The sequence below is a fragment of the Hemiscyllium ocellatum genome, chromosome 5 (genome assembly GCF_020745735.1).
Source record: "Hemiscyllium ocellatum isolate sHemOce1 chromosome 5, sHemOce1.pat.X.cur, whole genome shotgun sequence".
In the NCBI taxonomy this organism is placed as follows: Eukaryota; Metazoa; Chordata; class Chondrichthyes; order Orectolobiformes; family Hemiscylliidae; genus Hemiscyllium; species Hemiscyllium ocellatum.
In genome coordinates this window covers 56,670,241-56,742,329 of record NC_083405.1, presented here as the reverse complement: position 1 = coordinate 56,742,329, position 72,089 = coordinate 56,670,241, and the positions used below count along the sequence as shown (strand labels likewise).

The 72,089-nt window shown below is 38.3% G+C and overlaps 1 protein-coding gene across 1 annotated transcript; it reads left to right on the top strand.

The window, feature by feature from the left end:
* Positions 1 to 21,462: 21,462 nt before the first annotated feature.
* Positions 21,463 to 71,529, top strand: col1a2 (collagen, type I, alpha 2). Its single transcript, XM_060824777.1, has 52 exons — positions 21,463 to 21,661; positions 25,709 to 25,725; positions 25,830 to 25,850; positions 27,846 to 27,890; positions 28,187 to 28,264; positions 29,696 to 29,746; positions 32,812 to 32,856; positions 33,010 to 33,063; positions 33,154 to 33,207; positions 35,598 to 35,651; positions 35,840 to 35,893; positions 36,005 to 36,058; positions 40,088 to 40,132; positions 40,277 to 40,330; positions 40,771 to 40,815; positions 44,013 to 44,066; positions 45,525 to 45,623; positions 45,725 to 45,769; positions 45,869 to 45,967; positions 46,100 to 46,153; positions 46,260 to 46,367; positions 46,928 to 46,981; positions 47,128 to 47,226; positions 47,782 to 47,835; positions 49,187 to 49,285; positions 49,928 to 49,981; positions 51,893 to 51,946; positions 52,475 to 52,528; positions 54,338 to 54,391; positions 55,900 to 55,944; positions 56,036 to 56,134; positions 57,610 to 57,717; positions 58,180 to 58,233; positions 58,361 to 58,414; positions 58,596 to 58,649; positions 58,868 to 58,921; positions 59,019 to 59,126; positions 60,854 to 60,907; positions 61,399 to 61,452; positions 62,529 to 62,690; positions 62,807 to 62,914; positions 64,095 to 64,202; positions 64,320 to 64,373; positions 64,474 to 64,581; positions 64,691 to 64,744; positions 66,078 to 66,185; positions 66,290 to 66,343; positions 66,445 to 66,552; positions 67,872 to 68,121; positions 68,920 to 69,110; positions 69,227 to 69,469; positions 71,107 to 71,529. Exons 1-52 carry the CDS (start codon positions 21,580 to 21,582, stop codon positions 71,251 to 71,253), a joined length of 4,113 nt encoding a protein of 1,370 aa, XP_060680760.1. The 5' UTR covers positions 21,463 to 21,579; the 3' UTR covers positions 71,254 to 71,529.
* Positions 71,530 to 72,089: the final 560 nt, after the last annotated feature.

Below are 72,089 nucleotides of genomic sequence, written 5' to 3'. Positions count from 1 at the left end.
TGACCCTCCTCTGACAAATTTGCTGACAGCCTCTTAAATACATCATCTGCAGACAGGGGGCTGGAACTCTCCCTCTGGAGACTGGTTTGTTGCCTGTCCCCAAATGCACCTTGGAGGGAATCTGACATTCACATTGCTTTTCAAACAGTGAACATTTTTTGATATTTGCTTTGGGATTTAGGCATCATTGACTGGTCCAGCATTTATTGATCATGCCAAGTTGCCTTTGAGAAGGTGATGGTGAACTGTGTTCTTGAATGGCTCCAGGCAATGGGGAGAGTAATCACAGTGCTATTAGGGATGGGTTCCAGGATGTTGATCTAGCAACACTGAAATCTCACTGATATATTTCCAAGTCAGAATGGTGAGAGGTTTGCAGATGGTGCTGTTACCATGCACCTGCTGCCCTTATCTTTGTAGATGATAGAGTTTGCAAGTTTGGAAGCAAGCTTGGAGAGTATTCTTATTGTATATTGTAGACAGCACAGCACACACCGCAGTTACTATGCATTGGTGGTGGAGGAAGAGAATATTGAAAGAGGAGAATGAGGTGTTGACAATGCTGGAAGCTTTGTCCTAGGCGGTGTCAATCTCCCTACATGTTGTTGGACCTGTATCAATGCAGGCAAGTGGGGAGTATTCTATCCCATTCCTGACTTGTGCCATGTAGGTGGTGGATGGGTTTAATCAGGGCCGAGGCAAAAGGTGGAGGGGTAATCATTTGTAACCCTCCCACCAAATTAAATGGCCCCTTCCATCAAGCCTGCTGTGGGGAAGGGTATTAAATTCTGCCCCTTCTGTGAGGGTTGCTTGTCCACCTTGTCAAAGGCAGATACGCCCATATTTGGTATAGGTGACACAAATTACTTCAAAATCTGTCACTTTGTCTCATTCGCTATTTTTCTTTCTATTGTAGTTTCAATTGGTGTCATTCAAAGTGTCATTCTTGATGAAGGTGTACCCTTTAACCAGGCTCTTGTCTGAAGCACATTGCTCCAAAGGTACAACCCCACCCCCGGAATTTTTAAAACTTTTTTTAAACATGTCATTATAATATTTGTCCTCTTTCAGCTTCCATTAAAATCACAGAGTATTACATAAATACCCCTTGCAGTCCATCCGTCCTCTACTGACACAGCCAGCTAAATTCATTCCACCACTTGCTTCCTCATATTTTTTGGCAGTCCTGCTTTTCTGAGTAATATGGTCTAAAAACACAGGTGGACATCAATTGTTCTTTGGGCAATATAGAGCCGACTAAACCTCAACATGAAGAGTAAGAATCACCCACGGTTTACAGCAATTGCTGGTAGCTTCCTTTTAAAAAGTACAACAATCCCTTCTATAATCCTTGTTTTTTAAAACAGTCCTTTCCCAATTTCACTCCACAATCATAAATCTAGAAAAGTAAAAGGACATGGTCTTTGCACAGGAATCTGAACAGAAAGGTACAGTCATCCAAGAATTGGCAAAGTTAGCTCTGCCAAAGGAATGCTTCCCTGAACCACATAAGCCTTATCCCATGACATGTTAAACATCTGCAAATTATCGTTTTGGGGTGAACTCTTTGGGGGTTTAATAATGGGAGGGACCTACAAACAGATAGACAGACAAGAGGAAATTCAAAGTCAATGGTCTTCAATCCATCAAACCTGATATGTGGTGAGAGTAGTGCAGTTAATGTAGTTTATGTAAATTTAAGCAAAGCCTTTGACAAGATCCCACATGGGAGACTGATAAAAAAGTAAAATCACATGAGATTGAGGATAATTTGGCAAATTAGATCCAAAACTAGCTTTGTGGTGGAAGACAGAACGTGATGGTAGAAAGCAGTTTGTGTTCAGTGGCGTAGTACAATGATCATTGTCCTTTATTATTCATGGTTTGATAAATGGTAGAGGAAAATATAAGGGTATGATAAGTAAGTTTGCAGATGACATGAAAATTGACCAGATGATTGACAATGATGAAGAAGATCTTAGATTACAGGAGGGCAGAGACAGTTTGATCAAATGGGCAGATCAGTGTCAGATGCAATTTAACCCTGAAAAGTGGGAGTTGATGCACTTTGGAAGAAGTAACAAGACAAGGGAGTACTCAATGAATGGCAGGACATTAGGGAGCTCAGAGCAACAGAAGGATCTTGGGGTTTGGTCTAGAGATCTCTGAAGGCAGCAGAATGGATTAATATGGCAGTTAAGAAGGCATATAGGACATTCGCCTTTGTCAGTCGTGGCATAGATTATAAGAGCAACAAGGTAAGATTAGCACTGTGCAAAACTTTGGTTAAGCTGCGGCTGAAGAACAGTACGCAGTTCTGGTCACTGAATGGATGTGATTGCATTAGAGGAGGTGCAAAGGAGATTCACAGGGTGTGCCTGTGATGGAGTATTTTAGATATGATGAGAGACTGGATAAGCTTGGGTTGCTTTCTTTAGAGCAGAGAAGGTTGGGTCAGGGACCTGATAAGGTAAATAAGATTATATGTGTGGATAGAAAACAACTTTTCCTCTTAGTTGAAGTGTCAAGAAGAGGGGGATATAATTTTAAGGTAAAAGGCAGGATGTTTAGAGAGGAGTTGATGAAACATTTTTTACCTAGAGGGTGATGGATCTCCAGAATGCACTGTCTGGGAGGGTATTGAGGTGGGAAACCTGACAACCCTTAAGAAGTACTTGGATGAGAACTTGAAATGTCACAATGTTCAAGGCTATAGGCCATGTACTGGAAAGTGGGACTTCCTAGATTTAGTGTAAATTCTGTCAGTGCAGCTTCGATGGACTGAAGGATCTCTTCTAGCTTGTGTGATTCTATTTTTCCCATCTTTCTTTGATGGTCTAGAGGACAAAGAGCAGGGAAATATCTGTGAACTATGAAGCACTTCTCTGTCTGAACGCTGACATCATCAAGGTATAGATTTACAAGGGAACATATTCCTAGGAGCAGGACTGGGCCACTTGAGCCTGATCTGCCACCATTCAATAACATCATGGCTGAGCTGGTTGTATTCTCAATCCCACTTCCAATCTATCCCCTATAACACTGAATGCCTTTGTATAACAAAAATCAATCTAACTCTGCTTAGAGTAAACTCATTGACACAGGTTCCTTATTTTCTGGTGCAAGCATTCCACAGACCATCAAATCTGAGAGAAACACCTTTGTCCTAAAATGGAAACATCTTTTTTCCAGAGCTGTTAGTCTAATTCTTATCACGCTCTCCCCGTACAATCATATGGCAAGAAGTATTGTTGGAAAGAAGGGAGAAAATGGTACAACTGCAAATGTGTTGCTGGTCAAAGCACAGCAGGCCAGGCAGCATCTCAGGAATAGAGAATTCGACGTTTCGAGCATAAGCCCTTCATCAGGAATAAGAGAGAGAGAGCCAAGCAGGCTAAGATAAAAGGTAGGGAGGAGGGACTGGGGGAGGGGCGATGGAGGTGGGATAGGTGGAAGGAGGTCAAGGTGAGGGTGATAGGCCGGAGTGGGGTGGGGGCGGAGAGGTCAGGAAGAGGATTGCAGGTTAGGAGGGCGGTGCTGAGTTGAGGGAACCGACTGAGACAAGGTGGGGGGAGGGGAAATGAGGAAGCTGGAGAAATCTGAATTCATACCTTGTGGTTGGAGGGTTCCCAGGCGGAAGATGAGGCGCTCCTCCTCCAGCCGTCGTGTAGTTGTGTTCTGCCGGTGGAGGAGTCCAAGGACCTGCATGTCCTCGGTGGAGTGGGAGGGAGAGTTAAAGTGTTGAGCCACGGGGTGATTGGGTTGGTTGGTTCGGGCGGCCCGGAGGTGTTCTCTGAAGCGTTCCGCAAGTAAGCGGCCTGTCTCACCAATATAGAGGAGGCCACATCGGGTGCAGCGGATGCAATAGATGATGTGTGTGGAGGTACAGGTGAACTTGTGGCGGATATGGAAGGATCCCTTGGGGCCTTGGAGGGAAGTGAGTGTGGAGGTGTGGGCGCAAGTTTTACATTTCCTGCGGTTGCAGGGGAAGGTGCCGGGGGTGGAGGTTGGGTTGGTGGGGGGTGTGGATCTGACGAGGGAGTCACGAAGGGAGTGGTCCTTGCAGAACGCTGATAGGGGAGGGGAGGGAAATATATCCTTGGTGGTGGGGTCCGTTTGGAGGTGGCGGAAATGGCGGCGGATGATACGTTGTATGCGGAGGTTGGTGGGGTGGTAGGTGAGAACCAGTGGGGTTCTGTCTTGGTGGCGGTTGGAGGAGCGGGGCTCAAACTGGGCAGAAACTGCTTTGCTCTTCAACTGCAGCCTTTTACATGGACTTTCTTGCTTGCTTTCCCATCTGCAAACCTGCCTGCGAAATTGCTCGAACAAATCTGCTCTCTTTGTGAAATGTAATGCAATTCCATTAAATATACCTACAGAAAATGGTACAAGAACATCAACAATCATACAGGAGACTATCACACCTTGAACCAGGGTACAGCATAAATATCTGAGATGGTCATAAGAACACATGGGCTGTGGAAAGATAATATATCTTTATGTCCAGTCTGGTTCATATTACATTGCATAATGAGCAATGGTCTAGTTCAGTGAAGGCAGCATATACAAACTACATATATTCAACCATCCAACATACAGGACGACAAACTGGATCCTGAAAGTATCATGTTAGTGCCGGATGACAACTACAAATCTACAACAAATGATGTACAACCATCCACTATGACAGACAACACATTGCAGAGTGAAGCTACATTGCCAAGTCATGATAATTGTATAAGGACGGTCGGAGGCATGGTGGCTCAGTGGTTATCACTGCTGCCTCTCAGGGCCCAGGTTTGATTCCACCCTTGGGCGACTGTCTATGTGGAGCTTGCACATTCTCGATGTACCTGCATGGGTTTCTTCCAGGGAGTCCAGTTTCCTCCCACTGTCCAACGATGTTTAGTTCAGATAGATTGGCCACGCTAAATTGCTCTATAGTGCAGGTTAGGTGGGTTAGCCATGAGAAAAGAAGGGTTGTATGGTTAGTATAGGGGGAATAGGTCTGGGTGGGCTGCTCTTAAAAGAGTCAGTGTGGACTTGATAGGCTGAACAGCCTGCTTCCACACTGTAGGGATTCTTTGATTAGATCTGATCACCTCAAAGCACCAGAGACCCGGGTTCAATTCCCGCCTCAGGCGACTGACTGTGTGGAGTTTGCACGTTCTCCCCGTATCTGCGTGGGTTTCCTCCGAGTGCTCCGGTTTCCTCCCACAGTCCAAAGATGTGCGGGTCAGGTGAATTGGCCATGCTAAATTGCCCGTAGTGTTAGGTAAGGGGTAAATGTAGGGGTAGGGGTAGGGGTATGGGCGGGTTGCGCTTCGGCGGGTCGGTGTGGACTTGTTGGGCCGAAGGGCCTGTTTCCACACTGTAAGTAATCTAATTTAATCTAAACATTGTACGTCTGCCAAGGAGGTAATATATCTACATATTCTTTTTTGTACATTCTGTCAGAAAAGTGTTCCCAGCTTTTCAAAGAAAATGCTGGATGTTGTATTATTGTATAGATTCCATACAAGAGAGACAGCATAAATTTAGGACAGTAAGATGATATCACAACATGTGATGTTTCCATATAAAGATACCTGTATTATCTTTGTTGCTTATCATTGATGGAGCAGCATCAGTAACCATAGTAACCATCAGAAAACACAAAATCTAGAAAATCCATACAGCTAAGCATCCTAGCAGTATAAATACTTAGTGTTAATAAACTTCATGACATCTGTCTCAACAAGAACACGGTCTTTTGTGGTAAATGTTACAAGGGCATGAAATTCTGCATCACAGAGCTGCTCAAGGTAAACCTTGAGAAATATCATCACAAATCTCCCCAGATATTCTTTTGGAAACCATTTACAACAAGTAGTTGGACAGCAGTGTATTCCCCACTATTCTGAAGAAAATTCGTTTTGGGATCACAATTTTAACTATGTGTCTCTCTCCCTTTATGCTATCAGACCTGCTGAGTTTCTCCAGCACTTTCTGCATTTTTTGCAGATTCCCATCATCTGCAGTATTTTGCCTTTAATTGAGTGATCTCATCACTACCGTCAAAAAAACAGTTTCTCATGCCATCTTTATCAATCATCTTAACTCAGTGCCTTCAGATCCTTGAATAGTTCTCATGCCGTTTTCCAATGCAAAAGTTTTCTCCATATTTACTTTGACAAGTTCCTCATGATCTTAACTCTCTCTCCCACATCTCCCTTCAATCTTCTATTCTCCAAGGAGAACACCAGCAGTTTCATCAAACTATCCCATAACAAAAATTCCTTATCCCTGGAACCATTTTCCTTAATCTTTTCTGCACACTTTCCATTAACTACATGTTTTTCCTAAAGTGTGGTGCCCAGAATTTGACATAATACTCCAGTTAAGGCCACACCAGTCTTTTACTCAGGTTTATCATTATTTTTATGCTTGAAGCTCAACATCCTGTTAATAAATCCCAGGATACCATGTGACATATTGACCACTTTCTCAACCAACCATCTTTAGGAATTGTGCATGCATCTTCCCAGTTCCTTTTGTTGCTGCATCCCCTTAGAACTGTACTCTTTATGTGACATTTTCTCTCTTTGTTCTTTCTATTAAAATGATTTGATTCACATTTCTCGGCAATAAGTTTCATCTGCAACTTATCCGTTCATTCTACCAATCTGTCAACACCTGTAGAAGTTAAACAATGTCTTCTTCACAGTTTCCAATATTTTCAAGTTTTGTCACCCGCAAATTTTGAAATTGCATGTGAAAATTACAAGCCCAAAATCTCAGAGTGAGGAAGGGCAGTTCATCTGATGTCATAGAGTGAGGAATTAGTGGAATTTAAAGCCAGTTCCACTAAATAGCTAACAGGAAACTCCAATGAGGAGGATTAAACACTTCTTCCAATCCACATATCATTCCCCTACATCCACTCCCCTAAAGTGAACATTAGAAGGAAGATGAGACTGGCAGGTAGGACGTTGCCAGCTCACATTATTTGATTTTCTGCTGGAACAGTTCACCTCAGGCTCCTGAACGAGGTCTGTGGCCCCTACTTTACACCAACGGATATGCAATGAATTTCCACAACTGGCCCAAATCACAAAACAATCAACATGACCTGATGGAAATAACTCTGTGACCAATGGGTCTGAGTCAAAATCAGGGTAAAGAAATGTGTAGAAAGTTCAGTGGAAACTCTTTACCACCAGACTCTGACAGTGCAGCTGGTCTCTGGTAATCTAAGGTAGTATTTTCCCATTTTGAACTTAGCTCACTAGGATCTGCAGACTGCTGTTGTTTTAGTGACTATTAGGGCAGGAAATCAGCAGTTCAGTAGCCGTATGAAGCTTACAACCAAAAGTTATTAATTTATTTAAATGTATTTTGTACAAAAACTCTGCGAGATATGCTTTCGCTATGCAAAACACTGAAGCAATGAAGCAACATCATACTGAGGCCCTCAGAATAAAAATATTAAAGCAAGTTGGCTCTTATTCAAAATGCTTGGTTATTTGAGTTGGCATCTTCTATAACCTCAACTCTGAAGCATTTGATGACTTTGGCTAATGGTGATGAAATGCTATAGGTTCAGGCTAGATTCCAACACCGACAGACTTTTTCTTGTACTGTGAAAGATTTAACTTGGATAAACTTTGTCAAAATGTGGCACAGGGAGGTACCAGCTCTGCTGCTCACAACATCACATCTTCGAGTTTCATTAAGTCAAGTGCAATACACCAATCAGCTGTTTGTCACCATAAGATCCTGCCAGTCTCAGCCCATCAAGGTCAGCCCGGCAGAGGAAGGTGTGGTGAATGGGTATTGGTTGGGTCTCTATTCAAAGAAGGGAGCTGACACTTGTTGTGGTCATGGCCACCTGTAGCATCCAAGATGTTTTGGTTAGAGTCAATGCTTCTTACTCTGATTTGTTATGATTCAGCTGATAGTAATACTTATTCTTCGAGGTGTGGTGACCAGGTTCATCATTTGGACTGTTTCGAGTAGATTCAAGTGACTACATAGATGACAGCTAAGGCTGGTCTGTAAGACACTGCAAGGGCATAAGACAGCTATAAATCTGCATCAATTTAAAATATGAAGGGTAGAACTTCACTAGGACAGAGATGTGGCTGTGAAAAAGACTGTTGGTAAACATCATACCAAACACCAGAATGAAAATGGTAAGAAATGAAACTGAACGAGATGAAAGATATTGACAGAAATCCTATCAAAGAGAAGAGCAGAACATCTTCATGGTAGAATTACTAAAAGCAAAGTGGGAGTAAATGAAAGACTGACAGAATAACAAAGTACTGCAAATGCTGGAAATCTGGAACAAAAACAGAAAGTGCTACACACACTCAACAGGTCTGGTATCATCTGTGGAGAGAGAAAAACAGAGTTAACATTCCAAGTTCAATAGGACCTTTCTTCAGAACTGAAGACAGATAGGAATGTAACTGTAAATGATTTGCCTGTTGCCATACCAGGATGAGTTAGGCAATATCAGCCAATCAGAGACACCTTTAGAAAGGCAGTAAATTTTCAAACAAGATCGTTCATGGCATCAAAGCAAGTATCGACTTCAGTAAGATGTGCTTTAGAAAGCTTAAATCAAAGGAAAGAATTAGCATTTCTTTCTCACAATACACAAATTGTAACCATAGAAATGCTCACTCTTCATTCATATTGCATGCAGGCACCCATACGAGCAAATGATTTCTGAAGATGTAACAAGTACATAGAGCAAAAAGAAAGACCTAATTTCTTTGTATCGTCCTTAAAGTGGTGGTTGAATTTTTATTTTACTCCTTCAGGGGATGTGGCTTTGCTGACTGGATAGCATTCATTGCTTCTCCTTAATTGCCCTTCACAAGGTAGTGGCGATCTGCCTTGGGGTAGCACGGTGGCTCAGTGGTAAGTACTGCTGCCTCACAGCTCCAGGGTCCCAGGTTTGATTGCAGCCTCGTGTGACTGTCTGTGTGAGTTTGTACATTCTCCCCGTGTCTGCATGGGTTTCCTCCAGGTGCTCCAGTTTCCTCCCACAGTCCAAAGATGTGCACGTCAGGTGAATTGGCCATGGTAAATTGTCCATCGTGTTAGGTGCATTATTCAGAAAGAAATGGGTCTAGTTGGGTTACTCTTTGAAGGTGTGGACTGATTGGGCCAAAGGGCCTGCTTCCACTCTGAAGGGAATCTAATCTCTAAGGTAGTGGTGATCCACCTTCTTGAACCATTACTGTCCATTACACCTCTTTGTAACTTGGTACAACCAAATGGTTTGCTGGACATTTCACAGGGCAGTTAAGATCAGCAGGATTGTTATGGGTCTGGAGTCACATGCAGACCAGCTCAAGTGTGGCAGTTAATTTCATTCCCTAAGGGATGTTAGTGAACCAGGTAAGTTTTATGACAATTGGCAATAGTTTCATGGTCATCATTAGACTTGTAATTCCAGATTATGTTTAGTTTAAGTTCCACTATTTACAGTGGTGTCATTTTGGTTTCTGGATTATTAGTCCAACAACAGCACTGCAATGCCATCTCATCCCCATCAGGCATAAAGAGCTGTGCTTCAATGGAGCTTGGACATTTCCAGCTGGTTCAGATAAAATTGTGGCTGAGCTCCTATAGTAAACAAAATCTTGCAGGTAAAAAAAATGCTTCTCTTCTCTGCCTTAGGTGACTTCTGAGGCAGGCTCCTTCCTAGCACTGGGGAACCACAAATTAAATTACCTGATTCCCTTCTCACCCATACTGAGATGGTTCAGTGTTCATATTCCATCTTGCTTTTCAAAAGTAGATGATCCACTTCCTATTAACCTTTATGAGCATAAGACATGACTGTAACACTAGCTAGTTCTCTACTGAAAAGAGCACTTCTTCTCTCAGATCTGTCAACTGTGGCGTTATCAATTAAGGTGCACACATTCCAGGCAGTTGTGTCATCCTTTATTTTCTTCATTGAGATTAATTTACAACTGTTAATATGATCCCTGTCAACTGCAGCCTTTTGTGAAATATGGATTGGTATTGCAGTAAAATTAGGGTGATGGATGATCAGGTGGGGATGTGATGATGTACCAAGGCAGGTGGATTTGAAAAATAAATTACAGTGAGGAATGATTAGCACTGGTGGGTTAATGAAATGTTATGGGGTGGGGGAGTGGTGGGCTATTGCAGGTCGATGCAACCTTGTATATCAGCTAGAGAGACATCAGTGAAATATGCCACTGCATGGCAATGTGGTTAGTCCATTGCTGCAGTTTCTTGCTCTGTTAAAGCCATTGAATGGTCCTTTGACCTTCATCCTGGGAGGGGTCTTCAAATTATTTCATCAGAAATTTACTTACAGAAATCATCATTATGCACATTCACTCTTAATGGTTGAGAAACCTGAAAGTCAGACACAAATTCATTGGATGAATTAAAATCGCACTGACAAATGTGCAGCTAAAATTCCAGGCTTCCCACTTGATGCCTGTGAGTCAAAAAATAACAATCCAGTCCAAAAAATAGTAGAAGTATTCAGTCATTCACTACAACATGAATATTATCTTCACCACCTTATTCATTAATGTTGGAGCAGAGTATTTCCAAAATACCTTTCCATTAAGTAGGTAAGCAATAAGCAAAGCAAGTAATGGGATCATTGTTTACATTTTGCATTGTGCACACAAATATTGGTCTAAGTTATTAAATTCCAGAGAACTAATCAAGATTTTTAAAACATCCAATGAGTAGAAATTACATTTTCTCCTTCAATGTTGTGTTATCAAGGTGGGATCACATCAGAGTAAGTACTACCGGTATTTGGAATTGACGATATTCACACTTTTGCATTATCAGGAAAACACATCAAGACATTCTACATGAACATTTGCTTTGCCATTTATGGGTTCCTTGTGAGGATGTGGTGGGCCTGAGGTAAAACAAATTGGCCAATATCTTGTTAGCTTTGGCCAGAAATAGCAGTTACCCTGGCATAGTTCAGAGAGAAGCCTTCTCCATTTACAAGGTGACTTGAGAATCAACTTGCAATGCAATGGCAAAGAGGAATTAACATCTATTGTTTCAATCCAAAAACTGGAATTACTGGATAACCCTTGGAGCCAGTTATAGGTATTTCAGTGGCAATAAAGCAATATATGTCTTTTAAAAGGCATGAAACGGAAAAAATATACTGTGATACTTTGCTGGCATTTCACACATTTTCATCATTCTGTGATTTTAGCAGAGATGCTAACCAGTTTATTCTCAGTGTGTTCATCCCACTATTAACATAATGGTTAGAAATGTAGGAAATAGGAGCAAGACTAGGCCATTCAATATGATCAGGGATGATCATACGACTCATTAACCTGTTCTGGCTTTATTCTCAGACCTTTTAGTCACATTAGCTCAAAGAACTATATCTAACTCCTTGAAAACATTCAATGTTTTAGCCTCAATCATTTTCAGTGGCAGAGAATTCCACAGGCTCACAACTCTAGGGCAAGAAATTTCTCCGCATCTCAGTCCCTAAATGGCCTACCCCATACCCATAGACCGTGACTGAAAATGTGTTGCTGGAAAAGCACAACAGTTCAGGCAGCATCCAAGGAGCAGGAGAATCGACTTTTTGGGCATGAGCCTTTCTTCAGGAGCCCCTGAAGAAGGGCTCATGGCCGAAATGTCGATTCTCCTGCTCCTTGGATGCTGCCTGACCTGCTGCACTTTTCCAACAACACATTTTCAGCTCTGATCTCCAGCATCTGCAGTCCTCATTATCTCCCCATACACCGTGACCCCTAGTTCTGGACATCCCAGACAATGACAACATCCTTCCTGCATTTAGCCCTGTCTGGTCCTGTTAGGATTTTATAGGGTTCTCTAAAATAACCCTTCAGTCCTCTAACCTCCAGTGACAGAGGAAGTGTAATGTGGATAAACGTGAGATTATCTACCTTGGTAGGAAAAAGAGAAAGACAGATTATTATATGAATGGCAATAGATTGGGACAACATGATATGCAAGGAGATGTGGGTGTCCTTGTACACCAGTCACTGAAAGTAAAATGTAGGTGCAGCAGGCATTGAAGAAGACAAATTTTACGTTGGTCTTCATAGCAAGAGGATTCAAGTACGGGAACAGAGGTGGCATGCTGCAACTATACGAGGTCTTGTTGAGACCACACTTGTGCAGTTTTGCTCCCTTTATCTGATGGATAAAACTGTCATTTTCCAGCCCCTTTTAGTTCTGACTGAAAGTCATTGAACTTAAAACATTAATTCTATCTTTCTTTCCCCAGAGCTGCTGAGTTTCTCCAGAGCTTTCTGCTTTTATTTCTGATCTCCTGCATCCAAAGTATTTGGCTTTGATTTGAATTATCGCAGTGGTCTGCCCAATATTCATCCTTGAATCAACAAACAAAAATCACCTGGAGATTATTACAATGCCACTTGTGAGAGATAGCTGTTTGATTTTGTTTCCTATACTACAACACTGACTACATTTCAAAGGACTTCATTGGCTGGAAGCATTTTGAGACATGAAAGATGTAAACTAAATCCATGTTTCCATCACCTTCTCTCTGTATACCTTGTATGAGGGCTTGTCCTTAAAATGATGGTGAGTTTGGCAGGCTGCAAGAGATCATGATGATTTCTCCTGGCCTCCACTTCCAGAATCATCCAGACAACAACAATGTTACTTATACACACCAGGTCTTGTTATTGACATTCTATATTACTCAAATTCCATGCATTGCTGTCTTCATGTGCTTGGGCTACACACCAGAGTCATGATTCAGGTGATCAGTAAATGGGTCATGTTACCCAACAGCTGGCCTTTGATTTTTTTTGGTGGTTCAAGTGTAGATGATTCGGCAAACAGGAGCAGAGTGAGAACAGCTGTCAGGAACCTCATTTACCTGCAGGATTTGCACGGCAAAATGAACAATCAGCTATCCTTTCCATGAATGGAATGCTTTGGAATTGTGTTTCATCTCTATGTTTAGCTACAGCACCTGTAAAACCATAGGTTATACTCAATAGCACCCTGCACCATGGAGCAGCACTATCTTGGTGAGATGATGTTCCTAATCTGTCCTCTTCACTCCAGTTAGTATTGTACTCCGTTACAAGCAATGCCTGGATGAAGGTTTCCAATTCATTATGATTCCTCCTAGGATTCCCCCCAAATGGTCCTGTTAAGATTTTATAGGGTTCTCTAAAATAACCCCTCAGTCCTAACCTCAACATTCTTTACTCACATTCTTTACTCAACCCATCCCATTTATATTTATCCCATCATATTTATTTGAAAAGGATTCCTTCCAATAATAAGAATATATCTTAACTATAGATGACACACACACACACACACACACACACACACACACACACACACACACACACACACACACACACACACACACACACACACACACACCTCACCCATATTAGAAAGAAGATGGGAATCCACAAGATAAAATTTTAAAAATTATAGAAATCAGTCTCAGTCTTGGTTTTGTCCATGATGGAAAGATTGTGAAATGTTCTGGTTGTTAAGGTGGTTGATTTCAGTCACGCTGACATTGGCGTGAGATTCTTGTTTTTTCAGTTAGCTGAAACAAATTTATCCTGTTGCCTTCAACAGTGGTTTTGCTGACTTGCCTTGTCTTCAGCAGAGTTAGAGAGTTTATTTCTTTTTACCTGTACATGCAGGGGTATCTAGTGAAAGCTTTCAGTACACATTGGCACACTGGACTTGAGTCACATACCAGGACGCTAACATACCAGCACCTCAGTAAAGCAGGGCTTGCAGTTGATTTTAAACCCCATTTCTCGTGTATTCCTGGAAGGGTAAAACACAATCAGGTCTTTTACCCTGTACAGGACATGACCCAGAGGAAATTAGAATTCAGGTTTTTGAATGGCATCTCTTCCGTTGAACTGTTCCTTTCCAAAATTCCCTTGACACTCTTCAGGTGCAATATTCCACAGTTCCTCTTGGGGTTCAATGTAATCCATGCAAGAATTTTACGAGACCTCCAGTAAGTATACATTCAGAGCTGTTTTTGGATATGGATGGGTCTTTTCTTAAGAAAAAAATACATTGACTTAAACATTTGAAATATTTAAAAGTAATTCAAGGTTCTCTGATTGGTTTTCATGACAATTTCTATCCACTGATATATAGAGATATACAGCAGTGTGCAATAAATTGTACAGATGTTGACTGTTCCAACCTGAAAGGATTCCAGTTCAAAGATTTTTGCATGACAGTCACCTTTACTTCAATATTCTATTCATTTCAATGAGATTTCAATGAGACCATTCTTCATAAAATGTGACATGGCATACCCTGTACAATAAGGTTGAGAAAGGAGAATATTCCCTGAAAACCTTTGATGAATAACTTTGATGATTAAAAGCTTTTGCTAACAGCACTTCTCCAATTATGAGCAACTTGTCCTGCTCAGTGTTGTTACTGCTCCATCATTCTATCATGATGTAGCCGAAGAGGGCTGGGAGCCATAGTATCCAAGATCAGGAGCAAGTGGTTGATCAGAATGTTTTATGTCAATGTCCAAGCCAAGGTATGTACAACACCATTCCATGCACACTTCACTAACTTTAAATATAAGAAAAATAAACTTACAGCAATTATAAAAAAATCAATAACAGCCAGGGGAAATCAATCAGCAACTGCCCTGAAAGTTATTGATGCTTTTTGTAGTGCCCGTCGGCAATAACCAGTCTAATTTTAGAATTGTTTATATCCTGTACATTTAAATATATTGGACCTTTTTTCACAAAGCCATTTTTACGATGTCATATGAGGAGTCAACTAGTGCATAGCTTTCCACATTCCTAGACATCTGCATGGCCACACACCTTTTTGAAAATATCATAAGTGTGGATTTTTTTCTGAATACATATTCAATTGCATGAGGTTAAGAGTTGGCTATCACTGGACTCAATGCAGATTTTGTGACTGCTTGATGGAACATCTCCATTTAATCTATAAACACAATTTTGACTTGCCATTTTAATTCTCCACTTATTCTCACACTGACATGTTGATCCTTGGCCTGCTGTAGTGTTGTGGTGAATTGCAAGGTGTGTTTGAGGAACAGCACTCCTCATCTTTAAATTAATCAGTTTATAGGCTTTCAGATTCAGTGTGAGACAAAAAAAACTGCTGATGATGGGATCCAAGGTAAGTGCTGCCTGGCTTACTGTGTTCTTCCAGTCTCCTGCTTGTCTGCCTTAGGATTCAGTATGTCAGACCTTCTCAGTGCTGTTCATTTAGTTTCTTTTCCTTTACATCTAGTAGCCATAACCTTGTTATCCTCCCATCTTGCTTTTAGCAGTGGATACACATTAGGCTACCCTTCACATCTCCTCTGGACGTATCTTTTATCACTTTACCCACCCCACTGCCACTCTCTGGCTCTGACCCATCAACTCCTTTGACATTTAATATCTCCTTTCTTACATCCTATTGCATGATGTGGAGTGCCAATGTTGGACTGGGATGGACAAAGTTAAAAATCGCACAACATCAGGTTATAGTCCAACAGGTTTATTTGAAATCACAACCTTTGAAAGCATTGCTCCTTCATCCTATTGCAGACTTTCCCTTTTCCTTTTGTTCTCCATCTGCGCTACTTCAACTGACTCAAAACCTACATCACTTCTACTTCTTACGGTTCTGATGAAAAACCTCACAACCTGAAATGTTAACTTGTTTTGTTCTCTCCATGCATAAGCTATTAGAACTGGTGAGTATTTCCAATATTTCCTCTTCTTACTTCAGATTTCCAGAATCTACAATGTGACCATGGCCACAGATCATAACTTTGGACCACTTATTACATACAGAACTTTACATTACCAGTTTTCTTTTAACAGAGGATACACAGCTAAAAGCTATTTGAGAATGCAAATACCCAGCATTGTCCTTTAAAGACTGTCTGGAAAATTCCATGTGGATTATCTGTCACACCTGATGGGTGTTTCAAAGGGAAGGATTTCAAAGAGTGAAATCCGCTATAAAGTGAATTGTAATCTCACGTGAGTTATCTCAGATTGTGAATGAATCATAGAATGATGGAATTCCTACAGTGCAGAAAGAGGCCATTCAGCCCAAGAAGTCTGAAGAACTTCCCAACCAGACCCCAACTCCCTACCTTTAACCCCAAATTCCCATGGGTAATCCATCTACCTGCAAATTTCAGGACCAATTTAGCTCGGCCAACCCAGCTAACCTACACATCATTAGACTGTGGAAGGAAATTAGAGCACCTGGAGAAACCCACGCAGACACACTAAGAATGTGCTAATGCCACATATTCGGTCCACTAAGCCTGGAATGAAACTCAGTACTAATGTGATGGGAAAAGAGAGCAGTTTCGATAAGTGCCATGACATTTTCCCCCCTTTCAACAATACCAAAGGACAGGATCTAAAATCTAGTTTCAACCTTGGTCTGTGTGTGTTAGTGGGTGAAGGTGTGTGCTCTGAGGGTTACAACTAACAAACTCCGCTGTCATCCCTGCACTGCAGGTAAAACGATGTGAATATTTTCCTCTTTGTTGTGAAACCAAAAATCAAGTGATCCCACAGTCAAAAGGAAACAAGGCAAAGATCTTTAAGCTGGCATGCAAAGTCAAGCATCTCAAAATTAATGGCTAACTTATCAACATCAGTGCTGTTGGTATCAATCAATGTAATAAATGCAAGGTCCCATCATCTATTCTTCATAGAACTCAGACACTTGTCCATACACCATTTTTGCATTTCTCATTCTCATTTCTCATTTCTAATCTGTTTCTGTGTTTTTTGCATTATTATTTCTTCTCTACATTCAGGAACTAACGGGTTATACTTTAAAAGCCACTTAGCTGCTTCCCTGTTGTGAGCTTTCTTTCACAGGTTTCTCCATGGTCAGCAGTGAATTTCGCTGTGTGTTAGTTTTTCATAGACCATCTCTGAAATCAAACAGCAATGGCAATAGCTGTGTGAGGTCAGACAACACTGTCAGTTTCTTTCTTCATTCGAATCATTCCCATGTGGTCACTGCCCCTGCCTTTGTCTGCCTTCCTCCTTTTTAAAGTGCCCTTGTTTTGATCTATTTCCCCCAAAGTTCCAAACAATGCAACAGCTTAAGAAACAATAATTACTACTCCTAGAATTTGAGGAAATCAATTCCAACACTGAAAATACCTCAGGAAAGGCTCAGCTCTTTTAAGCCACAATTTTTTGCTGTCCTCCATCTTGGATTATCCAGAATTCATTTGTGCAATTCTGGTCACCCTGCTATAGGAAGGATGTTGTGAAACTTGAAAGAGTTCAGAAAAGATTTACAAGGATGTTGCCAGGGTTGGAGGGTTTGAGCTATAGGGAGAGGCTGAACAGGCTGGGGCTGTTTTCTCCAGAGCATCGGAGGCTGAGGGGTGACCTTGTAGAGGTTTATAAACTCATGAGGGGCATGGATAGGGTAAATAGACAAGATATTTTTCCCTGGGTCGGGGGAGTTCAAAACTATAGGGCAAGGTTTAAATTGAGAGCGGAAAGATATAAAAGGGATCTAAGGGACAACATTTCATGCAGAGGTTGGTGCGTGTATGGAATGAACTGTCAGAGGAAGTTGTGGAGGTTTGTACAATTACAACATTTAAAAGGCATGGATATATGAACAGGAAGGATTTAGATTTTTAGATTACTTACAATGTGGAAACAGGCCCTTCGGCCCAACAAGTCCACACTGACCCGCCGAAGCTCAACCCACCCAGAAGAGGGATATGAGCCAACTGCTGGCAAACGGAACTAGATTAATTTAGGATATCTGGTCGGCATGGACAAATTGGACCAAAAGTTCTGTTTCCATGCAATTTATCTCAATGACTATAACAAATGCAGTCATTATTAACTCATGAAGTACTGGTTAAATTGACTGCTGTATAAGTTCATTCTGGAAGAAAGGTGTGTGCATTGGAAAGTTTTGTTTTTAGATTAACCTTGTTGAAATTAACCAACTGTTTGGGTGAATAAAGAAGGACAATCAGTTCATCTATGTTCACGCCAGAGGTTTGACAATTTGACATCATAAATGGTGGAACCCTGTTGGGGACTGGTGTATGAAGACCCAAGTGGCCATGTTGGTGTTGCAAATTGGGGTTTGCCTTCTGTTATTATCCCCACCTTCTGTTTCAGATCTACCAGAGGCTTCCAGCTGAATGGGATCTTCATTCAGCCTCCTGTGGGGCAGGGTCTCAGAGGTTTGTGGAGTGGCCATTTCCCATAGACAGATCTTATGATGCACTTGACTCTTCTAGCACTGTGTGTGTGGTGAATGTGGTAGTGCCACACTGTCAGAAAAGGACCAAGAGGAGCAAATTGATTATCTTGGCTGTTCTGGTGAGGGTATTAAACATCTTCAGTAAATCCAATAGTTCCACCTTTCAAGGACTGGCGTTCAGAGCAATCATTGCCTCACCATAGCGTTAGCAACTGTCCCACTAGCATAGAAGAGAAATTCTGAGATATTTTAAACCCAGAAATCCCTTTATCCTCGATTCTCTGATAAGCTGCTTACAGAAATAAAGAGGCAGAGTATATTGGTCTGCAATATGACTGTAAAATACACCGAATTTGGAGTGATTTGATCCAGTAAACTTCACCTTAACCATTGAAATTTTGCATTAAAGTCAGTCAAACTTTTGCTATCGCTGAATACTTTACTTCAAAGTGGAATTCGACCTCTTCCCAGCTTTGACATTGAGTTGGTGTAAACGCATGGGATTGATGTAAAGTAATTCAACTGACACGTTGGCATGACGCTCACCGTTAATGGTGTCATATTATTATTGTTTTTTTTTAGACAATTCAAAAAGAGACTCGTTAACGCTCTGTTTGATCAGGTATTGTCATGCAACATCTGTCCGAAAGTTCCAGAATCACTATCCAGATCAGTTGCTGATCTCCAGATCAACTTCCTTCTTTAATTGCTAGATGATGTTTCACACAAAATGGAAGTTGTCTCTTAATATTTTTCATTCATTTGGCGGATCGCGCAGGGAGAGGTTGCTTGCCTTTCTCTGTGGATCACCGTCATTTGAAAAACATATCCAGAAGTGTATTACCAGTGAAAGGCTGACTCCTTCACAGACTAAAACCAAAACAGCCGATAGAACTATTGTCTCCAGGATCCGGGCATGTTGGACTGTCTATTTCAGAAGTAAACATTATTCAAACAATATGAGCCCACAGTCTGTTGATATGTGAAAACGGCGTGAATGAATATGCCTGCATCATCCAATTTCACATCTGGCTAACATCGACCTCTCTCTTTTGTGAAGTGATAAGGAGACTGCTCTAAGCAGCTTGGAGACGGCTGCTACTTCTCTCTCCCCCTCTCTCTGCCTGGGCATGATTTTTCTTGCCCTGTTCTCTTGAGTTAAGTGAAATAACAGCAGCCAGATTTTGTTCCCTCTGGGCTCTCGCCTGTGTTAACAATTCTCTGATAATACTGGACATCACCACAAAAAAGACACGCAGCATTCCTCCATCCGAGAATCTTTCGAAAGTTAAAGGAAGGGCTCATTTGAAATAATGCAACACTTTGCTTGCCTTATCGTTCTATCTTTTTTTCGAATGCACTGCCAGCGAAATATTCGTCATACAATATATGGGATTTGATGAAGTTGCTCAGTTGTGCAGCATTTTTGTTTGACGTTTGAATGATTTATGCCCAACCCAGCCGACACAAAAGGAATCTGAACATGTGGCATCTTTTTCTAGCTCTGTGCTGCAGATAAGAGCGCGGTGTCTGGTCATCTGGGGAGAACTGAAACCGCGATTGCAGCCAGCACTCCTACTTTAAGTATAACCCCCTTTCAAACAGGTCGCTGTGTCATTAGTGGCTTTCCCCAAATAGATGTGCAACGGTGAACTTGAAATTCAGGTCCTTGGCTAACGAAATCATCGAGCAGTCAGTGGTGGGTTCAGGGGGCTTTCTGTGTGGATTCAGAATAACAGCACCACCCCATGACCCCCTCCCTCCCCACACAAATCAAATTGCGTTCATGTGATGAAACTTGAATTTGGAACTGAATTCCAGTTTTTTTTAAGAACTGACACAATTAAATGCACTTCCGTTAAGCCACGAGTACAGTTTCGATGTAGCCTGTCTGATGGTCTCTGACAAGAATGAACAGCCCTTGGTTTACGAATGACAATAGTCGCAACACCACTCTAATGAGGGCAACTCTGAGTGGCGTTAGGGTTCAAGAGAAAAGGATGTCATGTTAACAGCATCATGACTGTGAAAAGTTTTGTAAGCTTTTCTTTGCAGGAGGCACTTGTGATATAGCTTTATTGAACGAATCGTTTCGTTCACAGGGGGAAAAACAGCGTCATTTATTCATTTAACGAAAAGGAGATTTCGTTCAGAGGTGGATAAAGGAGCTGATGGGAGGGTTTAATTTGCACTCAGTGCCTGTTCATTTACTGTCCTGTGTAATCCTAAAAGTGGTTTGTGGCAAACAATGAAAAGAAAATGATGTCGATTAAATGCAGATTCAAAAGAATGGTGTGTTTTTGTGGTGTATTTTTCGTTTCGTCGGATTTATCTTATTGTGAACTTTTGACGTCTCATATCGTTCACGGTAACCCTCAAGGTGATGTCCTGTGTGTACAAGCAAGGAGAAAGGGAATCTCTGTCACTTCACACATGCACCTGAATCCACAGTTCGGTTGCCTCTGTTCCTTTGTAACCTGAGCTGCTGCCGTTTAGCCGTGTTGTTCCCGATGTGAAAGGCAGTGAAACCATTTAGCAGATAAGAAAACCGGAGGCACTTTAAAAAGCTGGTCGAAGTTTTCAGATTGAGGGAACGGGGCGCTTCGTGTGCTCTTGGGGGGCGGGCTGGGGGGAGGAGAGGGCGTGGAGTTCAAATTGTCATCCTTTGATTTCGCTGTTCTTTCTTCCCATTAAAAATCAATGTCCAAGTTTCTGCTAAATCCACCGGAATTTAATGAGTGGCGAGCAATCACCACAAATACTCGTTCTTTCTTAGATGACCGTTAGCCTTGATGGTGAACAGCTCTATACTGTGCTCAAGGCAAACGTTTTGTTTCCTCCAGTCGCCCATTTTTTTCTGGTCCGGCTCTGTGAGCGGGACAAGAGAAGGCTGCTGACACGATAGGTATCAAAGTGGGTCACATATTAAATACCCCAAGACAGCTCGCGAAGTCTGAGCCGACAAAGCAGAGGGCTGGATCTAATTAAGTGTTTCTGGATTGGTCACTGTAATGATGTAGTGCCAGTATTCCCCTGGCAGACTGGGAGCATTGGAACATGCTCCTCCAATAGACCTGTTGGGGTTGAAAGCATTGGGCCGTAGGGTTTCTATTGGTTAGGGGGATGTCCTGACACGCAGACAGGGATCCTCCTGCACTATAAGAAGGGTACATCACGCTGGAGATACGGCAGGAGGGTTCTGTAAAGTCTGGAGTTATCATCACCTCTGTTTTATGCTTGCTGGGTAAAAAGGCTGGGCTTTTTTTCACAAGGAGTCTGCATGTCTAACATTTAGACATGCTCAGCTTTGTGGATACACGGATTTTGTTGCTGCTTGCAGTAACGACGTTCGTTGCAAGAGGCCAATATGAAGACGAATGTAAGTGCCCCTTTTAAATCTGACAATATAATGTATATGTTTGTTTCGAAGCTGCAGCCCAGTAAGATAACGCATGCCAGATTCTTTCAGAAACCCTAAGTTCCAACTTTTTATCAAAACGTATAGCAGTGAAACAAGAAAAAAATAAAGTTTAAAATCATCGTGACCCTTTATGAATCCAGTAGTTTGCAATGAACAATTTTTCTTAAACCAGTAAATTAATACCATAGCAAAGGAATCGTCTATCGCACCTTTTTATTTCGTAAAATATATACGTAGATATTTGGTTAAAATTAATGCCTTTTGAAATACTCAAAGGTGTGGTCGCACAAGCGTCGAACTTTTAACGAAAACTAACGCGGGTGTATTCAGTATGTTCCATTGGATCCTTGGGCGTCAGTTTAAGTTCGGTTTCATTGAGCCCAGATGACATAAGAGACTGTGGTCAACATCAAGATGGGGGGGGGGGGGGGGGGGGGAGAGAGAGAGAGAACAATAAATAACGAAGTATCTAGTCTGGGTGGGGATCACTTTATATTAGTGCAGTAGATGAAAGTCATCTTTTCCATGACAATGCGGGGCTGGGCACAGAGGATGTCGACATACCGCCGCCTCGCGGTCATCTTTCCACTTGCACCCGGCGTTTCGCTTCGTTGTTCTAGCGACTACTGAGACCCTTAGACTGAACCTTAAATTTAACACGTTTTTAAGGATATCAGTTCTAATTTCTGAAATCATTGGAGAGTGGGCAAGGTGACGAGTAGGCTTGTTAAGTTCTAGTTTCTCAGATGAGCGAATATTTCGTTCGTGTGGATGCTTCCAATCTGCTCAGCTCATGCAGTTTGGGGGAAATTAACGCCGTTTATAGCATCTGCCCACTCGAATTCAGGGCGCCTTGTGGAATCTTAAATTTCAGATGGGATGGATCTGGACCCAAAGAGGGCGTGGTATTATCAAGGGGGCGAGTTCTTGACGATGTGTGAGTGCTCAGCCGGTCTGATCATTGGCGGCAGTGAGGATTTACCTGCAGAATCTCAGCGGCTCCAAATATAATTCCCTAAAGACCCAGAACGCGCCTAATGACAGTCTTCTCGTTAATAACAAATATGCTTCGGATCGTTTAATGCATGTAACAAATTGCATCTTTATATATCACTTATAGTGTATCTTAATGATGTATGCTTATAGACGCACATGTCCAAATTGTGTACGGCCACACACACACACACACCTCCCTAACATAGACCCACGTAACTATTTCAACCAACCTGCTCGGACGTGTTTACATAACACTCCTCCTGGGCAGGTGGGACTTCAACTCCGACGTTCTGGCCCAGCGATAGGGCTATGCGTCCAGCAGCTCAAGAGCCTCACATACACAGCGACACTGCCTGGCAACTGAGAAAATCTGAATGCAGCCAGGAATTTTAGGGTCCCCCTACCGTCCGTTCAGACTCGAGGCTGATTTGGTCGCGGCGAAAGCCTGGGTTTGGGGATGGCTTTTTTTAATCCCACAAACTGGGGATCAGTAGTGAGGGCATCGGTGCAATATTACACGTGTTTGATCTTTATGACTATATTGCACAAGTAATTTGATCTTTAGTATTTTCACAGGATTTGTTTTCTTTTTTTTTAGGGAATTTCTTACACGGCAGTTCTAATATTTTAGTCCATCTATCTGTGTAGCCACAATAAATAACCTTCAGTTGTATACGTGGCAAGGTTGTTTTGCACAACGCAAACTATCTCCTTACGGAAGCGATTAAGTTTCATCTACTGAAAGTGCAAAATCAATCTGTAATTTCTAGAATATTCTTAAATTGAACAGTATTAGCGTAAGGGCAAATTATTAATAAAATTATTTTAATCCAAATATGATGATGACCAGCATTACATAAATATCGCATGGTCAACATGATGGAAATGTTTGTATTTTAAATTACATGTATCTGATACTGCACAGTTTCATACTCAAACATCAAACTAACAAATATACACAGTAAAATGCCAAGCAAGTTTATTAAGCTCTAACGAATAACGTGGTTTTAGTACGTTGAAAGCATCTGTATGTCCACAAGTCTTGTGGTTTGTGGCCACTTGCCATCATCTCTCCCTGTCACCTCAGATCAATGTAGCGGTGTAGGGTGAATCAAAGTGCAGGAAATTAAGAGCAAGGTGTTGAAACCTCAGCCTTATTGGCCGGTCTGGTGTGATAACATTGGACATTGGGCAGGTGCTGCCTACAGTCATTGGGGGAGGAAATGTCATCTGAATGTCAAACCGGATCCTATTAGCCTTAGCTAGTCCTCCAGATCACACGCTTTTCTACATTGCAGTTTTCGTCAGACTCATTGGACTATTAATGTCAGTATATAACTGGACTCCAAAATGAAATCTGATAATTATCTATCTTAAAGAGATTTAAATATTTGTTTGTAGAGTATATGAACTATAAATCATTTGAGCTGATGTAAATACGTAGCAATTTTTTAAAAATCAATGATTAAAACATTAATTAATTAAATAATAGATATTTGATTCATTAATGTATATTGAATGATATAAAATATTTACTAAAATTAAGATTTGAAAGAACTTTTAACTGCAATACCAGATTTCTTTTTCGAATTTTATTGGGTTTTTCAGAAAGCAAAGAAACTTTATGACAGTTTTAAAGTGAAGAATATTTTTTAGGATCATTCCTTTATTCATACTATTTTCTTTCATGGCTAAGATTAATATACACCTTGTATTTAAATGTTAATAAATAATAGAATGACACCATAAAATTTACTTAAATAAATTCCAAAACAAGCTCTGCAAATTTGGTGTAAAGTATGTATTTTGGTTGACAAAGTGATAACAATGGATATCTCCTTTGTTCCCTCTAGCTGAAGATGGATTTCTCTTTTATCTCACAGAGCTTATCTCTATTCAGATGTGGTGTGGATCCCACATTAATAATTAATTGAGACTAACAGAGAGAAAAAACAATTCACATGGGGAAGGGGATAAACAAGACATAGTATTAACTGTTACATTTGGTTTAACATTAACAATTCATACTGCGCAATGTAGTGGCATTAGATATTGTATTTTTATTCTTTGGGACTGAGAGTGAAGTCGAATATACCGCGTTAAGAGTTGTTTTCTTTAACTCGATAAGCAATTTTTAAAAATCTGTGTAAACTGAATTTGGACAGGCTAGCACACTCGTTACAAAATTCAAAGAGCACAATTCTCATGTTTTGTGAACAAATGACTACCTTTCTTGTCAAAGTCTCAAGCAAAACTTGAAGGATGAACTTCTGACAGTGAGTGTTGGGATTCAACAAATTGTCATTGACCTTTCAGCTTTGTTACTTCTGATCTCTGAGAATTTGATGCTGCATACCTGAAATTAGGACCTGTTTCATTTATTTATGAATGCAAAATGCATCAAAAATGCAAAACTTCTTTTAAATTTTGATTCTATAGTTCTTGTTATTATTCTTAGAATTATGATGTCTACCAATTACAAAAGATTAAATTTATTTTTATTGTAGTTTACTTTGTAAGCTCCTGTGAACATGCAGTTATAACAATAACACTCTAACTGCTGTTATTATCATCATTATCCAAACCACAACTGAGACCAGGTACAGTGCGGTTCTGCTGTGGAGTACTGCTGAGTATTTAAGATGATAAATTTTATGACCAATATAAGAAAGATATTTTTATTTATGGAGCTTAAACCTTTATTTGATAATATATTGTAAAAAACATTATAGATGGCATTTTAGACGTAGGAGAAGGTTTTACTCTTCTGATAATCTTCGTAAATTAATGCATCAAATGCAGCATACAATGAATTTCTCACTGGAAATAGTGAATAGTAAAACATTCTGTCACTTTTAACAGAACTATACATTGTATCCTTATCCATACCATTAAATTAACCAGAAGTTTAAACCAAAATGCTTTACATATGGAGTATTGCTACATGATTACAGTTACAGAGATGATAGATTCATAACTAACATCATCTTTTCTGTTCTTTGTCTACAGATGTATACGAAAACAACGTAAGTATTGATAAACATTATGCTTTATTCTTAGAAATTCCATGCTACTTTGATTTTGTCTAAATGAGATAACTGATTAATTTGTTTCTTCTTGCTTATTGCAGGCCTATCAAGATGAATTAACAGTAAGTGTATTGTATTTGTTTTCTTTGTGTGATTATCTGGTATGGGGTATTTCCACAAATTGCTGAACAAAGCCCTTCAAGACACAATAAAAACATTATCATTTCAACTGGAAATTACTATATTAATGCAAGATAAAGGCATAATCCTTGGGCCATGATTATTACCTTGCTCATGATATTCACTAATTGTAGTCTCTGTCACACCAGTTCACTAATGTGGCATACATAACACAACATATCACAGATTTTAACAGCCTTTATCTGCATTGTGTCCACTAGCTTGATAAAAATGAAGAGGCAACAGAAAAATTAGATCACAAAAAAAATTCATGCTCAGTTTACATTTGAGATGGTCAATATGTGAGATGAAAGAGCTGCGTCAGGTTGGTATACTTCCCCCTCCCCCTACATTCTACTTCTGTTTCCCACTTGTCAGCCATTTTCGTATTAATTCATGAGGTACGGTCTTTGATAGTAAAACCTGCATTAAATTGTCCTTAAGATCGTGGTGGTGAGCCACCTTCTTGAATACAGTGGTTTGACAGGCCATTTCAGGGGGCAGTCAGTGTTTTCAAAGCTGACTCATGGTATCAACAGCACTGGATTTTTGTTCAATGATCACGAAGAAACTTGGTGTGATTTTTATGTCTTTATTTATGGTTTCCGTGTGCTCACCTTTCCTGTGGGGCCTCTCTCTTTGTGGACAGCTGTTGTCACACATTCTTCTCCAGTGTTGATCACAGCATGGTCTGACATTGTAAAACTTGCATGAATGCCTTAAAGGGGCTGCATATCAATTGAATGATGTACCTTGTTTTCCAGCATCTATGAAGTAATTCTCCTTGTTTAAATATAAAGCTGTATTGAACAGCGTGGCTGAGCCCTGACAAAGCTCACCAAAATGATCTGATAGAGGCTCTGAACCAGAACTTAAAAGATGGACCAAACTGAGCTGACATGTTGGCATAAGCTTTCCATTTCTTGTTCATATATTTTGACCCAGTACCCAAGCTCCAATATCAAGCAGCCCAAATTAAACGTTTGGCTGTAGCATATGATGAAGCAAAAGTACAACACTCGCACATTTATCCTGACTGCTTACCATTTTAATTAGACAGCTTTTCATTTTATCACTTTATCATAGTACCTAAATAGATTGACTGAGAGTGACAATAAACAAAATTGAAAAGGGAAATCAGAAGTAATAGTTATTTAGATGAAGATTGCAAGTCTACAAAAATAGAACTTGCAATATCACTAAATGCCTTGCAACCCCCAGCATTTTCAGTGTGTGCTGTTTCATTTTCAACTAATGATGCACTCTTAATTTTAAAATATTCATTCCAAGTATTTAAAGTATTCATTCCAATCCTCTGGAACATCCTTTGCAAAACATGTTTGTCTCTTTTTACAAACTTGCAGGCTTTTAAGGGTTCTGTCAGCTCTGGTTCTGTGATAGCAGAACGGTCAAAGTACATGCTCCATTCTACAGGCTTGACCATATGATACAAGCTGACCCTTCAGAACAGTACTGAAGGACTGCTGGATTGTCAGAGATGTTGTAATTTGAATAATTTTAAATGTAGCCCCACCTGCCCTCCCCAGTTTAGTAAAAGATTTCATGGACCAGTTCAAAAAATAGAACAATTCTCCACGTGTCAGCCAACATGTATCCCTCAACTAATATCACCAAAAATAGAAACCCTCATTATTTACCTCATTGCTGCTCATGAGAGTTTGCTAAAATAGCTGCCACGATTCCCTACAGGACACTAGTACGTTTCAATTGTACTTCAGTAACTGTGAAGTGTTTGGAGATGCCCAAAGGTCTTCTTTCCATCTAATGTGTTAAACATATCTCCAAAAGAGTCTTATCAATCCAGGGAAGTGTAATGTGAAAATCTTCCAACCATTGTTAAGCATTATATAAACTGAAATTCTTTGAATGATGTTAAAAGTTTTGCAAATCTAAATTGATTCAAATATTTATTTCAGGGACCACAAGGACCCCCTGGAGATCGAGGCCCATCTGGAGACAGGGTATTTATTTTTGAATTTGTTGTGTTTATATCAAATAGATTTTTAAAAATAAGTTAAATGTTTCAATTTAACCTGTTTTGGAAAAATTGCTGTTGCCGTGTGATATTGTCTGAGGTTTTGCTTTCCATTTACAATATTGAAGTTGATTGAGTTTATAATAATTTAAATTAATACTAAAATGGATAGTCAGACGCTGCTATATACTATGTCAATTAAATTGTAAAATGTTGGCATTTGTACTGTCTAAAAACTATGCCTATGGTGCATAGTCACAATTTACACACTTTCTATCATAGGGACCCCAAGGACCAGACGGCAAAGATGGACTACCAGGCACTCCAGGCCTTCCCGGGCCACCAGGCCCACCTGGCCCTGTAAGTTATTCACAAAAACATAGCTAATCCATCAGCTATCAGACCAGCCTCAGTTGTAATTTATTTCTATGGCAAATGGCACAATCTACACTAAACATTTAGTCTATCTCCCAACTTTGTGTTCTTCCAAGAGCAATAAGAAACATACTTAGTTAAATTAGAACAAAGAACTCCCGAGTGCTGGAAATCATAAATAAATAACGAAATTGCTGGAGCGATTCAGCACATTTGGCAGCAACTATGGACAGAAAGCAAAGTTAAAGCTTTGAGTCTAGTTCCGAAGAAGAGTCTCTGGACTCAAAATGCTAACTCTGATTTCTCTCCATAGATGCTGCCAGACCTGCTGAGTTTCCACAGAAATGTCTGTTTTTGAAACTTATTTAGTTCTTGGTTTTGCTGTACCATTAGTTTAATATAAACACATGATTTAAATCAGATCATATTGATTTAAAAAAACTGGACTGTTGTGACAACTGTCCAGTGCATTGGCCAGACACCAAGCCTCTATATTCTAAGGGTAGGGCCATTTGGGCCTACCCTTAGAACCTGTGAAATTCTCTCCCTCAGAAAGCAGTTGAGGACAAAATACTGAATGTTTTCAGGAAGGATTGAGATATAATTCTTAGGACTGAAGTAATCAAAGAGTATGAGGAGAAAGCAGGAACAAAGTACTGAGTTGGATGATGAGCCATGATTATATTGAATGGTGGTGCAGGCTTGAAGGGCTGAATTAACTACTCCTGATCCTACTTTTTATATTCTATCTTCTCATGATGCTTTCAGGAGGATAATGCAAAAGTAGTAGCATCGCACCTAAATCTATCCCTGCATTCATCCGATATACACACAATCGTATCTTCCTAGTTGGGGTGGGGGAATGGAGTGAAGGAACCAAAATCCTAATTGATTTGTTTACTTTTGATTAACTTGTGGATGCTCAAACTGATTTTTGGTCCACTGCATTACCCCGACTAAGTTCAGTTAGCTTGTTCATCCAGACTTTCCTACATCACATAATAACATTGAGGAAGAATTGTCAGTCAGCCCTGTTTTTATTTGATTTTAAATGTTAGCAATTAATGTTTAAATATAAACAAAAAGGAAAACAAGAGCAGTGAAAAATTTTAAAATATAGTTTGATTTCTCTGTCCTACTTCATTATCTTATCCCCACTTTCATTCTTGTAGACAATTGGTTAATAAGGATGTTGGGATTACTGTGTGTTTGGAAGAATTTTGTGCTGGTTACTATTTTTGCTATGTATATTTTTGATTCTGAAGATCAATAGATAATGTATGTATCCATGTGATTACACCATTTTTCTGTGTAAACAGGGTGCTTTTAACAGAATCAATATTCCCATGATAAGATAGAAGTTAATATTCAGTTACAGTCTCTCTTTAAGGAAAAATGTCTTTGTTTTCTCCTCAGAGTTTTGCTGCTCAGTACATTAAACGGGACGAGATGACACCAGGAATTGTGGTATGCATTTACAAACTTTGCCCTAACATTTCATCGTAGGTAAATTTCATGATACAGGACTCTCTTCTTGCAACCTATGTTTGAAGAGACTCAGTTGAAATATGATTATGAGATTGTAACAATGATGATTCAGTTTGCATGCCCAGTAAATGTGAGATTGTAGGATCACAATGTCAGACTTTATGTAACTCCAACTTTAAATATTCTTTTCTTCACTCCAAGTCCCGTCAGAATCATATAAAATTTGGCAGCAATAAATTAAAAACTGAAACAATACAGTTTTTTTTAAAAGTTGTCCGCATGTTATAATTTCTCTTAGGAGATATAAGTTAGAAATTGCACCAAAAAGCATCAGTGCAACAATAAAAGGTAGCTGAAAGAATACAGTTAAAAATCTTTCATACCTCTTGGGTTACAAGGTTCAGAGTTGCTACACTGTCAGGAGAGATGGTGATTTAGTAGTAATGCCATTTCATTGGTAATCCAAAAATTTTAGCTAATGCTGTAGAGACACGGGTTCATATCCCACTATGGCAGCTGGTGTGATTAAATAAGAAAACAAATCTATAATTTAAAGATAATCTGAGTAATGATAACTGTGAAATCATCCTTGATTGCTGTAAGAGCCCATTTGGCAGACTAATGCTCAATAGGGGAGGAAATCTACTGTCCTTAGCTGGCCTGGCCTGCATATTGCTCTTGACCCACAGTGCCCTCTGAAATGGCTGAGTAAATAGGACTGGGCAACAAACGTTGGCTATGGCAGTGTTACCCACATCCCGTGAAAGAATAAAAATAGTTATATCTGGGAACTGTTTCTGTACCATTCTCACTTAAAACAATAAATTAAGGATAAAGTAGAATTTAAGGGAACATATCAGTATGAACTATTCCCCAAATTATTTAGTTCAGGACTTGAAGAAAAGAATTTATGAAGTTGCCACCATGTTTATACTACATCTCCTAGGCACAAATATTCTCCTTTTTTTTCTCATATTGAGCATCACTCTATATAGCTTGTCCAATGATATTTGCTACAGATGTTTCCAAAAACAGCAAGACTAGTTTATAATGCAGAATTCAGAATTTAAAGTTAGTTGGATACTAATTCTGTGTCACCCGAACAAAGGAAAAATTGGATTTTCACAAAGAAGAAATCCAAATTGCAGATTTCCACGAACTGAAAAATAACTATAAACTATGTATAAATTACTTTTTTTGTTGCAATTATACACGTGATGACAGTGTTTTGCTAAATATCTCCAATCATTTCTAACATAGCAAATCTCATAATTCCCTGCCAAAATGAGACAAAAAACAATAAATATGTATTGATTCACGGGTCAAGGGCATCACTGACCAAGCCAGTTTTTATTACCTATCCCCAAATGCACTGAGGGCAGTTAACAGCCAACCACATTTCTGTGGGACAGGAGTCACATGTAGGCCAGACCAGGTAAGGATGGCAGTTTCCTTCCATAAAGGATGTCAGTGATCTAGATGGAACTTTTCCCAACAATCAGCAATAGATTCACAGTCATCATTAGACAATTTTAATTCTAGATTTGTATTAAATTCAAATTCTACCATGGCAGGATTTGAACATAGACCCCCTGAATATTATCTCCGCCTCTAAATTAACAGGCCAGCAATAACACCACAAGGCCATTGCCTCAAAGCATTAAGAATTGTTGCTCTTTTGATTTTCTCTGAAAAGATTATTTAAGTAAAATTATGTAGGCTAAATCATAATTTGAAGATGGCGAAGAAGCCATAATGCAGATGACTATGAATGAAAACATCATGTGCAACTTGAACTCTATTGGTTATCAGTAGATTGTATTCCAGTCAAAAATATTGCAGCAGTGAAAGAACTCTTGATTATTATAATTAGAGAACAGATGAAAATCTTGTCTTTCTTTCACTTTATATCAGGCAGTTCCTTTTAATGTACACTTTTTTTTGATCTTATACATACTATTCTAAATTTGGCTCTGTTGACAGCTCCCTCTGCTGGAATGTTCAAGCCCCACTTCAGTATTTCAGCAGAAATGTCAGTTGAGTCTTGGTGCAGTACAGATGAAATGTTATTGAAGATACTACCCTTCACATAATCCATTTGCATGTTTCTTTGGTTTAGTTGGATGTTGGAAGTCCAAAGCACTATTAAATAGCAGAGACAGCCTTTCCGGGGGGGACCTGATCAGCATTTTCTCTCAGTCAACATCATCAAAAACAGGCAGAAGTGGGTACTGCAGATGCTGGAGATTAGAATCAAGATTAGAGTGGTGCTGGAAAAGCACAGCAGGTCAGGCAGCATCCAAGGAGCAGGAAAAATCGACGTTTAAGGGAAAAGCCCTTCATCATTTTTCCTGCTCCTCGGATGCTGCCTGGCCTGCTGTGCTTTTCCAGCACCATTCTAATCATCAAAAACATAACCTGGTCATTCATATCACTTATTGGTGATGAATAATTAATTGTGACCTTTGTTCACATAAAAATTCACTACGCTTCAATATAATTCATTGTGAAGCCCTTGAGACATTTGTGAGACAAGGTTCAATCTTCGTGTATACCTTTAATTTGTAGAGAATTAATTTGTAATCACAGACTAAATTGTTTGAAATATAGATATGTTTAAATACTATCATAAAAACAAAATGCTGTAGACGCTGGAACTCTAAATATCAACAAGAAATGCTGTAAATACTCAGCAGATCTGGCAGCAGCTATAGGGGGATAGAGAGTAATTGGGTCTGTGAACTTTCATCAAAACATAGCTGCTAAGATACTATCAATTCAGTGATATGATCACCCAAAGTCAGGTTCTAGTTTAGTAGTTATGGATTACGTATTTGTTAAGTGCCAATTGTTTGTAAGAACTGAGCCTAAAGTCAGTCAAAAGCATGATGGTGCCTGTGGATTGTTTGTAAGTCAATTATATCTTCAGTCCTCCAATCCTATTTGCCTTTTCTTCATCTATACTCTGTTTATGTTTCCAAAGATTGTGTTGTTGCTGTAATATTGATTGTGCACTAATTCTAATATGATCTGCTTTTCTTCAGGGACCACCAGGACCTAACGGCCCACAAGGAGCCCCTGGTGCTCCTGTAAGTTTTACAACTTCATGATATTTTGCTTTTTACCATTTGTAATTGAAACTATGCAACACATTATACTACCTCTATTTGAAATCAATGTGGTTGAATTTTTTTCACATAGTTCTGTCTTGAATTTTTGAAAGTTCCTGCATTCATTTTCAGGGCTCTCCTGGATCCCCAGGAATTCCAGGCATTTCGGGAGAATCTGGTGCAACTGTAAGTCTGCTTTTTGTGGCCAGTTAAATCATTTGTGGATCTCTTATTTCATATTGGTATTGATTTTCATTTTGTCTTTTTATTCACTAGGGTCCAGTGGGTCCTCGTGGTCCTCAAGGTGTACCTGGAAAACCTGGTGAAGATGTAAGTGTGTATAAATTTGTATCAATTCATTCACTTACTGTGGATTCATTGGTTGCTCTGCCAACATTTATTGGCTCTTGAGAAGGTGGTGCTGTGCCACCATCTTGAAGTTCTGCTGTCCGTGGGGCTAAGTACTCCTACAGTGCTGCGAGGCACGGAAGTTCAGGAGATTTCAAGGAAGTAACATACAAAACTAATATTTTTAAATGTTGCCAGCTCCTTGAATAACAATCACTGTATGCATCAGTCAGATAATATCACACACTGGGATGTTTACACAATCTGAAGATGGTTGTCAATTAGAGATATTTTAAATGCTTCAAACTTATGTCTACAAACTAGAAGTTTGTATTCAGATAATTCTTAAATTCAAACTGTCCAGAACCCGGGGTCACAGCCTGAGGATTTGGGGCAGACCATTTAGGATGGAGCTGAGGAGAGATATCCTCACCCACAGAGTGATGAGCCTGTGGACTTCATTACCACAAGAAGTAGCTGATGCCAAAACACTGAATGTATTCAGGAGGCAGCTGGATATAGCACTTGGGGCCAAATAAGATCAAATGTTTTTGGGAGAAAGCAGGATTAGGCTATTGACTTGGACAATCAGCCATGATCGTGATGAATGGTGCAGCAGTTCCTATCTTCTATGTTTCTACGGAACTTCAAACAGCCCTTCACTACACTGGTTGAATCCCTAATCCAGAATTGAGCCCAGTAAATATGAAGGGAGAAAATACTTCTGAACTATCAGAGCTTAGAAATGAGTCCTATCACAGTGACTCTTTGTAATTTGTAAATATATTTTAAAGATTTATCCAACTGTGAATTGATTCTGAAATTTGTCTTGGAGATAGATCCATAAATGATCTTCTGTGACTTCTTGAGTTTCATTTGCTCTTTTCTGTGAAAGATAAAGAGCTTTTGTTGGAATATAAGGAAGAAACTAGATGATTCATGAGTTGGGTGACCGTATTACTAGTACATGCATCACATTACCTTCTGTGATTGACAATCACCTGATTTCTTTGAATCCCATTATAGTCAGAACAAACATTTTGATTACCTTTTGGCTATTAAATGTGAATGGAATCTTATCAATTGTAAAGCAAGTCTGTTGTTGTACTTTTGTAGCTATGGACATTTTGAAATTAAATCCAATTTCAACCATAATTCCAAAATACGGTGTGTGTTTTGTATTCTGAGGGCAGTAGCTGTTAAATTCATCAATGGCAATGCATGTAGCCTTACTAGAATTGCAAATTTCAGGAAACATTCAACAATGTGCCAATATGCAAATCCAACTGCCAATTTGTAACCATATGAACAAGTAATGTCCCAGGTGTACAACTATGCATGAAGAAAAATGCAAATTGTTTCATAATTTAATATGTCAATAATACGGATTACAAAACTAAACAGAACACCATTAAGTATGGAAACTTGCTGAATTATGCATCCAATTATCTGTATCCAAGATTTGTTCAATCAGGTCAAGGTTTACTTCTGCTACACATTATGCAATAATATAAATTTTTGGTTATGCACGATAAACAATATAAAAAAAATTAATGAATAATAAATAAATTAATGAATAATGAAGGTAAAATTGGTTTATACCAGTATTTCAAAACAGGCTCACTGTAAATTGACAGTCAGTTTTTCCCTACGTCTGATCTTCTTGCTACTGAAGTGGACAGAACAACAATTCAACTCTTTTAAATGATTCCTTAATTGGTTTAAAATTAAAAATCCTGGCAATAATTTGCAAATTGAAAATAAAAACTGATACAATTGCTGATTCAACCTAAGACTGTTTTGCTTCATTGGTCTAGTCCAATGTCATCCCCTTCATGATTCTAGTTTTTCCATATTTGTCCAAGTTTGTGAGGAGGAATTTGTTATCCTGGGAAGAAAGATAACTAGCCAGCAGTTCCCTGTTCCTTTTACCACCATCTATAACCAGCATCATATTCATGGCACTCGATGGATTCAAGTTAACTTTTCCATTGTAACAAACAAGTCTAGATCCTTTCAGCAGATATGTCTGGTGAGATCAGAGGCAGAATTTCAGCCTGAAGTAAAGATAAATACCACTGCCACTTGATCAAAAGACCAAGATCAGGCAACATTGAATCCATCGTGTTTCTGCAAATAATGTGATTATTTCATCAGTCCGTTCACCTGATTGAGAATATTCTTTGTGAACATTCTCCTTATCTTAAGAGGTGTTCATGCACCATGAAAAAAACATATTAGCAATGTATTTTGGAATATAAAGAATTTCTCACATACCTAAATACAATATAATTCATATAACATTATCAATATTTGTGTATCTCTTCTTTAATTAATCCTTTATTAATACAAAATGTACTTTTTCTTCACAGGGTTCAAATGGCAAACCTGGAAAATCTGGTGAACGTGGTATTGTTGGAGCTCAGGTAAGAATCATTGCACAGTGAGGTTTATACAGATATATAAAATCTCCCATCATCTGCTTTTATGCTATCTGACTTGAGGACACTGAATACAATACTTATTTTATACCTTCTGCGCCAGACACAGCAGCAATGCCAGATTTCTTTCATTTTGAAAAAAATTCAGATGTGTTTCCATTTCCTTTTCTCAGGGTACTCGTGGTTTCCCAGGAACTCCTGGTCTCCCTGGCAAGAAAGGACACCGAGTGAGTTAAACATCTTATTTGTGACACTTTCAATATCTTTTTTCTACTGCGGTAAATAATTAGTGATACATTTTTTAACTGACTTTTTTATTATCATCCACTTCATAACAGGGTTTCAATGGTTTGGATGGAATTAAGGGAGAGCCAGGTGCAACTGGTGAGAAGGTAAGAAATAAAATTACAATTAAGTTACATTAGGCTGAAATAGTAAACATTAGTGGGGAGTATGTTATAATACAGCAAATAAAGGAATATTCTTTGTACTTACTGCTACTTTCGTTTATATGCAGCGTACCTCGATGTCATACAGAAGATTAAATCAAATTCTTTCACATTTTCTAATTATGCTCAGATGTAGAAAACTTCAGATTTTTCTGCATAATTACGTTTTCCCATATTATGTGCATCTGAAACTTTGAATAATAATGAAGGCAGGACATCCCATATCATACTGACACCAGTGAGAAATTCTTACCCAAGACCAGAAAAATAGGATTACATATAGGGGATCCCAGTTGACTGAAATTATGCGCTTAGGTTTAGAATTTTGTTATGTGTAACCCCCAGTGGTGGTCTTCCTCCACTGATCTCTTAGTTAAAAAGGTTGAAGGGAGGTAGTTCATTGCTGCCACATCATAAGACTGACATATATAAATCTCTGTAGCAGTATGGGTTTTCCTGGAAATCCAAGCTCTTAGTTCAGGTATTTTATGTAGATCTTTCTTCTCGATTTTTGAAATGCATCTTTTTAGGCCATACTTTTAAAGTTGCAAATGTAAAATGACGAGTTGTGCCACTCTATCCTGGTTAACAACAACAACATTGCATTAAAGTTAAGTCATACAAAAATATGCCATAAAACGGCCAAGGTCAGAAGCAATTACTTGCAGTTAATGTTATTAGAAAAAATAATCCAAAGGTACCTAGTTCAGTCGCTAATTGCTCTTTTCTTTTCATGCCAGTCCTGGAATTAAAGAATTCTTGGTTCTCAAATGTAAAAATGCTGTTGACGTCTCAACAAGACTGATTAGCGTCAAGCCAATGTCAAACAAATGGGAATGCAAACCTAAGATTTTGGCTAATAGATATATGCCCCAGGAACTGAAGCCTGTTTGGACAATTTCACAAAGAACATGTATGCAAAAGAATCAATTAAACAGAACAAAACCTTATGTGGCCTTAATGTGCACATATGGATAGAAAACCAAATGTGCTCAGATTATTGTGTTGGGAGTTGATTTGGCAAATATTCTGTCTACAGACCATATGTAAAACATTACTATTATATGAGGGCAATGACTCATTCTTTGTCCAAAGGATATGTTTTAGGTCCAGAGCCAAATTTATCCCAGTGCAGAAACCAGAAACAGTTTTATAACTTTGGAGCCATCAATATTTCCATATGGTAGAACACAAGATAAATTATAAATATAAAATATTGGCTGTTGTATCATATCTTCGAGTTTTAGACACTTCAATAAGCAATTAATTGCCAGATTTCCTCACAGCATACCTGCACATATTTCAGATAGATTTTCAAATTCAACATAAAACAATCAAACAAGTTCTCCAACAAACATTCCAGATGTTGTTTATAATCATGTGACACTCTAGCCAAAACCATCCCTGCCTCCATAGATGGCCCCAGCAACATTAGGGAGAGTTTCTTTTCAATGGTAGCCACCCCACTGAGGTCGGAGCCCAAACTGGAGCAGGAGATGATTGTTTGGCAGCTATTGGACCCTCCTCTCAAACTCTCCCTTGCGTAATGACAATCTGGTAGCTGTACTTTTCACAATGCCACAGAGCACACTGCCTGTTTGAAACACTGTCAAAGGATCCTCCGTATCTCAGCAGCGAACTCTTCTCCAAATGGCCACCCCCACTTACCTGTACTGCCTGCTACTATTCAATGGATGAGGCTTCCCATGGTAACTTTTTAATTGGTCACCTCTAAGAAGATAGCATCCAACGTCACACCACACTCACTTCCAGGTTCCTGATCTCAAATTGAGATTGCCTTTAGGGTTACAACCAAACCAAGAAATTCAGCCTTCTATATTTAATGATTCTGTTAGATAACTGGACTTTAGACATGTAGAAACATTCTATAAGAGAGAAACCTGTTTTCCATTGTGAACACATATCAGAACAGTTATAAAATTTACACAGCATGATTCCAATGAACAGTGCTCAGGATGGAGTTTTATTAAATGTCATGACAGATAGTGTGAATCTGTTGTTATCTTTACACTAAATCATATTTCTGACTGACTGAAGAGACAAATTTTCACTAAAGTGGCATCCAAGTAAAATCTTTATTATCACTGAAATTATTTAATAAGAGCAAACATTCTTTTCTTCCCTTCACCCCTCCCCCCACTCTTCTTTATATCAAACCTTATATTAAGGTTAGAGGTATAGACTAAAGTATGGAAAGATCGTGTGCTTTGGTATCAGAGTCAGGGTTAAAAATCTCACTACAATAGCCATATATTTGTAAATACAAAGTTACATATATTATGCAGCATTAAATAGCAAATTGCTTTTCAAATGCATGTCAGAATTCTCAACTTTATTACATCAATGGAAAAATATTACTATTTAACATTGCAGGAGCAAATTATTGCAAATGCTGGAACCTGTACTGAAAACAACAAACGCTGGAGATCACAACGGGTCAGGCAGCATCCATGGAGAGAGAGAACAAGCCAACATCAGAGCTGAAGTGAAGTGTGAAGGGGACAGCATTTATGAAATGGTGGGGTGGATTGGAGTGCAGGAGGAAAAGGGATATTGATAGTTCAGATTAAGTGATCGGAATGTGAGAATGACAGAACAATGGTGTGTCTAACTGCCAGACTGGAAAGATCAGACAGTCCCACTCGAATTGGGGGAGGGCAGAAAGGACGTGGTGACAGAGAATACAACCAGTAAAGCAAAAAGAAAGGAAGGAATTGGGTTCACAATTTGAAGATGTTGAATTCAGTGTTGAGCCCAGAAGGTTATAAAATGCCTAGTGTGAAGATGAGATATTGTTGTTCCAGTTTGCTTTGTAATTCACTGCAACACTGCAGCATGCCAAGGACAGATATGGGGGCATGTGAGCAAGACGCTATGTTAAAATGAACAGCTATGGGAGGGTCATGGTCATGCTTACACACAGACTTGAGATGCTCTGCATAGCGGTCACCCAGTCTGCGTTTGGTTTCTCAAATGTAAAGTAGGTCATATTGGGTGCAGCTAATACAATATACAAGATTGGGAAGGTGCAGGTGAAATGCTGCTTCGTCTAGAAGGATTGTTTAGGCCCTTGAATGGTGAGCAGGAGGAGTTGTTGCATCTTCTACAGTTACATGGGAAGGTACTGTGAGAAGGGAGGTTGGTATTAGTGGTTGAGGAATGGACTAGAGTGACCCAGAGGGAATGATCCCTGAAAAATGCAGACAGAGGAACTGAGGGAAAGATGGGTTTGCCACCACTAAACACACCTTCCCCTCAGTCCCCCAAATGCGCTTCATTTCAGCTCTGATGAAGAGTCATTTAGACTCGAAACATTAACTTGCTTTCTGTCCATGGCTGCTGCCTAATCGGTCGTGATCTCCAGCAATTTTTGTTTCCACTATTTATATTACCTTGCCAGCAATCTCTTTCTCAGTCCTACTTATTTCTCTTCTTTTAAAGTTGTTTGATTCACATCATCTGACAATGCAAATTATAGTGCTGAATATAAAATTTACTGTGCTATTTACATTACTTTATTCAAATTACTGGATATTTTACATTTATTCCCATCAAAGTCATTGGCAATATTAGGATTCGACTGTAAATGCCCCACCTCTATTCCTAAAGATATGGAACATCAAGCATCCTTTGTAAACAGTAACTAAGTCACCATCATTGCAATAGTTCTTCCATTACTTTCAGAACAGTCTTCTAAGTATACAGAAGAGCATGCTGAACAAAACAAAGGCTTTTTCTTAATTTTGTTTGCTCCAAGCTGGCCAGAAATTAGGCAATGAAGTATTTTGCAAAAAAAATAACCACTTTGGAATTAAACATTTAAGGATTCTGCTCTCAGGCAAGGTTAGAAAGTGTCACCCATTAAAGTTTGATTGTTTCATATGCTTTTTTGTGTTAGTAATATTGGAGAAGTCAACAAATAAAATAAATATTGTTTTCATTTTTTGCTAGGGTGAAACTGGTAACCCAGGAGCAAATGGAAGCCCTGGAATCATGGTATGTGTTCCATCATTCATAATATTAATAGTTTTAATCACAAATTGCACAATCCTTAATGACAATTTTTTACACATGCCATGTACAATATTTTAAATTCATTCCTATGCAAAAATAAACACGCTTGCTTTACTTTACTAAAAGGGTCTTCGTGGTTCAATGGGAGAGAGAGGCTCTGTTGGACCTGCTGGCTCAGTTGTAAGTTCCAATTTTGGAATATTTTCTCAGTTTTCGATGTTAGTTGTTACTGTTCCTAGCATGGAGCTTCACTCAACAGGGGCAAATCAGCTCATGGGTATGGTGGTCAATAAACTTGATTCACTATTCTGCCTTCACATTAATTTGATGTCCTGCTTTATGGCCATCAATAATGTTTTTCAATGTTGTTAAATATATACCATCAAAAGTCAATCTCTAAGATGATTTTTGAAATATTGCAAATGATCATAAATGTTGTGCCCCTGTGTAATGTTATGTTATAATCCAATCTAATATATTCATGAAAGCTTTTATTTCACTACTTTTGTTTTGCTGTTATGCTTATTATCAATTCAGTGTCTATTTATTGTCTGTGCTGTAGAATTAAACATTCTTTGTTGTAGTAAGTTTGCTCATGCCACCTTTCTATTTCCTCTAAGGGTGCCCGTGGTAGTGATGGTATGCCTGGACCTGCTGGCCCTCCTGTAAGTATATCACTTAATACTCTTAATTAAAACTTAATCCATCATCCTAAAGCAAATATGCAATTATTAACATGTTATAAGAGTGATTCTGCAATTCATTGACCCCATTCAGGAGTCACAGTCTATGAAAAAGCAAAGGATAATGGCAACGTTCAAACAACATTCACACATGCAGCCAGTGAAAACCATGCTGTCCTGTAAAATGTAATACAGCACATTTCTGCTCCCTAGAACTCTTTGGAAGAACCCTAGAATATTCAACAAAACGTATGTCAAAATACATGGCAGTCTGTTGCATGCTGCCTGATTTACCATCAACTTCCAATTCCATTCTTCCATCCCCCAGATAAACTTTAATTCTCTTGTCTAACAAAAACCTACCTACCTCTATCTTAAGAATATTCAATGACTTTGCTTCTATTGCCTTCTGAGGGAGAGAATTCCAGAGTTGCACAACCTTCTGAATGAAAGAAAACCTTCATCTCTGTCATACAACAGAGACCCCTAATTTAAAAATGGTATCCCCTTGTTCTCACCCTCAAAAGGAAACATCCTTTCCATCTCTCAATTTTTCAAGATGACTCAGGAACCTTATACACTTCAATCAAGTCACTCCTCAGTCTGCTGTACTCTAACAGAAACATGACTGTCCAATCTATCCTCATAAAGTAACTCACCCTTTTCATACTAATAATCCTCCTCTCAGCTTCCCCCAATGCATTTACATCATTTCTTAAATAAGGAGACTAAATAAAGGTAATTACAAAAACAATCAATTTTGTAAAGTGAAATCATGCCAAATAGTACATTAAAAGTCAAGTAATCTCTGTGTGCAATTCAATAGAGCCTGCTTTTTGTGTGCCTTTGCTTCCCTTGGTGCTTGTACGTAATGCTACCCTTGTGACTGCAGTATAGCCAGCAGAAGGCAGCTGACTTTCAAAATGGCAGACTCCAAATGGCCTTGCTGTACACCCTCCAATGAATCTGGACTTTGAGGGCAGACTGCAGCACCTCAAATGCATGACAAAAGTCTAGGATTGCTGGCTGAGAGGTAACAGCAAGGACACAAGTAAAGTTGTTGAAATGAGGTGATGAATGCTGTCTTCTCGGAGAGGATGCCACATTTGTGCTCCTTGGAGCCATTTGCCTCTTCCCTGTTATAATGCCTCACCAGTCTTACTAATATGTTAAGACAGTTTGGTGGACTGCTGTGAAATGCTGAAAATTCCATTTAACATTGGAATCCACAACTATGCCAGCTAACCTTTTATGACAACAGGCTAAGCTTTCACTGAGGCATTGAAACATTGCATGGCTGCTGCTTCTACTCAGAGGAAAGTACAACATAAACCATTAAATGCTGCATCATGGTTGAGTCCAAAGATATTTTCCTGGTATTGACAACACTTCCATGTTAGAAACAATTGGCTTCTGCTCTCTGTGCCAAATCATGCCAGATTTCTCCATGCTCCTTGACATTGACTTTCTATTGGGCTTACAGTGCATCAGGCATTGCCCGTTCATCATGCATCTGAAGACTACACCATAGAAATACGCATCTGAGTTAGGCAGCAGAACCTGTTTACATGTTGACCTTTGATAAGCTGGTACCTGTGCTCTCCTTGTTTCCTACCATCATGTCTGGTGTCACATGCAGATCTCATTTCTTGAGTATGCTCTTCTTGGTCTATCTCCAAAGCCTGTCCCTTTAGGTAAAGAAAGCTGTTGTCCTTAACTGGTCTGGCCTCCATGTGACTCTAGGCCAACAGCAATGTGGATCATTCTTATTTGCAGTTAGTTCAATAACTATTGTGGATGAACAGTAAATGCTGTCCTAACCAGTTACACTAACATTCCATGAAAGAATGAAACAAATATCCCTACCACTGGCTTCAGCCTCCACAATTATTATTCCCATAACAGCTGGCATCACTTCCTGTATGGAGATAAAGAGATACAGAAAGACATGCCCCTGTCTAGTTAGCTGCTTTTGTCTCCAATTATCCATCAGCTTGTCTTGCTTTAGAGCAGGAATATAGTTATTTTGCATGATGCTGTGACCATAGTTGAATACTTACCAAAGTGTGAGAGTTGTGGGATCAGGTGTAAGGCTTACTGCTCTGCTGAGAATATGAAGGTGCAATAGCTCACAAAAATGTTGACTATGAGTCCTGATGGAAATTGTTGGTAGATAAAGATAGGGTGTGGTAAATAAATCAGTGTAAGAGACTAGTAGTGAAGTTGATGGAGCATAGCATTTGAAGATGTATTCATTTGCCTTGATCGTTCATGAGAGGTCATGAAATCTCTCATAACACTATATTTGGATCCTTGGGATTTTACCCCTGGCACTAACCACCATGGCTGTCAAGTCCCGCAATGTTGAACGAGTTGATTGGAAGGACATCCTCGCCCCCTTGCAATTAAATGATATCTGTTTTTCTCTGTATCTCTTTGACAAAAACATGCAGTGCGGCCTTGGAACATCTTGACTCCCATCTTTCCCTAATCAGTTAGTTCCTGCACAACTGATAGCCCCTGTACCAGCTATAAGGCAGATTTATTTTCAGACCAAGATTTAATCTCAGCAGGCCAACTCAGAATGAGGCTATCCACTCACGGCTGATGCATCCAGGCAACCAGCAGCATTTTTTGCATTGGTTGCATGTTGAATGACTTGAAATGAGTAGGCACTGCAAAGCTGGCATGTTGCCTAGATTGCCTTCAATGGGCATCACGATCCTGGTGTCTGTTTTTGGATGCTAACAAGTTACATCCTGTTATCATCAGTGCATCACTGTCTATGTTTGCATGTTACTATCAGTCTGGCACAATGCAGTAATGTATATATAATGGACTAGTATATATAATGGACTTCCATGGAAGTTATTGTCCACGGTAGTGGTTCTGTAAATGTTGCATAATATAATGCTGTTAGTTCATTCTAATGTTGGAACAATAACTCTGCAGGTATTAATGCCTACTTTGTTATACAGTAGTCCAAAAAACAGATTCATTCTGCTTATATTAAATTAATTTTGGTGGAAGTTTAACCACTTAATGTAGTATTCATCAGTGTTAGCATGGGGATTGTTCCTGCAGATATTTGATAAAGCATGGAAACAGAAAATTCATTCTATACAAAAGAAACCACAGAAAACAAGCTGTTAACATGGCATTTTTTTCTTCTCTTCTAGGGACCCATAGGTGCTAATGGTCCCCCAGGATTCCCAGGCAGCCCTGGACTCAAGGTAATGATTATGAATATTACAATAAGTGAATGCAGCACAATATTATTTAAAAGTGAGCATGTTACACCATCAAAATATCATTTATTGTTTGGGATATCCTTCTAATTTAGTAAGGTAAACCATTAGGAATTATGAGAATGCTTTAAATAAACTCTTTCATAATTCATTGTAATCTGTCAAAATTTAGAATCTAAATGTCTAATTGTGTTAGAAGTTATCGTACAATTTTAATATGCTTAAAGTCTGACAATGATGTGATAATAAATAATTGTGAGTCAGGTATTTCACAATTCATTCTAACAATCATTTTGTTGTTTCAATACAACTGTAAACGAGCCAAAAATGTTATTTTTGTTCAAAAAATGACAATTTTATTGTATTTAGTATTATGATGTAATTTACAAATATTACATAATATTTATAATAACTTATACTGCGCATGTCTAAGAATATGAATAAGAAAAATAGTTATAGTTTTATTTATACGATTGTGTATATATAACATGATTTTAAAGGAACATCAATACATATTATGCATGGAGATGAAGAAAGTTAAAAGTATTCTGCTCTTCATTTCTATTAAATTAAATTCCCTACAGTGTGGAAATAGGCCCTTCGGCCAAACCAGTCCACACCGACCCTTCAAAGAGTAACCCACCCAGACCCATTTCCCTCTTACTAACGCACCTAACACTACAGGCAATTTAGCATGGCCAATTCACCTAACCTGCACATCTTTGGACTGTGGGAGGAAACCGGAGCACCCGGAGAAAACCCACGCAGACACGGGGAGAATGTGCAAACTCCACACAGACAGTTGCCTAAGGCTGGAATCGAACCAGGGACCCTGGCACATTCTAAATATCAGTCTTGAATTAGTTCGAGCAAATTAGTTCATTTAATTTGAACTATATTATTAGGTAGCTTCCTCTGATTGGCTTGAACTTTGGGTATCATTTAATTTAAATCACGAAATAAAGTCAAATACACAACCATTTTGTAAGTTGGATAGATTTTGAACTGGACATACAACCATTCAGATGTACTAAATGTCAATATGGTGATTAAAAAGCTTAAAAGATTCTGCACAGTTTGAATAAATGTAAATGAGAACAGTAAAGTTGTAACTTGCTTATTTTAGCATCAAAATATTCAATAAAATATTAGCCTTCAATTGAAATTATGAAGTAGCTTTGATTTTGTTGAATAGGATCAACTTCTACTGACTTTCCATTACCTTCCCTATAAAAGCAATGGTATGAAGAATAATTAGAATTAAAATCGTCCATATTAAGCAAACATCAGCTTTTAGAGAGAGAAGATTATAGAGAAAGTTAGTTTTGTGCCAGGTTACTTTAGTACCATGAGCTTTTAGTGTATTAGTAAGTACAGCATATATGTATTAATAACATCTATTAAATGCACAACTTGATTTTCTTTTTTATCTGTACAAAATAGGGTGAGATTGGACCAGCTGGAGCTCGTGGTCCAACTGGTGCTCAAGGTGTTAGAGGTGAGCCAGGTCCTGTAGGTGCAGTTGGACCAGTGGGTCTTCCCGTAAGTACTTGTGGTGACAATATCAATACTACATCTTAATATGTAATTTACATAACTAGAAAAATTGCATCCACTATATCATAGTATTTTTCTAATCCTAGGGTAACGCAGGTGCAAATGGTCTAACTGGAGCAAAGGGTGAAATGGTAAGTACATCTGCACATTTATTTAGTGCTTTCATAAAGTTTGATAGGTCCACTTATATTATAAGATATTCATTGTTGGTTTTGTGTCTTTTTGTGTAGGGAACTCCAGGTGTTGCTGGTGCTCCTGGTTTCCCAGGTCCACGTGGTCTCGCTGGCCCACCTGGAGCAAGTGGTCCTGCAGGTCCAAGGGGAATCCCTGTAAGTGAAATATAGAATCTTATACTAAGCAATTGTCATAAATAATTCCTTTGAAGGTTGAAGCAATGGAATTTTACTAAAGCTATGACTAAAATGCCAATAAATCTTTTCTTTTCCAAACTTTCTAAATAGGGTGATGCAGGTGTTCAAGGCATCAAGGGTGAGACTGGGAACAAAGGCGAGCCTGTGAGTACTTAGTACTTAACATGCATTTTACAAGTTAATTGCGTACTTTATTTCATGTTTTTGATTGTCATTGCTCATATCTGTATCTTTCTTGCTCCAATATCAGGGTGAAAGTGGCCCAGCAGGTGCTGGTGGTTCATCTGGTGAAGAAGGCAAGAAAGGTCCTCGTGGTGAAACTGGTTCTCAGGGACTTCCTGGACCTTCTGGTGATAGGGTACAATTATTTTTATTTACATTTACATATGAATGAATAATGCAAAGGGCACTTTAATGTTACAGCAATAACTAATGGTGATTTTGAAATAATATTTACAGCTACTTAATGAAATAGTAATGTTTAATACCTTTTGTTACTAATTATAAAGTTCTAGTTTGATGGTCCTGTTCAACGAATCTTAGTTTATTAAGAAATTCAGTATATTCACAAAATTTGAGTTTGAATAATATTGAACATTGTAACTTATTCAGGATTTTAAAATTTTTAATGCTATTTATTTAATAGCTTATTTTAACAATTCGTATACTGACAAGGTGTTTTTGTGAAGTAGTCCTATATATAAAGAACAGTCCATTACAATTTATAATATCAGCTTATGTACACTAAACATTAAAAATGAATTAATTGTATAGTAAGTAGCATTAAATGAATGAAAATATATTCATTTTAGAGTTACTGTTCTTTACCAGTAACACCCTGGTAAAATTAACACATTCAGAGTCCATGGAGTCCGTGAACACGTAGATGTTCAAACTTTTCTCTTCTTTTATTTGCAGGGTGCCCCTGGTAACCGTGGTATCCCAGGCCGTGACGGATCAGTTGGAGGCTTGGTAAAATTTGGTGTTATATGATTTAATCCATCAAATATAAATTGAGAATAGTATTTTGTTTTTATGAATTGTGACATCAACTCTATTAACTAGATTGGTATAATTACATGGAATGTCCGTAACCTTATTTTATATCACATTTCTAGGGTCTGCCAGGCGCACGTGGTGAAGCTGGTGCTGCTGGTCCCAAAGGGCCTCCTGGTGATACAGGACGTCCTGGTGAAAGTGGTATACCTGGTGCACGGGTAAGTGAATTTGAAACAGCTACAATAGTAATAATCTTTGTCGTATTGCATGGAATTAAGTATATAAGTGATTTGTATTATTTGACTGTACAATTTTAGATGTATATAATGTTTATATTTTTTAACTCAGATATACTTTTGCTAATTTATAGTGCTGATTAATTGCAATGTGCCTTTTAGTAGAAGCTCCCAAAGCTATGTTATGAATAATAGAAATTTATTAAAATGTTGTTTGGATATTTTAACTTATTTCTGATTTTCTCCTAATAAAGAAGTCATCAAGGGATTGTGGCACTGTTGATTTTCATTTTCTTGTCTCTTAGTTTGGAGATGCTGTTTGAAAGTTCTTCTTTAGTTGTATCTTGTAAGCTCATTTAATGCACTTTATTTTCACAAACACAATTGATGTTAATCCTGGTTAAAATTAATCCATGAGAACCTTTTAATGACTGTACAAAATGAATAGATTTCACTGTAAGTTTATAAGCAAGTATTTTAGTTGTATTCATGATAGAATGACAGCTAAAATTATTTTGCTTTCCTCAATATATATAGGGTCATAGTGGACAACCTGGTAGAAGTGGTGTTACGGGAAATCAAGGTCTTTCAGTAAGTTTTCTCACCCAACAATAATGTGTTATTTTTTCAGGGTATCGTAGGTAGTACTGGCACTATAGGTACTACAGGCAAATCAGGTCCTGCTGTAAGTTGTCTTTGAGGTTTTCTGCTCCCCATTCTTGACAGCTTATTCAATCTAAGAATAGGTTTGAATAAAGCATGGCAAATGCATGGGGATATTAGATTACATTTTTGCAGAATATTAAAAATTAAAAGGCTTCAATTATTAGATCTTGCTAACCTCTAAGGTAACATTTTATTTTAAATTAAGAAGCAATTCAAATTATTTATTAATATAGGTACAGTAACTGCAAAGACTGTGCCATACATTAATACTAACAAATACTTATTTATGATGCAATAATATTGCATACTCATTGTTATTTAACAAAAGCTATGTCAAGTAACATGAAATAATGTTTTTTAATATTGTACAGGAACTTATCTCTTACATAAAAATTGCACATCACAATTAGCTACATTCAATCAAATACACAGTTGAATATACTAGTTATTGATTACCTAAAATGAACACATATACTTGCTATATTAATATATATTAAAGTATACTATACAAATATTTAATATTCTGGATTTAAAATAGTCTTTTCAATATACCTTTGCAATTACATATATCAGAAGAACATATCTAAGACTGTCAATACACATCAGGTCAATGTACTAAAACAATACTTCACTACTTAAAAGGCAAACCGTTGAAATTATTTCCCTGTGAAAGTGCAAGCCTTCAGGTTATTAGGAGGGAGATTCCATATGACAACACGAATTACACATTGAACACAGAATTTGAGACATATTGATTAAGAATATCAACCATCTCAATAAGTTATAGCAGTTTACTTCGATGTGGCTGCAGTTTTAAATATTACCATCTGGTCATAATTATGGCATTATTGAGATACCAATATTGTTTACGTACCAGCATTTCACACAAGAAATAGACTATCAGATCAAAGGTTCAAATCTTATTGTGATTTAAATATTACTGCATATCATATCATACGATAAGTAGCAATCCTCAATTAATTTGTATCTTCTGTTGTCCAGACCACAGTTTTCTTCAACATAAAATGTAATTTTTATAATACTAAAGAATACTAATGTGTTAGATTTGTGCATTGTACCTTATGCTACAATACCAACTACTATGGAATTACAAATGAATAACAAATGCTAAGTATTTACTCAGATGTTTTTATAATTAATAACATGCATGGATGTAAAATAATAAATCAAAATCACAATTAATTGCTACATGTAACAATAACCAACAGTAACTTGTGAAGAGTATTGTGTCATTGTCTGAGATCATACATTTTAGGGTCCAGCTGGTGAGGAAGGTCGTACTGGTCCCCCTGGTGCTACTGGCCCAAGAGGTCAGGCTGGTATGATGGGCTTCCCTGGTCCAAAGGGTGCTGCAGTAAGTACACAATTATATTTGTACTAATAAAAATATTTAAGATTGCAAAATATGTTATCGTAACATTTTCTGACTAGCCTTGATTTAAGATAGAACTACAACTATTTAAGTAATGCACATAAAATTTCTTCCTTAAAATTTTTGATGTTCCATGAACATAAAATATTTCTTTAATTACAACCGACTCCTTGCTGTGTTCTGAGTTTTAACATTGTTGTTAAGAGACAGCATTAGTTAGATGAACAAATGATTTTAAGGTTGATTCTAATCTTAAATAGGTGCAAACCATGACTTTGTGACATATGTGTTTAATGAGTCAGCTGTTAGGATTATGGCTGTAGGATATTTATAGTTCTGAAAGCTAAATGGCAGAATTTTGGTAGCTGTAGCAATATAAATGCGAACATATGGATACCAACTCTTGCAGTCTCAATGCCAGAAAGTCAATTTTTTTTCTTCTCTGGTAATCATGTCTTGTCCAATATTCATTCCCTAGTTTAGAAACAAACTCTGTTAGATAAAATAAAAGTTAGATGAACAATTATTCACTTAAACAATTTAAATTAAGTTTTCTCAAAATTTCAGAGATGAAAAAAGCTGATATTTGGGTGATAACATTATTATTTCTATTTCATTTCCCAGGGTCTACCTGGCAAGCCTGGTGAGAGAGGAAGTGTCGGTCCTGCTGGTCCACGTGTATGTATAAATTTTAGCAAAATTGCTTATTTAACATTGCATATAGATCAATGCATAATGTCTGGACTTTCCCGGTGACTTTGGGACCCCTACATCAGGACCAAGTGGAAACTTAATTCAGCCTTTGTTGGGAACAAGACAGTGAAGTAGCCTTCCCAGAGGTAACTTCAAATTTCCTGCTTTTGTGTTCACCATCTAACTAAGAACTGCAGGTAGCTCCCAAAGTTGCCAACCCAACCAGAAAGCAGGCAGTAAGAGCCTGGGGCAAGCCCCACAAGCAGAGATGTGTAACGCTGAGCAGTATTGGAGACTCCCGTGAAAGGCTCCTCCAAGACCAAAATTGAAATGAAAATTTCAGAGAGGCCAAGCCTATTTGTCAATAAGTGAAAATACTGGCAGGTGTATTTGGCAACAGTTGAAGTCTTTCATATTGTTTGCCCCCTTGTTGTGCCATTAGCTTCATTGTGCTCCATAAAGCTGCTGACTCGCACACTTAGTACATGAAGGGATGGGTGCAAAATCAGTGTTAGGTGGGGCCTTATTGGTAAATTTATTACCATTCCAACACAACTGCCTGCTATTTTTTCAGACCCCTCCATCTCCAATCCCACCATCCCAGGCTTGGAAAACTCATCCCAATGTACCCACTTTGTTGCTTAAAGTAAGAGTGTATTTTAAAGACCCATTTAAAGCTGGGAGCTGCTGGAGTAATGAAAATGGATAAATGCTTAAATTTTTTTTGTATGATGTTCCTATGTCCGCAAGGGTTCATATTTTGGTAAAATAGTGCAGGATCACCATGCTGAGCATTTTACTATTTACCTGAAATTCTGCCAAGAAATGCAGGTGTTCAAACTTTAACATATATTCAGTAATTCTTTCCTTCACTAGTTTGGTTGAGGATTTATTTTAATGGGCCCTTGATTGTACTAAAATGGCAGAGGAAGGAGTCTCAGACAGTTGCATTTGCATTCATTTGCACTCTTTCAATACGTGACTCAAAGCTATTTGTCTAAAAAGTGAATACTGCCTCAACATTAGCGAGTCAGTCAATCAAAAGAAGAAATTTCCAAAAATATTTCAAAGAAAGTAAGCCATTGTCAAAGCTGAAATGGACATTTACATATTTATTTCATAAAAACATCAGTTTGATTTACTGTGAGGCAATTTTTCTTCATATGCAAGAAACGTGCATTTCAGGAGCTTGCTGTCCTTCAGTTGCTTTACAACAGTCATATACAGCAAAGGGAAACTTAAGAAAAGGTTTGATAGAATGTAAATTAAGTGAGACGTTACCATTGCAGTCAGAATCCTATAACTTAAAATGACCTCGAGCTCATCGTGGATGAGAAAGGTTGGACAGCTGTGCCAAGTCATGCCTGAAGATTGAACCAGGTGAACAAATTGCTGTCCAAAGTCCATGTAATATAAAAAACTTAAGACCTAGGAGCAGGAGTAGGCATTCAACCCTCAGGCTTTCAGATTTTCTTTTCCTTGTCACTTATTTCTCAGGCAAAGGCAAAAGCATAAGGCAACATTTGAAAATCACTGCTAGTGTTTGGTGTAAAGAGCAATTATTGTCAATATTTTGTTGATCAGCTGTTATTAAAGTTGTTTGGGGTAACACAACAATCACAAGTCAAAATCATACTTATTATATTTTGAAAATGCATACATTTGTAGATGATTCTTGATTTCTGCAAAAAAAGTATGTATCAATAAATCCTGACTAAAGTCACTAATCTAGGAAGCAGAGCACGCTACAGGATCACATGAATCTCCAAAAATGGCAGATACAATATTTAACTAAACTATTTGTTGTGAATTTTAAATACATCAAGAGGAATACACACAGCAATAATTGGTGTTGATAGCATTGACAATTTATTTTCTGATGCTTTTGTTTTTCAGGGTGCACCTGGCAAAGATGGTGAAATTGGAGCACAGGGTGCGCCTGGTGTTGCAGTAAGTAGACAAATACTAAACATAAAACTATGCTACAGATCTTGGATGCAAAAGTAGATTTTAAAATGATGTTGTATGAATATTGATTAAACTTAATACTTCCTATATAATTCCTTTCTCTTTACATGAACAAAGTCTTTCATCAGCTTGAAATAAGTGGGTTAAGGCCTTGCTTTAAATAATGGAAAGGAATTGGATTAGTAGATATTAAAATATTTACATTCTAGTGCTCACATTTAATTTAATTTTGAAAATCTTAGCTTTACTGGAGATTGTTATTTGAAATGTGAACACGTTTTCTTCATGCAGTTTTACTACGTATTAATATACCTGATGTTACACAATGGCTAAATTAATAATAAATTAATTTGACTTCAAAAGATTAATGCAATGTAAGTTTTAAATATTATGAGTGAATGAACTAACTAAATTATTTTAATTAATATTTTCCATTAATATGAATTTGAGAGATATAGTTATCACTCAGCAATTTGATCAAATAAACATTTCAGTGTTCTTATTATTTAGGGCCCTACAGGTGCAAAAGGTGAAACAGGTCCAGCTGGCAGTGTTGGTTTCCAGGTATGTATTTGAAATTGAGTATCCTTTATGCACCAGATCCAACAAAATAGGCTAGCTAACTGAATTATAATACTTTCATATGGAAGGGCAGATTAAAATAAGACATACAATATGTCAAACAATTCTGCACATCTTACTGTAAAACACAGTTAGGTTGCAATCAATTTATACACTGATTTAAATTTAAAATAATTTTTTTTAACAAATAATGGATGTTCCTACAATTACGTTGAAACGTGTCTAACCAATAGTACAGAATGTCCGTAGCAATTTGTTTGAAACACCTTTTCCAAATGATAAATGAGTAGCTGAGAGTTATTGCAGTCACTTTGTGATTAATGTGAATAACACGGTGTCAGAATGAGCTTCAAACAATGAATTAGGAATTACAAATATAGCATTGTAGTGGATTTATCACTGGACTAGTTAACCAGAAGCATAGGCTAATGCTCGGGGGCTTGGTTTCAAAGTACCAACTGGTGGAATTTAAATTTAATGAAGGAAATTTGGAACTGAAAGCCAGAGTCTTAGTCAAGACCATGAAACTATCAAATGTTGTAAAAATGCAGATGGTTCACCAATGTCTTTCATAGAAGGTAATCAACCATCCTTAGTAGGAATGGTCTATTTGTGACTCCCAGCCCACAGCATTGTGGATAACTCTTAACTGACTTCTAAAATGGCCAAGCAAGCTACTCAGTTCAAGGGCTAATAATGCTGGCCTGATTAGTGACTCACACATCTCTTCGATGAATTAAAGAGAAAGTATCAACAGCGAGCAGTTGGAGCCTGTAGTTAGCCAACCATGACCTATCCAACTGTCCATTCAACCCATGAACTGAACCTTAGTTTCTGAAAGATATGGTATTTTGTGTTTTGTCCATCAAATAAATTACATGCATTACTGATAAATGTAATTCTTGCATTAAAGCAATTTCAGTTTTAAATGTCTATACAACAGCATCTGCTAAGTGTTAAATTGATAATATATTCTCCTCTCGGTTAGATGGATTTAAAAGATTTCTCATTTCATTAACCTTAAGCAAAAGCAGCAAATATTAATTTCAAATCTCAAAGTTTCAATTTTTGTCATTAATATTAGGATTCAAACATTTAACACACTCATAACAAGTTCCTCTCTTTATTAAATAAAGAGGCACGGTGGCACAGTGGGGGCGGCACGGTGGCACAGTGGGGGGCGGCATGGTGGCACAGTGGTTAGCACTGCTGCCTCACAGCGCCAGGGACCTGGGTTCAATTCCCGCCTCAGGCGACTGACTGTGTGGAGTTTGCACGTTCTCCCCGTGTCTGCGTGGGTTTCCTCCGGGTGCTCCGGTTTCCTCCCACAGTCACAAAGATGTGTGGGTCAGGTGAATTGGCCATGCTAAATTGCCCGTAGTGTTAGGTAAGGGGTAATATGTAGGGGTATGGGTGGGTTGCACTTCGGCGGGTTGGAGTGGACTTGTTGGGCCGAAGGGCCTGTTTCCACACTGTAAGTAATCTAATCTAATCTAAAAATACTGGAGTAATTCCTTTTTGTGATAGTGAAGGGAAGGTATTGGTATAAATTGATTAAGAAACACATCCAACAATAATGTCTGCATTATATTTTGTTTAAAATTTGACGTAGTTTTGAGAAGAATGTAGAATGAATTAATTTTTCAAAATTTCTTTTTTGTTGTTGTTGGACAATAAAGCATTCTATAAATATGCACTACTAGTCTTGTCTGCCAACTGCACATTTCCACAACTAAAGTCCCATCGATCTGGTATTGAAGTCCTAAAATGCATTTCTTTCTGTCACTGTAGGGGATGCCCGGACCTTCTGGTGCTGTTGGAGAGCCAGGCAAACCAGGTAATCAGGTAAGACAAATAATCATCTGCCAATTCCAAGACTTATATGCTCTCCATATATGAACTTGAATAATCTGAAATGCCTTATTCAAAACTATGCCAATATGAACTTTGAAATGACAAATACTATGCCTTTGTTCAGAAATGTTGGAAAGATCAGCCCAGCAATTACATACCAATCAGTTTATCTTCAATGGCAGGGCAACTTCTCAAAACAATTATTTGGGAAGAATTAATATCGATATGGCGCAATGTGGATTGTTTCAGAAGAGTCTGCATGAATTTGTTAAGAGAAAATTGTGTCTAACTAATTTTCTGGAGCTTTTAGAAGAGGCAACAAAGAGGTTTGATGAGGGAACAACTATTCTTGAGATGTACATGGACATCCAGAAGGCATTAAATAATACATGAAATGCAACAGATCTGAGGGAAGTTACAGTTCATTGAATAAAAGACACAGTATCAACATGGATGCAAAATTGACCAAAGGATAACAAACAGAGAATAATCATTAATGGATTTATTTTGAGCTGGAAGGAATGGAGTTCCTCAGGGCTGAACCCTTGATTTTCCAAATATATAAATGATTTATATCTTGGTGGGCAGGGAAGAGATTCAAAGCTTATGGCTAACACAGAACTTAGAAGAAATGTAAACTGTAAAGGGAACAGTGTAGAAATTATGAAGGACATTGACAAATTAGTGGAGATGATAATTTAGCACATGAAGTCCAATACAAGAGAGATACAAAGAACATGAAGCAATAGTATAGAATAAAAGACAATCTCCTAAAGCAGGTGCAGAGAGACCTGGGTGTACATGTGCATAAATCATCAAAGGTGGCAGAACAGACAATAAAGCATACAACACCCTAGGCTTCATAAACAGGAGCAGAGTGCAAAAGCAGTGGGGTCATGATGAATATATATAAGACTCTAATTAGACAACATTCAGGAAGGATTTGAGATACTGGAGAGAGTGCAGAAGAAATATACATGAATTGTCCATGGATGAGGCCCTTTAATTATGAGGAAAGATTGGAGACGTTGGGACTGTTTTCTTTGGGGAGGAGCAGGCTAAGAGGCATTATGATAGCTGCTTACAAAATCATGAGGGGTCTGGACAGAGTGGATAAGGAGAAGTTAATCCTACTTGTAAATGCAGAGGCCAGAGTTTTAAAATGATTTGCGAAAGAAACAAATGTGAAGTGAGAGAAATTTATTGATAGAGCAAATAGGTAGACTCTAGATTGTGAATGAAGTGGAGGCAGGTAAAATTAAGGCATTCAAGGGAGTGTTGGATAATTATTTAAATACAAACAAAAGCAAGGTTACAGGGAAAAAAACCTTCTTCATGCTTTCAAATGCATCAAAATTATATATCCAAAGAGCTAAATAGCATTCAGAAAATGTCTTCTTCATAATGGGAAATTTTAGGTTTTTTTTCTTTTCTTTCCAGATTTTACTTTATAATGCATTTTAATGTTGCAATATCTTATTACTGTCATTTTTCCACAGGGTCTCCGAGGTGATCATGGCAGTCCTGGTATTTCTGGTACAAGAGTAAGTTAAGTTTCTTTAGTTTTGCACTTTCAGCCTCTTTAATGTGATAACATCATACTTAAAGCATTGTGGTTCATATTTTCCTACTTAGGGTGAACGAGGTCCTCCAGGTGAACGAGGTGCTGCAGGTGCTCAAGGCCTTCCTGGTGCTCGTGGTAGCAGTGGTGCTCCTGGCACTGATGGTGGAAAGGTAGGCTGAACTTAACTTTTTAAAACTTAAATTGCATCAATATTCAGCCCATGCTTTGATGTCAATTTCTTGAATTATTCGAGTATTTCTTTGAAATCATTTGAACGCAAGTCACATTGCAAAGCTAAAGTCACCATACTCCTACTGGACCATAGGGCTCTCTCTCAACTAGGAAAGACAGCTGATGGTTAGCACACCTTAGACAAAGGGAGAGTTGAGAATGATAGTCCTCCTCAGCTGGTTTGGGAACTGAACCCTCACTGTTGGCATCACTCTGAATTGAAAGTCAGCCATTCAGGCAACTGAACTGACTGACCCACAACATGTAGTAATAATATGACTCAAAGGGTCACTTACTTTAACCCATTCTTCAACATAAAGGTCTTCAAATTTCATATCATCATCTGCTATCAAAGCTGTGCAAGTAATATGCTGCATGTCTTATTGACCATGAGGGCAAAGTTTCCTGGTCCCTGGAGGCAGGTTTTAGAATGAAACCAGAAAATGAGAGCATTGGGTCATTGACCTGACATGTTCCTACTTCTGGGTAGTCAGGCTGGTGGCAGTGTCAATGTAGTGCTGGCTATCTATTAATTAATTAGGTGCCTTAGTTGGGGAATTAGTGGATTCATTGCTGCCCCTTGGTATGAGAATGAATCCAGTTCTGTGGACGTGGCCTAAGAACAGCAATCCAGTGGATTATAGGACCAAGAGGTTTCATACCTCAAGGTCAGGACTGTGAGGATGGAAGTTTGCAGCCACAGCTAAGGCCAATTAGATGGACAGTTTCCTTCCTCTGGCTTCAGTCTTTATTTTCAAAGCTTCATTCACACTTCTGAGGATGCCTCCATTTTAAGTGCCTTTATGTTGAAACATGTCCAATAGCATAAAATGTCCATAGCAATTTAATTTTAAAAATCTTTTCCACATTATAAATGAGTAACTGAGAGTTGTTGCAGTCACTTTGTGACTAATGTGAATAACACGGTGTAAGAATGAGCTTCAAACAATGAATTAGGAATTACCTATAGAGCATTATAACGGATTTATCATTGGACTGGTTAAGCAGAAGCATCGGTTAATGCTCAGGGGTCCCCAGCTACAACACTCAGTAAGGCTGCTGGTCTTCCATCTTCCTTTGATTGTATGTCTAGCCTCAAAAGCCAAACCATCATTCTTTACGTGAAGCTGCTAGCCAGAAGATCATGTGGGAATGAACAATACAGACCTACATGGGTTGAGGAATTGGAAATGGCACTAACATTTGAAAACAATATCAGCAGAAGATGCCATCATCAACTGTTCAGGGTAAACCTGGAATTAACATCATTTATTTCTGAAATAAGGAGATTGGGATCTTATGCAGGAGCTTGAATTTCTTAGAAAGAGGTATCAATGGGTTTTCAGTGCTTTGTGTTGGACATTGCATTAACTAACAGTCAAAAGATTTACCAGTTAATCTTTATTCCTTTTAGGGTGACGTTGGTGCTACTGGTCTACCTGGTCATGTCGGTGCCCCAGGTGCTCAGGGTTCACCAGGTGAAAGGGGTGGTGCTGGCACTCCTGGCATCAAAGGTGAAAAGGTAATTTTGTAAAATATTGACAATCTTTTTTAAAGAAATAGAAATATATATTTTCATTTTATTTTCAATGGTGCATAGATTTCTAACAGATTCACAATGTGACCTTCCATAGGCTTTGCTCTCTTCATTAGAATGCACTACCACCAATTTAAATAAGAACTGTTAAAGCTCAGTCATACGTCTGTGCTTCTTATTAGACACTTTATAATTATGGCTCATTCAATATGTTTCAACCTTTTCATTTTTCTTTAATGATTTAAAGATAAATTTATGTTCGAAGCATAAAAAGAGGAAATTCAACTTATGGCCGGAAGACAGAATCCACAAACATGTATAACGTTATTAGCTTTAAAATAACTTTTAAAATAATTCATCAAGATATTAAGCACCGATATGTGTTGCTACTTCTTAGAGCTGCACTATCTTGTATACCATCTAACTCTGATTATATGTTTTTAATAGGGCGATGTAGGTCCAGCAGGTCCTCAAGGAAGTCCAGGTCCAGACGGAGCACGGGTAAGTGCCCCATAATTGTTCTCTGAATATAGTTGTGTCTTATATTATTGTATCTGCCAGTATACAGCAATCAAACCTGAACTGATCTTTCACTTTGTCTAAACCTTTTCAAATTTCTTGCTCATAGGGTCTTCCAGGTCCTGGTGGTCCTCCTGGCCCCAGTGGTCCTCCTGGTGATAGGGTAAGTTTCTGAAGCTTGCTTAATCTTTCTAGTAATGGCACCAGCACCCATGTTGTCTGTTGCTGTTTTTGTTATTCACATACATATTACCATTTTCTCATTAACAGAGCTCATAATTCATTTTTTTACATCTATAACGTTTTGTAATCATCAACAACTGACAATGTTTTTTTCTTTTCAGGGTGACTCTGGTGCTGCTGGTCACCCTGGTCCAGCTGGTGCTCGTGGTCTTACAGTAAGTAAAATAAAAGCAATATGTGGTAAAATGAATTTCTATTCTATCTAAGCTTCTATTGTTTTATTTTTTCTAATCATGCTGTCAGTTGTCGATAATGCAATGAAGAAAATGCCTATTGTAGTTAAACGTAATAGCAGTGACACATTTCAATCGGCCTCCAATGTGAGAAGAAGAATGGACAATACAACTATTTGGTTTTGTTTTTCTCTGCCTAGGGTGAACGTGGTGAAGCTGGTCGTACTGGTCCCCCTGGATTTGCTGGTCCAGCTGTGAGTTTCAAAACTTCCTTTTATCTTACTTTAAATACTTTTACTTCTTTTAAAAACATAAGCTCTTAAAAATGCTTGCTGCTTTCTTCTATTAAAGGGTGCAGATGGACACGCTGGAGCTAAAGGTGAGAAAGGTGTGACTGGCTCCAAAGGAGAGGTCGGTCCTTCTGGTCCTGTTGGTCTACCTGGTGCCGCTGGTCCTGCAGTAAGTATCCTGACCTAAAGTCATTCAATTAAAAAGTAATTCTACCTTAACTAGTTGACAATTCATTCTCAAACACTTTACTTTTTTGTATCAATATCATGTTTAAAATGATATAAATCATCTGGCATAAAAATGGGCAGTGGCCAGGCATAATACATCTCTGTACAATGTTCTGCCACTGCAATTCACATTACTTGAACTAGAACAGTGGTAAACAACAGAAAGGTCCTGCCTGAACTGTCTAAACTATAGGACCATTTTGGTCCACCTTGAGATGCCTTTGGCTGAGGATGAAATATTAGCTGGAATATGATCCTAAGGACACAGAAATAAATTAAGATGCACAACTTACCTGTACAAAGTTAATCACAGCATATGATTTAGATTGATACCCAGACAAATGCACAATTGTCTTATGTATGCCTCAATACCTTATTTATGGTATTTACCCATTCATACTTATACTTGAATGATCTAAAGAATTTATATTTTGAAGTTAGAAACCTTTGTAAGTAGAGAAACAGTATGTGAATTTCGTTCATGTTAATTCAGAATTATTCTGTAAACTTTGAATCCCACAGTTTTGCTATTTTTGCTTAATGCTCAATTCTGTGCCCCATAATGAGCATACCACAGCAGAATTTGACAGCGTTAACCTTGTCCAATGCCTTTTTATTGTACTAGATGCTCACTTAGATTACAAAATTTGTATATATCACTTCAGTACAGCTGTTTCCTGGGTAATTTCACTCGAACAATGTGGGCTAGGGGCATTGATGAAGAGAATATATGTAGAGAGTGATACCGCCGAACTGCAAAATGATAGTATCCATATAAGTACCTGGTTTGCCAGTAAGAGAAAGGAATGAGTGAGCAAAGTTGGTATCTGTAAGTGAGTTCTCGGCAATGCATGAGTCATATAAAGGTCACCATTTCGACTATCATCCATGAGTGCTATCATTAGCAAAGATCTCATGTGCAGGAATTCCACTTCCTGTTCGAATTCACCACTGACTCCAGCGGACTTTCTTCTGCTAGGCTGAATTGAAATATATGGGTAATTCCCCCATGGGGCTCATACGGAACAATTTCCCCTTCTGTGGAGGTGGCAAGAATGGGAGATAATGTGGTGTGCTGGCCTTGCAGAGAAATTTATCTCCTTCTTGCCCCATAATTCCAATGACTTTTGCTGTTCTTGGCCATGCTGTATCCAGGTATACAACTGATCTTCAATCAGCAGATAAATGAGATCTCCTGACGTCTCGCAATTTAACTGCAAATCTGCAAGGGCCAATATACTTGATGCTTCAGGCTCTGCCTCCTGTGTTAATTTTGAACACAGGCTCTCCATTAATATTTCATGCTGCTGTTTCAGGACCAGTTGTGACGGAAAGGGTAAAGGGTACACCTGTTGTTTTATTGTTTTTAAAGTCCTGGCTTGCTTGTCCAACCCGATCTTTTATCTGAATAGAGTAGTTATAAATAAAAATTCAATCCAGCAGACATGCAAAGCAAATAGTAGTCCAAAATTGTCCAATTTGGATTTTGACACAGTTACAACCAGGTGAAATTAAATGGTCAGATGCACTGTTTTCAATCTTCTCAAGATAGGTAATATGTGTCTTCTGCAGTACTCAGGAAATGAGCTGTTTGTAACTATCTTATACAATATTTGTTATCACAATGTACAATTCTATGTTCATAATTATTTGTATTTCTCTTCTTAGGGTCCTGCTGGAGCTGCTGGTCTACAAGGACCTGTTGGTTCAATTGGACCATCAGTAAGTTAAATATTAATTATACTACAAACATTTATTTGAATAGATTGGGCCTATATTCTCTGGAGGCAATCTCATTCAAAAATGAATAACTATTTGAGGATTTGACAGAGTAGATCTACAGGGTTTCTTTCCCCCTTGAACAAGGATTCAAAGACTCGGGATAATCCATTTAGCTAATTAGAATTGAGATAAAGAAACATTTATTTGCTGAGAGGTTGTGAATCTTTAGAATTCTGAACACCAGAGGGCCATGAGTCTTCAATTAGTGAACAAAACCAAAACTAAGATGGAAAAATTTGGGCACTTAAGGGATATAGGGAGTAATGTGGGGAAATGGACCTGATATAAAAGTTCTCCCATGATCTTTTCCAAAGATGAAGTTAGCCATGGGGTGGTAGAGCCTAATGTTGCTCTTATTTCATTTGATCAATTTGTGAAATGTGGCTTAGACTATAAATGGCTAATTTCAGCAACTGCTTTACTTTTCCTAGGGTTTTACAGGTTTCCCAGGCCCAGCTGGGAGAGCAGGTGCTCCTGGTCCATCAGTAAGTACTTTTTCTTCTAACATTTCTTATCTGCACCTCTCTCTGAATGAGCAAAGTATTCAACTTTGACACTGTAATTAAACCAATGAACAACATGCAGTAACATAAGTTAATGTATGCAATTCTAACTGCTTCTGGTGAATATAGCAATATGTGTCTGTCTCCACACAGTGATAACTTTAGGATAGGATGGTTAAAAATATCAAATCTAGAAGGTTTATTTTACAAAGTCAAAATCAGTATCAATAGCACATGATGATAAATCAGTGTTTAATTAAATATATTGGTTCTGAGAGTAATTAAGAAAGATATGTTGATTGAATATTTCACTATTTGTAGCAATCCTCAACATCATTTGTCAACTTAATTCACTATATCTAAATTTTCAACCAATAGGGATTGAGTTATGGTTGTACAGATATTGAAGTCTTCCTGCCTGTAGTGAATTTTCTCTTGGGTTAAACTGTTAACCTAAATACCACAAAGAAAGAAGATTCATGTCAGGGTGGAAGAAGAAAGATGAGTTGCATGAGGAGCGAGTGCCAACATCAGGTTTCTTGTCAGGAAATGAAATATTACAGATATATAAAATCTAAAACAAATGTAGAAGATACTAGAAGTTCTCAGCGGGTAGTTAGTAGGAAAGGAAGGTAAGCTCAACATTTCAACCCTATGATTTTTTTTTGTCAATTCTGCTATAAGATCATAAACTTGGAATATTGGTCCTATCTTCCTTTTTGCACTGATGTTATGCAATGTGAAGTGTTTCCAGTATCAGCATTTTTGTTTTATTAATTTCAAAGTTCCTATTCCTGCTTAAAATATTGATTTTGCTAAATAGTCATGGAGTTGACTGTATAAATTTCAGATTGTTTTAAGACCATATTGTAACGATGTCATCCAATAGGAGAGGAGGCCCATATGTGTTTTTGGTTTGGAATACGTACTCTGAATGTGTGTCTTAGAATATACCCCTCTGGCAACTTTATATGGCAAGAGATGAACAATAGATAATAAGCAGGCATCAGAAGTTTTAATAAAGAATATAAATATTTAATTAATGCATTTTTTTATAGGGTCCACAAGGTCCCCAAGGTCCAGCTGGTCCAATTGGTAATCCTGGCCCACAAGGTCCAAGAGGTGATACAGGTTCACAAGGTCGTTCGGGTTCATCAGGTCCTGCTGGGCTACAAGGTACTCCTGGAGAGAGGGGTCCCTCTGGTGAATCAGGTCCTGCTGTAAGTTACTTTGAACCAGTAGTAAAGTAGCTATTAAAGGATGTATAATTATAATTTCCATTATTTCACTCAATAAACATTGTTACTTGTCCACTTTTGGTAATATTTCTGTACAGGGTCCTCCAGGTACTAGTGGTCCTCAAGGCTTCCTTGGTTCAGCAGGTGCACTCGGTCTTCCAGGTGCTAAAGGTGAAACTGGTCTCCCAGGTGTCTCAGGTCCTCCTGTAAGTGTCTCATTTCATAAAGTAGTACATTCTTAAACAATTTGGTTAATTAGTGTCGGGGTATGTTCACATATTTCATAAATCTGCTTGGAACAAATACAAAAAACTATTATCCAGATCCTAATAAAATTCAAATTTAAAAACCCAAAAATTCCCATCAAGAAAATAGATGGGAAAGTTATCCCCTAAATATGCCAGTACAAGTTTGTGACAGGTTGTCGGTTTTGCATACACACCTTTAAGGTAATTGTTGCAAGTTGGGTTATTCTTCACAACTGGGTTTAGAGTGGGTTGTTTTGTCTTTGAGGCCTCTGGTGCTGTCTTCTACTAGAGCAAATAATAGAAGGGACAATTTTAACTCTTTCAGAACCCATCTACTTACACAAAGTTAAAATCAGGACTGATTCTTAAATGTTTAAGTTGGAAATGTGGAATTTCTTGAGCAAAAAAAAACCATTGATAGGTAACCCTAGCTGGGAAATCATGAATTGACAGTCTAATCTTCTCCCCATTCATGGATAGAAAATTAGGGGCTGTGAGCCTGAAATTCCTTGAAAAATACTCTCTGCATTCCTCTCTGGGAATTCCTGACTACAGAATCAGCCTGTACATTTACTTTCAATTATTTTAGCTGTACCACTGTTGCTATTAATATCCAGAATAAAATAGCCACTTTTTCACTTGTGTTGAACCATTCTAGTATGTGATGGAAAAAGAAAGATTAATCTGAAATTGCAATATGAAATGTCAGTATTGATTTTTAAAAATGCTTTCAACATCTGTTGTCTTGGAACATGTAATGAAACAATATATTAAAAACTATATTCTGCTAATTTAGCAATCAAAGATTAGGGTTTTTTAGCAGTAAACTTGTTGTGGCTTTCATTGTTTGGCATTGATTGTGGACAACTATTTATAAAATCCAACTCTTAAGTCACAATGGCCGTGATATTTCATGAACTCGTTACTGTTGTCTTATCACAATTTCGGTAGAGGACTAACAAGAGACTATCGAGATAATATTTAAACAGCTGTTCATCTGATTTCTTCTGGGAGACAGTTTAGAATCTCTGCAGAGTGTTGTAATGTTATTTTTGTTGATGCAATATCATACTTTGAGTGAAGTGATCTCACGCAGATACTTCTTTTGTACTTAATCTTATTTGCTATTAATTTCTAGGGTCCACCTGGTTCAACTGGTCCTGCAGGGGGCCAGGGACAACGTGGTCCTGCCGGTGCAGTTGGTCCTAGTGGTCTGACTGGTCAACATGGTGAAAATGGCCGTGATGTAAGTAATTGAATAGATCACTGTTGTCAATGTTTTATTATGTACATAATACCCTGGGTGAGTAAATAATATATGTACATTTCATGATCATGTTTTATTCTTTCTTTCACTTTTAAGGGAAATCCAGGCAGTGATGGTCCTCCTGGACGTGCTGGTCTTCCTGGATCTAAGGTACGTGCAGTCCTAACATCTATCCTTAATAAGTTTATAGGTTTTGAATGAATATGACTTATTTTCAAGAATTTTTGTTTTCTGTTTCTCTTACATTCAGGGTGAACGTGGTGACCCTGGTAGGATTGGCCCTGCTGGTGCTGTTGGTCAACCTGGTGCTCATGGTCCTGCTGGTCCTGTTGGCAAATATGGCAATCGTGGTGAGGCTGTAAGTTTATGGTTTTATTTTCCTTTTAGTCAAAGCGGTGTGTAATAGTGAGCTGATGTTCCATATTTTGTAAATTAAAAATAAAAATACTTCTTTGTTTTCTTTTAAGGGCACTGCAGGTTCAACTGGTCCTGTTGGTCAAATGGGTCCAAGAGGTCTTGCTGTAAGTACATTTTAAGCTGCTGTAGTATCACTCATATTAAGACAGAAAGGTTAGATGATTTAAGTTTAAATATGTCTCCTATGCTCAAAAATAAACAACCATTTTGCAGGCAGTCAAGAGTGCTTTGGATGATCATTTAAAAGGGGTAGTGTGCAAGGTTGTTTGAAAGTGTAAGAGGATAGCACTAAGCTATGATACTCATTTGGAGAGGTGGTGCACAATGTATGGAATGAATGGACTCCTCCTGTACTGTAACAATTCTGTGATGCAATTCTTTGAAGTGCTGTGGAGAGTAAAAGGTTTGGAGATGAGAATCTTATGATGCGTTGGATTTCTGGAGGTTTGCCAGAGGAGCAGAAAGAGTTGCATCTGTAACAAATTGCATCTCGAACTTTGGTGATGTGATGTCATGGAATGGGTTTTTTTTAATTCTGCCGCCTCACTTTTTACTGCTAATCTTCAAAGGATATCCACTTACAATGAAAACCTTACCTGGATTTTGTACCAGAATTCCTCTCCAACAGAACAGTCTGTAAGAAGCCAACAGGGCAAAGACAGCAAAGAAGAGTAGGAAGGTTATACTTCACTTGTACAGGGCACTCATGAGACAGCTTCTGGAGTACTATGTATAGAATTGGTACGCTTATTTAAGAAAGGTAGAGAGTACATTGGAAGCAGTTTAGACAATGTTTACTGTACTAATATCTGGAAGGACAGGTTGTCTTATGAGGAAAGATTGAATAGCTTGCGTCTGCTGAAGTTTAGAAGAGTATGAGGCAACTTGTTCGAAATATTAAAAATCCTAATAGTCTTGTCAAGGTAGATGTGGAAAGGATGTTTCCTCTGATGGGTGAATCTAGAACTATGGGCCACATTTGAAAAATTCAAGGGCTACCCATTTAAAACAACAATCAGGTTTGTTTTCTCTTTCAGAGGGTTATGAGTCTTTGGAACTTTCTTCCTGATAAGGTGGTGGAAGCAGATTACTTGAATATTGCTGGATCATAGGTAGATCAATTATTTTTACACATGGTTGGAAGGTTATCCAAGGTTGGCAGAATGGGATTTGAGGTTACAGTAAGATCAGCCATGATCGTATTGAATGGCAAAGCAGACTGGACGGGCTGGATAGCCTATGCCTGTTATTGATTCATATGTTTGTAATAGGTGAGTATTTTTTGTACTGCAAAGAACCCAACAAGTATGTCCAGAGCTACAGCTTTACCCGTTACTGATAGAAATAGAGACTCAGTGAAGGTCTTACTGTGTAATTATTTTTCTATTTCTTTCTCACACAATGAATCGCTAAATAAATTAATTATTCTGTTTGTAGGGCCCACAAGGTCCACGTGGAGAAAAGGGTGAAACTGGCTTCGCTGGTGTCAGAGGCCTGAAAGGATTGCGTGGACCCGGTGGTTTGCAGGGTCTTCCTGGTGTTTCTGTAAGTAATCCCAGAGATTCCTGAGTATTCCCCCTTTTCAAGTTTTTTTTTTCCCCTCCTGTTTTCAGTGATAAAATTCCTAATTGATTACCTCTCCTATTCAGGGCATTTCTGGTGAACCTGGTGGTCATGGTCCTGCCGGTCCTGCTGGCCCAAGGGTAAGGAAAGAAATAGCTGTTTCAGATTCAAAGAATTAGTCATTTGCAATTTAGAGCAGCACACTAGCAATGAAAAAAACTTCTCCATTTGTTCTATCCAGGGCCCAACTGGACCTTCTGGTCCTCCTGGTAAAGATGGTTCATCTGGACATGCTGGTCCTATGGGTCCAGCTGGTCATCGTGGTCGTCCTGGTGATGCTGGTCCTATGGTAAGTTGAAACTTATAAGCAGCTGAGTGCATTTTTAATTTTTTTTTAAACTTTGCATTTTGAGGACAACTTCACTTGTGCTTGTATGGCATAATGAAATATGACAGTACACAGAATTATCCAGTTTAACCAATTTCTTATTCGCTGCTTAAACCTCCATCTACCTTTCAATTAAAGATATGACCTTAACCTTCTTTTCTTTCTCCTTCATATCCTTGTATAGCTTACCCTTAAATCCATCTACACTATTTGCTTCAACTCTCCTACTGCTAGCAAGTTCCACATTCTCACCACGCTTTAGTTAAAGACATTTCTTCTGAATTCCTAGTTGGGTTTCTTTGAGACTTTCTTATATACAAGGTACATAGAAATGCTTTTCCCTAAAATAGGAAGCTTTCATTATATTTGCACTCAAGATCTTTCATAATTTCAAATATTTTTGTTAGCTCACCTTCAGCTGTCCTTATTCAAGAGAAAAAAGATGCAACCTTTCAATCTTTGTCTGATACTTAGGCCCATGCATTTCTGGACTTGGAGCAGGATGGTGTCGTCTGCTTATTAAAGGATGTTTTCATCATTTTGGAGGGATTAAATGCAATTTGAAATATTCAAACATGGAGTTTCAGAAAAGAATATGGAGAGGACATCATATTTATGAAGTGAACAGGGCTTAGAAATGGGGTGGTTAATGCAAGTGGAATGAACTGAAAAGACAGGGAGCAGGTGCAGACACAGACTGAAGAAAGCAGTAAAGATATCTTGGTGTCAATAGCCTTATCATACTTGGGAGGTTAACAGAGAATGAAGATTTAAAATTGAAGGAAAAATGGAATAAAATGAGATGTTCAAAGAAGGAGAAAGTGTCAGAGGAAGAATCAGTGAAGCCAATGTGTAATCTGGTGATAACCAACACATCCCAGCGCAGCAATCTTGAGGGTACAAATGATGGAAGATGTATCAAGTCATGCATTTTCATTAGGGAAGGTGTCATCATCACTTAACCAATTTCAGTTAAGGCTGTGATACCAAAGCAATCAGTTACAATAGGTTCATAGATAGCAAGAGTCTAGTTCATTTGTGTGAACTGCCCTGGAGTATTATGCATCTGCCTCATTCAGGCATTTGATCACCCAGACATTGATAGACAGTTGAACTTGTTGAACAGATCGACAGACATATCTTAAAACTATAGAATGATCTGAAATTGTTGTCAGTAGAATTGAATAATGATTGCGGAGAATCACATACAAGCAATTTGTGATAATAAGAAGGGTCAACTGCAAGAAGGCAAATGACTTGTAAACCTTGTCTTTTTTTAGGGTCCCCCTGGCCCACCAGGTCCTCCCGGTTTCCCAGGTGTTGCTGGCAGTCATTATGAAGTGAGCTACGATCATGAGTATTATAGAGCTGACCAACCAGCTGCTGTTAGAGAGAAAGATGTTGAGGTTGATGCCAAACTGAAAGTTCTGACCAATCAGATTGAGAACATCCGCAGCCCTGAAGGCTCAAAGAAAAACCCTGCTCGCTCATGTCGTGACCTGATCCTCAGCCATCCAGAATGGAAGTCAGGTATGTTTGTGTGCAAAATGACTACGTCTTTTATGTTTAAAAACAAGTCACTAAATATACCATGTAGAATGGTACATTATAACTTAAAGTCATAATGTTAATCTCTAATCTATGCTGAGTGAGCTAATTCAGCCATTGGGGAAAAATTATACTTGGGTCCCATCTTCAGTCTAGAAAAGAGGAAAGTTTGCCAACATTCTAATTCCTAATTGTTATTCATTGATCTGTGCTGGAAAATTATAGATATCAGATGATAAGTTAATTATGTTTCATTATGATTTTTGCTACCTTTTGCTCACAATCATCATATAGCTGTCACATGAAAAATTGCCAATTCAACAAGGTGTCACATGGGACTGCTAACAGAGACAAAATTAAAGTAATTGGAATGAAATTTTATTTTAATTCATTTAAGGGATGTACACACTGCTGGTTGGGCCATTATTGAATGACCATCCCTAGTTGCTCTTTAGAAGCTGGTAATGAGCTACCTTCTTGAACTGCTGCAGTCCATTTGGAAGTAAAATTCATTTATACGTTATTTCTATCCCTTCAATAGGAACTACAACTAAAATTTTAGCTGCCTAGTTTTGAGTAATGGAAAAATAAGATGAAAATCTTATTTTATACCTTATTAAATTCTAGAATGTTTAATCTATAAACTGTGAATTTCAGATCCATTTATGAAAAGTATGTTTCAGATTTCTGTATCTGCTTTGTAAGTTTTGAGAGGAGTTAATTATGAAGTGTTGCTCCAGCAACAAGAAAAGCCTTATTGCTGCACTTTCCCCAATTTAGGATACTATTGGATCGATCCTAATCAAGGATGTATCATGGATGCCATCAGAGTTTACTGCGACTTCGTATCAAGCGAGACTTGTGTACATGCCAACCCAGATATCATCGAACGCAAGAACTGGTGGAATAGCAAGACTCCTAAAGAACAGAAACACGTTTGGTTTGGTGAAACTATCAATGATGGTGTGCAAGTAAGCCCAATTCAGATCTAAATTATGAAGAATATTTAACCCTTTGCAAAATGTGTCTATGCAACATATTGCAATTTTGGGAGACAGTTATCTTACCTTGACTCTCTTTGTTCTAGTTCACTTACAATGATGAACATATTACCCCATTTGTTATGGGTACCCAGCTGACCTTCCTGCACCTGCTCTCCAATGAAGCCTCACAGAATATCACCTACCATTGTAAGAACAGTGTAGCATACATGGATGAGGAGACTGGAAGCCTTAAAAAGTCCATTATCCTGCTTGGTTCCAATGATGTTGAACTCCGAGCTGAAGGTAACAGCAGATTCACTTACAGCGTTCTGGAAGATGGATGCACGGTAAGTTCTGGCCACATGTTTTATTACTAGTTGAGTCCAAATACACTCATTGTTGCTGGAAGTACAGTAGTGTAGCACCACAATCTCCAGAAGACAATCTGTAAACACTGGTGCAGCCTTTTTCACTGGTGGATACTTTTCCATGTCCCTAACCAATGGTTCTGCAAATGCAATTCAACAGCATAGAAAGGACCATACAGATTCTATTCCAAGTTAAATATTGCATGGTTTACATGCTTGTGGCATAATGGCATTGAAAAAACTGATCTTTACAGAGTTTTATAGGGAACATAACTGAACTCAGAACTTCCAGTAAAGGTTCTAAAAGTAGGATACTGCTGTTCTTTATCTTACACTGATTAACTTCTTTTTTGGTCTCTTAATAAAATCATCCTTTAAAGTAATTTAATTGAACAATGAAAATTTGAACTTAAAGTCACAACTATTTCAATATTCATCTCAATCACAAACTTCTCACTACATCTACACATCTGTTCTTTTCATCCAGTTGCATTAATCAAAGCACTTGCAGTGAAACCTATACATTAAATTCTGCTCCTTCTTAATATCCCATTGCTCTGAGCATTTTTTTATCATCTAATCATGGAATTTGTGGGGGTATCTTCACAGATATCTGTATGGCAAATTAAAATGAAAATCAAGTGTTGAGCATTTTCTGCATTCCTTAAATATATGCTGTAAAACGAAGCATCCTAATTACACACAGAAACTGCAAAATATAAAACTGTGTATGAGCAAACTTGTACTTATATTAGCATGCTGTTGGTACCACCAATAATAAACACCCTAAGTGAAAATGATCTACATGTATGTTTGAAACCTTTGATAGATTAATAGCATGAAAGTGCAGTAGGACTTTGTAATTTTTAAAAGGATATTTTAAATACATTTCTCTACCTATTCTATTATATCTTGAATAAGGAACAAGACAGTGGCACAGTGGTTAGCACTGCTGCCTTCACAGCAGCAGGGACCTGTATTCAATTCCAGCCTTGGGTGATGTGGAATTTCTACATTCTCCCCATGCTGGTTTCTGCTGGATGTTCTGGTTTCCTCCCACAGTCCGAAGATTAGGTAGACTGGCCAAGATAACATGGGGTGAGGGCCTGAATTTGGATGTGATGCTCTTTAGAGGGTTTGTGCAGATTCAAAAGACTGACTGGCCCCTTTCTGCACTGTAGAGATTCTATGTAAATTAAACCAAATGTGTCAATAAAATACTCCTTCAAGTATGTACCTAACGATTTTGCTGTGATTTTAGTATCAGAAGTAGAGAAAGGAGGGCCAAAATAAATGTCAACTGCCATCTCCTTCCTCCTCTACATTGCCACTCTCCTTCTCTATACCACCACACCCCCATACCCAATCTTGGCAATTTCAGCTCCTAGATCCCAACTGCATGTGCTTGATCAATTACTCATTCAAATCCAACAACAGTTGCAGCAATATGGGAGTGGATTCTCAGATGAGCAACAATAAACTCATTCCTTTTCTAATCTGTTTAATTTAGAATGCAAAAGAAACCTTACCAATTACAATCCATGTCATCTTTATATTTTTATCAAGCAGAATGCATGCCGTCTAATTAACCCTTTATTCTGTTTCACTTGTAACAGAAACATTCTGGTGAATGGAGTAAGACAGTCATTGAATACAGAACACAGAGAACATCTCGCTTGCCATTTATGGACATTGCACCTATGGATATTGGTGGCCCTGAACAAGAATTTGGTTTGGACATTGGCCCAGTCTGTTTCAAATAAATGAACTTGAGCTAAATTAGAATACTCTCCGCATTTTTTCTTTTATTTTTTACTGAATGCTGATTCATTCCATGTCTTCTGCTCATCCACTTGCTTAAGTTCTGGGCTTAAAGAGAAGTAGGAAGTCCAAAATAAAAAATGAACATTGTTTTCTCCATGCAATTTTAATGCAGTTCCCAACAACTTGGAAATTTCAAGAGTTTATTGCAGGTGAAATCTTGCCCTGAAGGTTTAAATCACGAATAATGGAAAGTAAATAAAAGAACGTGAAAATGAGTGTCATCTGTAGTCTTGAATATTTTTCAAAGAGGAAGTTTAAAACCACAGCTTCCCAAGGTTTAAACTACCTCATATACTTAATTTAAAGTATTAAACACATAATTTCTTTCTCAAAGTTAACTGTGGTACTTGGGGTTCAAATCATTTTGTAAAGGTGCTAAGTGGTATTGAATTGTGCAGATACCGTACTTGAAGTACTGACTGTGGTGCTAAATGAATGTCCCATGCCATCATTGAGACTGTCACAATGTGAGGCCACATCTCCAGTGCTGTATAAAGTTGTACAGTAGTTTTATTTCTTAGTAAACTCCATTCATTATTACCACGGAATCCTCTTGTCTCTTCCCAAACTAAACATGTGGATAACTTCCTTGCCATTTCCATCTCATTACTTCAGGTGTTCATGCTTTTAGCCATGCACTTTCACTCCAACTGAATGGAAAAAGGAGGCGACAGTTCTAAAATCAAAATAATAAAAACTAAAAATGTTCCTATTTTGTATATGTGACAAGTGAGATGTTTTAATAATTGTGAAATAAAGCATGAAAATGTTCTGA

What these genes read in the sequence shown, in the direction of transcription:
- col1a2 (XM_060824777.1), top strand. Translation starts at nt 21,580, where the DNA reads ATGCTCAGCTTTGTGGATACACGGATTTTGTTGCTGCTTGCAGTAACG. An exon ending in CAGGTCCAAGGGGAATCCCT is followed by an intron (nt 45,968 to 46,099) that starts GTAAGTGAAATA and finishes CTTTCTAAATAG; the next exon opens with GGTGATGCAGGTGTTCAAGG. An exon ending in TTCTGGAAGATGGATGCACG is followed by an intron (nt 69,470 to 71,106) that starts GTAAGTTCTGGC and finishes CACTTGTAACAG; the next exon opens with AAACATTCTGGTGAATGGAG.